Source organism: Uloborus diversus, chromosome 8 (assembly GCF_026930045.1).
Source record: "Uloborus diversus isolate 005 chromosome 8, Udiv.v.3.1, whole genome shotgun sequence".
Lineage (NCBI taxonomy): Eukaryota > Metazoa > Arthropoda > Arachnida > Araneae > Uloboridae > Uloborus > Uloborus diversus.
The window spans coordinates 21,333,738-21,405,826 of NC_072738.1; the positions used below are offsets into that span (position 1 = coordinate 21,333,738).

Genomic DNA, 72,089 nt, shown 5'->3' on the forward strand with positions numbered 1-72,089 from the left:
ATGTAAGCAATTTTTTACATTCAGGGGCTGTTCCGCTTAAATTTTTTGCAAGTGTCGTTTAAAAAACGCATTGCTTTTGATATTAAAGAAAGGCGGCATGGGGAGCCTAGCACGAATATTTTCTTATACTCAAGTCTTAAAACGCAATTTGTAAGGCCATGTTTTTAACATTAGGGCCAGTGATTTTTCGAAATTAGACCTGCAAAAACGAAACTCTGCGCGAATTACGATGTTGTTGAGTATCTGTGGGCTTCTCCCTAAAACTTACAAATATTTGATGCAAAAGAATAACATCTTTGTTTTTAACATATATGAAAGCTGATATTAAGTTGGTACAAGTAAAACCAAAAAACTCTTGAAAAGAATCATTGGATGAGTTCTGATCAAAATTAAATTTCGGATGTAATTTATTTCGATTAATACATTTTCCATTTATAATCAGCAAATTATTTCTTCGTGTTCTTAGTTTGATCAATGTGAATAACCAATTCAGTTTTAATTGTTTGTTTTTTGTCTAGTGGAATAACATTTTACAAGATAAATATTTGAATTTTTAATATTTCCATTTTTCGAAAAGTTTTTGGGGCATTAATGTTTCACATATATTAGAAACAGGTTCATTGCTTATGTATTAGTTTGTATTATGCATAGCCGTCTGATTTTTCTGTTCATTAGTACATAAAAAAATCCAATATGACGCGTTCACGCATATTATGCACTGATGTCATAAGTAACTTGATTTTTTTTTGTGCGTAAAGGGGCTAGGGGGCGCCAGGAAACTTTCGCCCCGGGAGCTGACAGCTCTTCGGACGGCCCTGCCTGTATATGCCTACTATAAATCACTAAGTCAATGTGATCATGGTTCTAAGTCCAAGACATCGCCTCGAAGGAGATTGATTCTTAAATTCGCTGTCTGCTTGTACCGATTGCAGTTGAAGAGACTCTGCAATGAATCCTGAACACAATTTACCTTTTCTCATTTTAATCAATTTTATTCAATTTCTAACTTTTGAATTGAATTTGTTTAAGCAATTATTAGCTCACTGACGATTCTAACTAATCTCGACTCAACTAATCAATACAATTTGCTTCTTTTGTTTGTCAAATACCTCGAGAAAAATTCCTTGTTTCGTCACCGTCTGAAGTGCAAATAAAAATGTTTTTGTGTTTACCGTCTAGTCATTGAGAGAAAATTACTACTTCTTATTTTTGTATCATATGAGTTTAGCGATATGAAATCGTGAGTTAGAATAGCTTCAACTTCAAAGGAAGAATGACATACAAGGGGAAAAAACTCGAATCGATAATGAAATGATTAATTATCATTGAAAAACTAATCCATCACACTAGAAGGTAGCAGGACTAAAGCTAACATAATTATCTTATACAGGTGAAATGAATAATGCATCATACTTTTGATTCATTGAGATAAAACTATTGCTTCTTATAACGAGAAACGTGTTTCAATTGAAAAGCATCGCTAAGAATACAAATAATTTGAGAAAGAAAATTGTTGAATTTGTTGTTGCTAACAACTCGAAACAAATCATACATTAAAATGTAATTAATAGAAAATTGAATTCGGATAACAAAAAAGAACATGTAATGTGGTATTTAATGGTGTTGATATAATGAAACGGACACTAATTTTTTTAAATCTTTGACCCGCGTAATTACACAGGGTGTGTATAAAGAATTGAACTAATAAACAATATTATTTTTAAAAAATCAAGATTTGTACATAATTCCTTTTTTTATATTTTGATCATTATCTCACTAAGTGTTTTTGCCACTAAACCAGTATTAGTTCAGGGCATGTAGGTGGCGCTGATATCAAAAAATTGAAATGGCGTCTACGAAGAAAAAACTCACAGGGAAACCACGAAGGGATTTTGATGGTTAACCCTTCAAAACATGTGGTTTCAGCAAATTTTGGCAAGTCTAATATGATTTTTTTTTTGTTCAACATATCTTCAAGGTGTTCAGTACGTTCAGTAAGTGAAACTCAATAAGATTATTTTATTGGGTCTTATTTTACAGCATTTTTGTAGTTTTTGTCAATTTTAATATAAGTTCTATACAAATCATTGCATTTATTTCTAGACGTTTTCGGAAGCATTTTAAAAATGTCAGGTAATAATTTATTTTTGCACAAATTATCTGAAAAAATATAATTACAAACATAATTTTTATATGAAAGAGCTTCAATATTCAGATGTCTTAATTGTTTAAACTTTAGAAAAAAAGAAGGAAAGAATGAAAGAAAAAAATCCACTGTCGGGAGAACATTTTGTATAATACTTGTTTTAAGAAATGGCTCCCAAAAAAAGCACTATTTTTTTTAAAAACAGAAATGAATGTTTTATGCTTAATTTCCTACTAAAATTAAAAATGCTGTAGAGGCTGTACGAAATCTTTCCATTTTTGTATTACATGCTAGTGTCACTTTTAAAATACCCAGGACAAGTCTTAGAAAGAAATTATCAGACAATCTTAATTTGAAAGAATAGCCCTGCACACGAACATAAATAAATTAAGAGTTAAAAAATGAAGGGCTAGTTCGTGTGCCTAAAGGAAGTTTAATATGTTACGAAACATTTTAAATCAAAACAATGAAGAAGCAAAGAATAATAAAAAGAATGCCAGAAAAGGACATGCACAGAAGACACTAACGCTTTAACTAGTGATTTAAAAATTGAATCGGCCGAGACAGTATTAGTTAACTTACTTTAGTCGGTGAATATGTTATATTTCATTTTGAAAGCAGTTATTTTTTTGGAGTAATAATTGCTAAAATAAACGATTCTAATCATGATGTAAGTGCTATGATAAAAAGTGGCCTCTAAAGTAGAAAATGGTAAAGAAAAAGTGATTTATTGTGGAGAACTACAGATGATTTCATGCAGTTGCAGGACCATTAGACAACCAAAAGCTACACAGACACGTTGTACAAGAATTTTTTTCTTAACATTGCCAATCATTTTTTTTACCATTTACTATTAAATTATTGTTACTGATTCATGTTCATTAAAATGAATAAACAGCCAAAAATATTGCTATTCTTTATTACATGTTTTCTATTAATTGAATGTACAATATTGGACTTGGATTTTAATTCTTAGGTAAAAAATTTATATTGGCCACAACTGGAGCATTAGGTTTTCACAACTAGCTCATAGGTAGTCACAAAAGGTGAAAATGACACTTTTTCAGTTAAATTGGCTTCCGTTTGTTTTGTTTATTAAATTGCTTATGAGTTTATATGTATGTTAAAGAAACTAAAATTCTGGGCAAACTGACATAAATTTTATTGTTATAGTGCGTCTACAAGAAGAACTTGGTCCCTTAGAACTTTCTCTTGGCCTTAAACTGGCCACAACATGTTACCTACCCTAAGATCTCCAATTTCCTCTAGATCTTTTACTCTAGTGTTTTTGCGAAATTCAGAATTTTGTAGAAGCGATTAGATTAAGAATTCATAGTATTGATAAATAAGAAAGTTTCATAACGGCTGCAATAAACTAGTCTTTTGAATGTCTCTGCGTGTGTGTATGTGAATAAAGTTTGAGATTTTTTTAAATTGAAATATTTCTCTATGCCTTACTTGTTTCTAACAGGCGATATTATAAATCAACTTGTAGGTTTCTAGACACCAATTCCGTAAGACCACTCTCAAATTTGCAGAATAGCTTTCAGAAACGACGTTGTGTTGAATTTAAGGAAGTTTTAATATGTGTTGAGTTTGGCTCTCCTATCCTACGACTTCCTACATGTTTTGATGCTCTCAGTCGATGTAACTCAAAATCAATGCCTCATACAATCTGGACATATTTTACCGAGACAATACGGAGAACATCTTCGCCTGTGTGAGAAATTCCCGAATCATTTCCATACAAATCTCTCGGCATCAAGGCGAAGTTGTCACTCACGATGTTTTCCTTTTTCCAGTTGACGGGTCTCGTGGCTGGTTCCTGCATGGTCCAGGGAGCGACGGGCTGATCCGGGCCTGGCTGCCGGGGCGAAAGCGGGGATTTGACCAGTGATTGCTGCAACTCGGACGTGAATGTTGAACCTGCTGTGTTTTGGGTTTGTGGTTGGAAACTCGTGGCACCACGTTGGCCACGCCTTACCAGGTAAGGGGAACTTGTTTTATACCTAACTAGCGATACCCGCACGGCTTTGCCCGTAGTAGAAAATTAAGAGGTCATTTGGTTCACCTGAAAACTTACAAATAATGGATGATGAATTTCTCGCCAATCTGCAATGTTAATTTGCTTGCCCACGCTATGGTAATTTGCTCGTCCATGTTATGGTAATTTACTCGTCCATGTTATGGCAATTCGCTCGGTGTAGAGGAATTAAATCCACCAATGGTGGTAAAATTAAAATCATAGAAAAAGAACAAACTCGAATTTTCAAATAAATAGCTTCAAGGTGCTCACCCCTACACTGTAAAAACGATTCAGAAACGTTCCTGGAAAATAATGGGCAGCTGATGTGCCCAATTTCTGCCAGTAACATATCTTGCAAAGTCCAGGAACGTTTTCCGCTAAAATTCAGTAACCTTCCTGATATTATGCTGGAATCTTTCTGAAAAATGCAGAAATCGCCCCGTTCATAGCCAGTCACGTCTTTGGAAAATTAGAGTAAGCTTAGGAAAGTACAATATAATAACTTGGCCCCTTCCCGATTTATCAAGGAAGTTCCAAGAGCATTAATGCAAACATGGGCAAAGCTAAGTCAGAACTGCAGATAAGTAAAGGCAATTTTACTCACCTGCAATTCTTGCAAAGCTACGTAGTCCATACTTATTTGCTCCCTTGTGGGAGATTATTTAGCATGGACAGGCCGTAATTGAACTGATGACGACTCACTTTATAAATACGCACAGTTAATATTTACACTGGGAGCTAAAAATATTTTTCACAACAGTGAAAAGTCTGCATTCGTGCAACTTGAAGAAATTCAGGAAACTTTTTGACGATGATACTTGATTTTTCCAGGAAGTGTATAAAAACCATAAAATTCCCGAAACGTAACACGGAAATACCCAGTAACGTTTCGGATTTTTTTTTACAGTGTATGCTACGAACTATTTTTGGGCCAAGTTTCATGAAAATTGCCCGAATGGTGTAGGCGCTATGAGCGTAACAGACATTCAGACATCCAGAGACACAGACATTCAGCTTTATTTGACAATCACACTGAAAGAAAATTCCGAATCGTCTCAGATTATTTCAGGGCAACGTTTCCGAATTTCACGGGCTTATACCAGTTTCTGTAAAAATCTTCTTTGCGAAACATTTTTCTGTACTGCTACAACGTTGCATGAATGCGAACTTCTCACGCTTGTGAAAAATAATTTTAGATACAAGTTTGGAAATTTAATCAGCGCTTTTAATAACTGTTGCAGTTTTGTGCCCATTATGCTCCATCCGGATTGGCAAAAAGCCAATATATAAGACGAGCTGACTTATCCGAAGTTTGGTTCCAGAATTGCCGCGAGACGGAATCAGAATTTGTACGAAAGCCTCTTTGCAGAAAACTAATTCCCAAGCTTTGGATGTGTTGTCTGAATGATTTTTGGTTATTGTATTCTGCAAATGAAGACGGTTTTATCAATACAAATTAAGAACAAATAAGATGTGAAATTGTATTTTATTACTGTAAACATTTTCCAATACATTTTTGTTGAATTTGGTAACTAAATTAGCTTTCACATTTTACCTGAAGGGATAGTGTACTCAACTTATCGTCAATTGTTTTACGACATACCAACCAGCGAATATTATAACGTATTTATAAATACTAGAAGCAAGGTTGGATTATAAACTGTTTGGGAACCGAAATGTAAGATAAATCGGTTTGTCCTTTTCAAGGGTTTCTGGTTTGATTAAGACAAAAACGAAGACTATAAGGAGTATCCAGGTATTGGAACTTGTTAGGAATTGCGGGTAAAGAGGCTAGACTTTTGCTTGCTGCCTTGTATTAGCTTTGACCATGTAGTCTAAAATGATTCAGGAGCCTTTCTACAAAATTAGAATGGCGCCTAGCGATAGCGTTAAACATATGCAAGGTTTCTTGGGAGGTTCCTGATTGATTCCAAAAATGTAACTGACTTCTACTGGGAAATGAAGTTTTGTGGATTCCTTAGAAATATTCCAGGTAATTTGTTGAGAAGTCACTGATTTTTTGATGTAAATCTCTCTGATTTTTGGTCAGATACGTTACTATGAGAATTTAGGCACATTAGGCACACTGTCCATTATCTTCCAGAAGGGTTTCAGAATTGTTTTTACAGTGCATCGTTTGGGTACTGCCGATTGGGGTGACTTTGCAACATCCGGAGTAAATTTTCAAAAATTAAACCGATTTTTCAAATATTAGATTTCATCATTTCAGAAGTTTGACGACTTCCCCTACAGAACTTACACAGTAAAAACGATTCAGAAATGTTCCTGGAATATAATGGGCAGCTGATGTGCCCAATTTCTTCCAGTAACATATCTTACAAAAACCAGGAACGTTTTCCGTTAAAGTTCAGTGAACTTTCTAGAAAATATGCAGAACTCTTCCCGTTTAAAGCCAGTTGTGTCTTTGGAATCTTAGACTAAACTAAGGTGGATATACTATAATAAATTGACACCTTACTGCGTTTCGAGAAAATCTCCAAAATCAGTATTACGAACCGACACGAAGCTTAGAAAGAATTGCAAGTAAGTATCAAGAATTTAACTCGCCTGATACTCTTGCTAAGCTACGTAGTCCATAGATTGATTTGCGCCATTTCACTGTAAAAAAATTCCGAAACGTTACTGAGTATTTTCATAACGTCTCGGGATTTCAATGGTTTTCATACACTTTCTGGAAATATCAAGTATCACTGTCAAAAAGTTTCCTGAATTGCTACAAGTTGCATGAATGCAGAATTCTCACTGTTGTAAAAATAGTTTAATTCCCAGTTTAAAGATTAATTGACAGTGTTTATAACGTGTATCAGCTTTTACTCGATTGCGGCTCGTCCAGACTGATTTAAGCTCCCAAAGGGAGCGAATAAGTCTTTGGACTACGTAGCTTGCTGGAATTGCAATGAAGTGTTATGCCTGACTAGTTGACCCGTGCGGAACTCCGCACTGCTTCAAATCGTTTCATAAGGCATTTCGTTCTTTAAAAATTTCAAAGGAAGAACTTCATGAAAAAGAACCGAAAAAAAGTACACGGAAAAAGTAAGCGCACAAGAAAAGGCATGTAATTTGAAGACATCGGTAACAAAACCTCGTTAAGGATAACGTTGTGATAATTTGATCATCGCTCACCTTTTGGTTGTACGTAATTTCAATGCAAACATAAATATCATTAAAAGTGTGGCTGAGTAGGAACTTGTGAAAAAGCAGTAATTGTGCATGTGAAAAAACAGGTTGTGGCAAATACACTCCTGCCTATGTGAGCATCTGACGGGAAAAAAAGGAACATTAAAGAGATATTTATTGGCACGGATTTGAATTGGCGATATTCTGATTAACAGAACGACACTCCAACAAACCTAGCAATTGCGCCTTCCTTTTCGAATGCTATTCATTGAAGGAATGCGTAGTAAAAAACAGCAAAAAGCTTTTTGCCGAAAGAAAGTAATCAGATTATGCGTCTATGTTTTGTCATTAGGCAGCATGATACGACTCAAAATTATTCGTATAACATGGAATTTGACTAAAGAATGACGAATATCTCACGTAGCAATTGAAACAAACATTCTAGAGAAGTAGTAAATTCGATTGAAAAAAATAAGTGTTTTTATTTTTGAAATTTTAACAATTTCCCATAGCAGGCTTCTTAAACCTATACGACTTAAATGCCCGCACTTGTTTTTCTTTTAATCGAACACTTAAAATTCAAAACCGAAACCAGTTGAACTGAGTCTGTTTTTTAAGTAATTTTTCGAACGTAGACAAAATGCTTTTTTTTTTTTCAGCCGAAAGCAGAGGAGTAGAAAATGATTTCTTACTAATGACGTTGATAATAATTTTAATGTTTTATATCGCATTCGCGCGGATAAAAAAGTAAGGTTTACTGCGAGAAACTCGTAGTTTCAATTTGGCCGGCGTATTTTTTTTTTTTTTTTTCATTTGTACAAAACTGAAATTTGAACACTATTATTAGAAAAATCTACATTTCAGCTTACAATGAAAATGTTTTCCTGCACAAAAAGGATTCCCTTGAGGTAAATCTAATAATTTTTTGTTCTTGCATTATGCTTAGTGGTCTGGATGAAGTCAAAGCTTTTAAAAAAAAAAGGAAGAACACCCTTCGATTAACAGTCAACTTATCCGAATGATAACTGTAGCCTGCATAAAGGAGTCGAAACACCAAGTAGCATTCCCACTGCATTTATTTTATTACGTCTGTATGTTATGAGTACATGTAATGCGTAATACTAATATAAATTTGATATTATGTCGTACAGCCCAAACTTGCCCGAAGTTCAGATAGTTTATAGCCGAACGCTCTACCGAAAAAAACTTATCAATTTAACCGAACAACTAAGTCCAGTGCTTTTAAGCTTTATTAAAATATGAACACACACACAGGCTATTTTTTTTTTTTTTTTTTTTTTTTGCGAAAGCAGCGTAAAAAAATGGAAAACTGCATTAGAACTTTGCTTTAAAAAATGCATAAGAACTACAGGCTGCATCAAGGTTTTGAAACAGCAATGGGCGTTTTCGAAAATTTGATTTTTCGACCGCAAGTCTATTTTTCGTCATTAGCCAGTCTGATAAGTTTTAAAATGAGAGGGGAATAATATATAAGATATTGAAGAAAAATGTTTTTATTTTTGAAAATTTTTACAATTTGTTACAGCAGGCTGCTTGAACCGCTAGAACTTAGATGGCAGCACGCGTTCATCATTTAACAGCACGGTTAAAATACAAAATAAATTGAACTATGCTCTTTTTTAAGCGTAGCTTTTCGAATGTAGTAAAAATGTGATAAGCTATTTGGTTTTTTTGCAAAAAGAAGAAAAAATATATATTTTACCCTTCAAATTGAGGTAGTAATTTTTTTATTTGTTCAAAGAGTCAAAAACTCATTAGAAGAATATATATTTCAATATAAGATTTATTATTTTTTTCTGAACAAAAAACAATTCTATACTGTAGTCTGGAATCTTAACCCTGTTACTTATATTTTCGCTTACATTATGCTTTGATTTTCTTACCAGAGCCAAAGCTTAAAAAAAAAAAAAAAAAAAAAAAACGTGCATTTTAGAAGTAATTTAGCAAAGTCACATTAAGATTTCATAACAGCAAGGAGCGTTTCCTTCTCATATATTCTATTTCCTCATATTTGTTATTCACTTAATTAAGGGTTCATATAATGCGCGATATTTCTCTAATTTTTTGATGCAGATTGTCCGGACGTGGGTCCGAACACGCACTCTCCTGGTTTCGAAGAGAACGCTCTGCCAATCAAGCTATTCAGCTCTGTCGGTCATGGTGCAAGTTAAAGTTATAAGTTTAACCGAAAACGTCATTCTGGTTCTTTAAAACACGTTTTTCCGCTGAAAAAAACAATTTTTAGACCGTGGGTCTATTTTTCGTCAGTAGCCAGCACCATAAGCTTTAAAATAAGGTGTAAATCAAAGAAATCGATCAAGAATTGAAGAAAATCTGGCGTAGAAACCAAAAACAGGCTACAGAAATAATATATAAGGATACTTTCCTGCAGTTCTGGCTTAGCTTTGACCGTGTTTGCAATACAGCTTTTGGAGCTGTAATATTATCCCTATCTAAGTTTACTCTAAAGTTCCAGTGACACGCCTAGCTTCATACGGGAATATTTCCGTTTTTTTCTGGATAATCTGAGGAAGGTTACTGAATTTTGCGAGATATGTTACTGGCAGAAATTGGGCACATCAGCTGTCTATTCTTTTCCAGGAACGTTTCTGAATCGTTTTTACAGTGTTGGACGCTTTATGATTCCGGACGGACCGCAATCGAACTCAAGCCGATGCACTTTATAAACACACTTAGTCGATCTTTAATGTAGGAGCTAAACATATTTTTCACAACAATTAAAAAGTCTGCATTCGTGCAACTTTTAGCAATTCAGGAAACTTTTTGACAAGGATACTTGATTTTTCCAGGAAGTGGATAAAAACCATTGAAATCCAGAAATGGTACACGGAAATACTCAGTAACGTTTCGATTTTTTTTTTACAGTGCAGTAAGAATGAGTTAATCCATGATTGGTAAGAAATTGATTGAAATGGGTGTTGAACAACCTGTTGAAAGATACATTCGGGATGATTAAGTAAAAGGTCGTCTTACGTTTGTTTTCAAGTTTCAAAAACCCAAGTCCTTTAGTAGAACTACGAGAGTAACGTCGACAACACACACGCGCCTTAATAGTGAAAGGATATCTTATTGTCATTCCTGGATTTCATTGTGTTTTGTTGCTCTGAGCTAATTTTACAAAAATAAAGCTTGATTCCTAAGGAATAGATATGTTTCGAATTTATTTTGTTCAGAAGATGATGAAAGATTGATTAGATATCACTCCAGTTTATGCACTTGGTTCAGCTTGAGTCACAAGTATATTGGATCAGTATCTGAATTTCTTCCATGTATTAGATATATTGATCTGGTATTCTACCTTCAAATACTTTTCAACAATTCTTTAAAGGTAAAATTAAACATTATATTAACTAAAACCTTTAAGATATGCTCATATATATCTTAATCACTTAGTAATTCAGAACTAACGCAAAGCTATAAAAGATACTTCCTTGTCCTATGCAGGCAACAGTTGAGCATTCGTTATCTTATTTACTCTTTTAAACCTTTTTTTTTTTTTTTGGTAGTATTGCAATGAGAGAGAAATTTTGTTTTATCAGCATCTGTGTAAAAACAAACAAACATGCTCCCCTGTGGAAACAGGTAGTTGAGTAGTTAAGTAATCTCACCACGTTACGGTATGTTTGTACTTCCTATATCATGAGTAGTTTTTTTTCATAAAAAGTTATCTTATCAACTACGACCCCGGGGAGTTGAATATCACCCCTGATAAAAAAAATTATCTGTTTCTCTAGTGTTTGCTAGATTTTTTTATGGTCATCTCAACGATAAAGACTGGATTGGAAAGTAATGATCTCAAATTTTCGAAAATTTTCTCTACTCATAGAATGACGTCTTATCTATACAAATATTTTAAACTGGTTCTCAATTCAAATTTTGCCCTGCTATGGCTGTAGCAGGAATTATAATTTAATGTCGGAAATTGCGATTGTAGTTTGAAGTTAAATTGGAGACTAAATGTGGGAGAAGAAAAAACTGTATAAAACATTTAGCAAACTTTGTCATAATGCTTTAACTTCTTGGCATCTTTGGAACTTGCTTTGTGTGGGGGTTTTCTTCATAACTCTATTGACGGAGAAATGAAACGTGATTCGAATTGGGCAAGAAACGCTCAATACGTTTAAAATCAATAAATACAATTTTCTCCAGTATGGAAGGTCTTCATAAGTATGCGAATTAGAATAAAAAAGTACTAAATAAAATAAAAAATGATAGTTAGACTTTCTGATCGATTAGTTCATCAAATTAGGTTGTTTGTGTAAAATTTTTGGTTTGTATAGAACAGTTATGTTAATAATGGAAATAAAAATAACAATAAAATGAAATTTCAATGCGTTAAATTGCACAAATTGCAGAGAACTCACATCTTTTGCATTGAAAAAGAAGCGCATTGTAACTTTGAAGCACATGGCTGCATTGTTTACAATTCAATTTGTTCTTTTTCGTTAATTTTTGTTTTCGGTTGTCCCGTTAATCCGCTATTTTTACTTTTTAAACTGTTCGCTCTCTGCCTCGTTTGCTTTTGTCGACTCACATAAGCTCAACTCTTTTTCTTTGCAAAAGAAGTTTATTATAACTCTAAGACACGTGTTTTTGTAGATATGTGCAAATCTTTGCGTTTTAACATTGTAGGGTAGGCTCACCAATCGTGGCCAGTTTAAGACCAAGAGAAATTTCTAAGGAACCAAGTTCCTCTTGTAGACGTACTGTAGCAATAAAATATATGCCAGTTTTCCAAGAATTTAAGCTTCTTTACTATACATATGAACTCAAAAGTAATTAAATAAAGAAAAATAGTTACAATTACCGTGTGTTCAAGCTCCCTTCAAAGGAGTTAGGAGCATAGAGTGTTAGGAGCACTAACACTCTATATGTACTTTTAATTTTTTCTAAAAGATTTGCATTTCTTTAAATTTTCTGTTGATATTCCGCGTGTTCTGAATAACAAGTGTAGTTTTTTAACAAAATATTAAATTTTTGCATTTTGTGCTCTTCCATAAAAATATTTACAAACCAAAACATGATTCATTCTGAATGTGAGAGGCCTAAAACGTCACTCAGAAACTTGGAGACGTTTTAGGCCTCTTAAGCTCAGATAAAAAAATAATGATCGAGCATAGCACAAATGGTTTGAGATTCTTCCTCTACTTCACTATATTCGTGCTCCACGGAACGAATTAACCATATAATTGACAGAACGGTAGGGAAAACCACTCAAATCAGTGTGTTTAGTCGCTACTTTTCTGGACTGTGCATAGGTCCATGAAATGTTTCATATCTTTCATGCAGAAAATATTCAATGTAAAGCTTTTCAAATATTTGTATGAATACCAGACGAAAGAAATAAAAAATACATTCAGATTGTTATTGGAAATATTTGAAACTTTTTAAATATGCAAAAAAGGAAAAGCCTAGTTGAAAGCAGCATAACAGAAGCATCAAACAGCGTAAGAGAGCCAAATAATCACATTTTGAAAAATTATATGCACTGGTAAATATTTTATTTCGTAAGGTTAGTAGTTATTGGTGAAGACATGCAATATTAGACAATTACGAAAAATATATTTAATGTGTAATTGGAAATTCAGTGAAAAAGAAATTTAGAATCTCTTTTGAAACACTTTATTAAAATTTCAGTAGTTAATGCTCCCCCCCCCTCCTTCCATTCTTCTCACTTGTTTAAGAATAATTATGTGAAGTATAAGTTGGAAAAAAACAAGTAATGCAAGAAAAATAAAGCATATAATATTTTTTTTTGCAAATTTAAAAATTGGCGAAAAACCGTTGGGTTTTGAAAGAAAAGAAAATGGTAATCTACTCTGCATTCAGTGCTAAACATGCTTAAAAATGTCTCAGACATTTTCAACAAACACGACAAAAACTTAATTTTGCAGTCTAGTATTATCATTTACATCACCTGTTCTTGAGTGATTTCATTTATTTTCTGAAAGTGATTGAATAACAAAGTAAACTTTATTTTAACGTAACTATAGGATTTGATTTTTTTTAAATATGCCTCTGACTGAAATTATATACAGCGTATTTATAATGCTTAAGGTTTCCTAAGTATATGTTCCTAATTTTTAAAAGTTCAAGTCAAACTTACAAATGCTGAAATTATTATTATTTTGAAATTTCCGAACACGTCGCTATATTTGAAGAAATTACACCATTTTTTATAAATAAATTTATTGGACTAATAAATTCCGTAGTTTGACAAACTAGATGTTTTTTTTTCCTCTACGTCCGTTAGAGGCGTTTATTGGTTTTTGAATTAGCATAATGTATGGTAAAAACATTAAAAGTTTAAACTTAAAGTGCAATTTTTTTCGAAATGAGTGTTTTCGTCAATATGCGCATTTCAAAAATGATAACTAAAAATATTTTATTCCCAATTTTCATTCTATCAATTATCATTCTATTTTTATGAAATTTTGGAGACATTGTCTCTAACTGTTATTTAAAGAATATATAACAATAATCAATTATAATCATAAAAGAAAAATTTAATTTTTGTTACAGTTTTTTATTTAAATATCAACGTTTTAAATTTGCTGAAATTGTTACGAAAAAGGTTTTGATGACAGCTGTGAAATTTTTAATTTCAATATATCCTCAAAATCGTTGGTAGAGTTCTAGACGAGAGTCATTAAGTTTCTTTGGTGATACTTTTATTCTCATAACTTATTAAAAAATTACTTTATAGCATTTGTGAAGATTTTGAAAATTTTCTACATAAATTCGACTAGTAGTTAGCAATTTGTAAAAAAAAAAATGCTAATATTTTATTTTTAAATACTAGTTAATTATCATTAAAAAAACATCAAAACAAAAAAGACTATTATAATGTCTGAAAACAGTTTTTCCAAAAAAAAGAAAAAAAGTGTCCGAATGTGTTTGGAGAGTTTAAAGACTTTTTATTGATTACCTTTGTTCAAACATTTACATAATAATTGAAAATTTTAAAGCAGATATTACAAATCTTTGATTTACATTTTTAGATTCGTGAACATTATTTTTTTTATATATGTTTCAATTACTGAAACAAAAAACATACTGATTTTTTAAAGCATATTTATCATTTTATATTTATTCGGCAAAATATATGTATTTTGATTTTTTTTTCGAAATCAAGGTGTAATGAAAATGGTTAGCAAAATAACACGCCCAAAGCTGATAGAATGAAAATTAAAATAAGTCTTTATTGCCAGAGTTTTTCCAAACCCCAAACAAACACACACACATTCATTCAACTTTTTAAAATTAAATAGTGGGAGTTTATTTTCTCCATATAGATAAACAAGCAAACAATCCGAAAAAAAAGAAAAGATATTTGCTGCAAAATGTATCGTACCATCAATCATAAAAACGCGTTTTTAACTCAATTTACTGATCTATCTCCGATAAAATGTTCTAAAACTCACAAGGGACAAATGGTGGGGGGTTCAAGGACGTTAAATGACAAGATATTAAAAGGGAGACGAACCGAGGTTGCGCTCTGTCAACATCCATGATGGTGCAGGTTTAAAGGTGGGAGTGATGCCCCGTTATCAATTTTACTGTAACAGAGCGACGATATTCGAAAGTCAAACGTTGACATTTTTCGGTAAGCAATAGTTGAACTTACTTTTAGTTAAATTTTTGAGCTTTATATGATTGACCCTAATTCTTTGAAAAAAGTTTTTTTTTTTTTTTTTTTTTTTTTAAAGAAAGCTTGAGAACGAGTCTCGGGAAAATAGTAAAAAAACAAAGTAGATTTTTTTTCTTAAAGAGATTGCTAGAAAAATAACTTATGAAAAATAATGTTTAGGTTTTTTTTTTCTAATTTAAAAAAGAGAAAAAGAAAAAGATATTTTTTTTCTTTTTTGAAAATAATATAAAATAAATTTATGAAGTCAGTGTTAAATTATTATTTATAGTATTGTTAATTTCATCGTTTATTTTATGTTAGCCGTAACTAACCGTTTTCGTTTCATGGAAAGTTTTTGAAAAAGAGAATTTAAAAGCGAGTCGTGGAAAAATGTATGAAACAATCGAGTATATTTTATTCTTTAAGAGATGAATATAAAAATTCACTTTGAATAGCAACGTTCATTTTTTTTTAATATTTTTAATTTTAAAAATGAAAAGAGAAACAAAATGATAATTATGTCAGTGTGGGTAGATAATTTGAAAAAGAGTCGTGGAAAAATGTATTAAGCAATCGAATAGATTTCTTTCTTTTAGAAATAAATATAAATTTCACTTTGAATTGCAACGTTTAGGTTTTTTTAATTTAAAATTGGAAAGAGAAACAGAATAATGATTATGTAATCGTGGATTATATGTTAGCTGTGGTTGATCTTTCTTGTTTCACAGAAAGTTTTTTGAAAATGAGAATTTGAAGAAGAGTCGTGGAAAAATGTGTTTAGCGATCAATCAGGTTTCTTTCTGAAAGATATCGATAGAAAAAAAAAACATTTTTGAAAAGTAGTGTTCAGTTTCTTTTTATATATATATTTGAAAGAGGGAAAAATAAACAGAAAAATAGCTAGTTTATTATTGATTATGTTAGACGTATATATGTTAGCCGTAATTAATCGTTTTTTTTTTCATATGACAGTTCATATGCTTAACATAAAATAAAATTACATAGGCAAGTATTGCAAAAAAAAAAAAAAAAAAGATGTTATATCCTAAAACAACGTAAAAATAAAATCGTAAAGCAAACTTCAAATCAATAATTCGACAACAATATACTATATTGAAAAACTTGTATGAAGTACTAAAAGTCAAACGCAAATTTTTAAGCACGATAAAGAAATTTTAGTTAAAACTCTCTTTAAAAATATTAGGGCTCTAAAAGGCTTATTTCCGCTTTCCTTCTCTTTGTTAATATATCTCAGGCTAATTGTTTCTTCCCTCTTTTCTTTTTCTGTGTGTTCTTTTCTATTATTTTCTTTCTTCCTTCCTTTTCTTTTCTTTATTTCCTTTCTTTTTTTATTTTATGTTGGATAAAAAAATTACTGTAGGTACGATATACAGTTACTGTTGTACACTAAAACCATTGAGTGGAGAAAATCCAGCTTAGTCTTCTTTCGAGTTATTTGTAGCTATTTACTTCAAAATCAAATCTGGAGCAGCAAAATCAATTTCTAAAAAAAAAAAAAAAAAACAAGAGATTTATTCAAACACAAACGTTTGATTTTTTTTTTTTTTTACATTTTTAAAAAACTTTTTTGACTTATTAAAAAAAATCATTTGTTTGATCAGAATCCATGGGAGTTGTATTTTTCTCGCCTAGCTTAAGGTTTTTTTTCTCTCTTTTTATTTTGAAACAATCTCAATTTAATAAAATTGGTACAAAATAGGAGAGACAGGGAAAGAAACTAACGTTCATCTGAGATATCCTACAGTTTTATCAAAAATGTTTTGTCCCAATTAACAGAGGTAAGGAGAGGGGCAAGTACGAGATACGAGACAGGCGATCATATAAACAAGTAGACAGACTGGGAGACAAATACAGATCACTAGACCGAGAGATTCTCTCTCATCTTTTAAAAGGGGGGGGGGCGAGGAGAATAATAATGACAATAATAATGATAATAGTAATAATAATAATAGTAATAATAATAACGAATCTTTATCTATTAAATTTACATTTAACTAGTTTATATTGTTTTTTTTTTCTCTCCAATCATGTTTCTTCACTGAAAGTTTAGTTTTTTCTAAGCCATTATGAATAATGAAATATTTTAAGTAAATTGGTACATAAATCATTCTGATGTTTCAAAAATTTCCTGTTGTTTTTCTCTGTTCCAATAAAAGACCAAAGAGTGGAACAAACTTTAATTTATTTATAAATAAAACTTCTAGTGAAGATAACATCTATAATAAAATTTAGAGTATAGGAGATATAAAATTATAAAATGGAACATTAAAAATCTGATCTCTTTGTTCACCAATACGTTTTACTAACGTACATATTAATAAGTAAAAATAAATAAATGGAACCATTTAAGAACAGATGAAGATATTTCCAGGGCCGCCGAAAGCAAAGGCTCCTTTCCTACCATAACGCATGCAAAACTTATACTTCTCCAATTCCAAGCCGGGCCCCTTCAATTGCCGAGCCCCTAATTTCAGACTAGGTGGACACTGCCTCTAGTCGGCCCTGCATATCTCAGATGGCTTCTATGAAAAAGATTAGAATTGCAAATGGACGGTAAACGAAAATTTGCTCTTCTCGAAAATAACTCAAATGAATTCAAAAGTATTTTAAATGTCAGTGAAAAAAACATCTGTTGGTGCTGGAAATAACTAATATGGAAAACCATGTAGGCAACTGCAAACAGCTGATATGAGTTCAAATACTGGAGTCATTTACGTCACAAACAGAAAAAGTTATGACAGTGTGAATGATTTCAAATTCAAACTAAAGACTGCAAATTAATATTTGCAATCGAATGGTATAATTATGATGTAAAAAACATAATATTTGCTGAATAAAATCCAGAATTAAATCTGAAGCTTTTGAAGTGCAAGCACTTAAGATAAATTATCTCCCTCCTTTGAGCTATTCCATCAAATTTCTTCACACCACGCATAATTTGTCGCCTGAACTGCATTTTTCAGATGCCACGTGATGTTTCGCAGCACGCAAGGGAATTTCCTGAACATTTTATATTCCGTTAGTTCAAGATTCAAATTCAAGTCTTCTGCCGACCTTGACGTTAGCTTAACCGAGGGCAAGGTCAATAGTCGTTGCCATGCTAAAAAGCCATTGGGTATAATAAATTTCGGATTATATAGTCTGTCTGTCTCGATTAAAATAATTTCGAAAACGACGAGCGTTCTTCTCGGAGAAAAATAAAAAACAACTCATAAGAGGATACAGTAAATGATGTAACCTTTTTTCTGTTGACATTTGGAGAAGTTGGATTGGGAAAAACACAAACTTAGCAATGAAAATAGATCGTTTATGCTTCAGAGTAGCAAAAAAAAAAAAAAACTGTTTAAAATGTATTTTTTAAAAGGATGAAGGAGCAGTACTCCAATTTTGCATGGGTACTAGTCAATCTATATATATATATATATATATATATATATATATATATATATATATATATATATATATATATATATATATATATATATATATATATATATATATATATATACTAGCTGACCCAGCCACGCGTTGCTGTGGCCAGAAATAGATTAAAATATTATTTTGCTCAATATTTTGATAGAATCTAATTAATATTTTTAGTAAAGCTTAAAATATTATAGCCAATTTTAAAACATATGAGATTGATAATGGTGTGTTAGGCTGAGTTAAGAACTTATTAACTTTAGTAAGTATTAACTAAATTTTCGCTGGTAAAAGCACTATACCTACGCTTAGTAAATTTTGCAAGTATGACTTCAAACAAAAATAAAAGCAAAATAACTTGAAAGTGATAGTAAATATGGAAACTGATTGTAAAATACCGGAATGTAGAAAATAAGCGTAAACCAACATGAACTTTTAGAATGTACACTACATTTTATTCATCTCAGATTTCCCTATAGTTTGTAATAAATAATTTTTTTCCAAAAAAATTAACTAAATTAAAAACATATAAAAATGAAATTTTATAAATGAGGTAGATAACATTGACTTAAATCTATTGTTTCTATTATTTGTCTTTTGCTAACACGAATAGGTATGATAACTTTCCCAATCAAGAGTAGGCAATAGATACAGGGTGTCCTGAAAAAGACTGTGTTTTCAAAAATTTATAACAGGAAAATGATTAATGATTAAAAAAAAAAAAAAATTTGCAGAAAATTCATGTGATGGGCCGTAAGTTTCGTCCCACCAGAGCTCCAAAGTTTAGTTCAAAAGTTTTTCAATAGATGACGCTGCAGATAGTAAGCCTCTAAAAGTAATTATTGGAATTCACCGATTTTTCCTCCAATTGCGACATGTGGTTGCAGCCGGCGGCAGGCATTTTGAAAATATTGTTGCGAAATTTTATTTATTAAAAATGTTTCTCAAAAAACTATGATGTAATTTTCTGTCTTTCTTTGATTTACGGTCTTACATCTGCTGCGCCATCTACTGGAAAATTCTTGAACTAAATTTTGGAACTTAGGGGGATTAAACTTGCGGCCCATCACATGAATTTTCTGCAAAAATTATTTTTTTATCATTAACCATTTTATTGTTATGATTTTTTGAAAACATTCTTTTTCAGGACACCCTGTAGTTGCCCATGAGAGAAACATGTATGTTTCAAGTCCAAACCGAAAGTAGACATTGTTTGGTTTTGAGATCTATTTATGGTCTCTTCAAAAGCTAAACAAATCGGAAATTGAAGCCTTCGAAATGTGTTTGAAAATTATGACGCTATAAATGGATTACTTGCAACACAAAAATTTCTCCTTTAAACTTTTCCGTCAAAATTGTTGAAATTTTGATGAAGAAACGGGTACCATTGCACAATCTACGTGGGGTTGTGAAAAAAAATAACTGGTGAACCAATTTTCAACAGAAAACCGTCTAGTGGCATTCCTGGTATATCCTGAGAATTTAAAAATACAGTTGGAATGTTTACGGCTTTGTTTTTATCGACAACTGTATAGCCTTCTTCAGCATCAACGGTCTGCACAATCTGATAATGATTTTTTTTAAGTTTTCAGTAATGGCTCATTCTTCACAATAATTGTAGCTAAGACAGCGTCGTTGCACTGTTTTTTCTCGTTGTAAATCAATGTTAAGTAAGTCAACAGTAACCAATCAATCACGTGATATCACACCATAATGACTAAACAACAAATTTGAAATTAAAAAGCAATAAATCTTCAATCAACACTAAAGCTTCATTATACATCTTTGGTGTAAAATCTTGATTTGAACATCGGTGTGTTTGTTTAACTCTATGGAGTACATTTTCAAGCATAAAATTTATGTAGCTTCCCCTCAGAAATGATGATTGTGTTGGATATTACGCCGTCAAAATTATGTTAAACCGTTGACGAATACTCTTTCTCGTTATGCAAAACCTGCATTAGAAAATGCAACTCCCAATGTTTGTGTTCTACCAATAATTACAATTCGCGAAATGAATCGTGATATGTGTTAAGCAATCGACAATTAAAGGCTCGAAAATATTTCTGTCTGTTAGGGAATGTTTAACGAAAACAAATGCAAAAACAACATTCACTTTGTTTTGGCTACACAGTTTTGCTTTGGATGGAGTTTTGATCCATTTAAAATTAAAGCCTAGACATTGGGATCAATGTCTAGGCTTTAATTTTAAATGGATATTAATATTTTTTTTTTTATTCAACACTGTAAAAACAATTAAGAAACGTCTTGAAAAATAATGGGCAGCGAACACGCCCAATTTCTGACAGTAACGTATCCCACTAAAAGTGAGAAACCTTCCTAAAATTATCCTGAAGTCTTTCTGAAGAATTCCGAAACCTCTCCAGTTCGAGACAATCATTTCTCTGAAACATTTAGAGAGAACCGAAGTAAGATTAAAAGTAATGGCTTGTCATATTTTTCGACTCACCAAGAAAGTACCAAAAGCATTTTCGCTACCATGGCCACTGCTAAGATAAACTTGCAAGCATGCGCAAAGTATTCCACTTGCTTGTTACTCTTGGAAAGTTACAGAATCCAGAGACTCACTTCCTCTCATTGGGAGTTACTTCAATCTGGACGAACCACGACGACAATAGTGAAGTCAGTTCTTCACTAAAATTCATTAACCTTCCTGAAATTATCCTGGAATCTTTTTGAAGAATTCAGTTATCTCCCTGGCTAAAAGTCAGTCGTGTCGCTGGACCTACAAAGAAAACCTTAAGTAAGTTTAATACAAAAGCTTGACACCTCTCTACTTTCCCAATTAAGCTCCACCAATAATGCCGCAAGCATGGCGAACCGTAAGTCAGACTTGCATTTAAGTACCGCAGGTCTAGCTCGCACGCGATTCTTGCAAAGCTACGGAGTCCAAAGGTTCATTCACTCCCTCTGGGAGCTTTTAGTCAATGCAAACGGAACGTGATTGACTTGAAGCCGATACACTTAATAAATGCGCTCAGTTAATCTTTAAACTGGGAGCTAAAATATTTTTCGCAACAGTGAGAAGCCTGCATTCATGGCGTTTGTAGCAATTCAAGAAACTTTTTGACGAAGATACTTAATTTCCCAATAAAATTGTTGATGACCTGTGAAATCCCAGCATGTTCCACGGAAATAATCAGTGACATTTTGGATTTTTTACAGTGCATGTAAAATAGCGTGGAACATTGGTAAATAATTTTATTTTTGAGAATCGGGCCAAACAAATTAGGTTTTAAACAGTGTAAAAAAAAAAAGTCAGGGTTGTTTTTGGTGATTCAAGTGCTTTTCGTTGAAAATATCTTCGGAAAAATATATTCGTTGATCGTTTTCAAGATATACTGCAAGATATGCTGTACAGACAGATGGGTCTCTTTCGTACATGGGGAAGCCAGATAGCTTTGTTGCTGTTTTTATGTCCACTCATTGCTCATCGCGTTATTTCGTTAATATCTCGTACCTCAATTGCGACTAATAAGAACCATTAATAACGTATTTGACAAAGTATTTAGTTGACCTCACTGCAAAACTTGACATTTATATGAGACTCATACGTTTTTAAAAGCAGTGGTGAGTGTGGAACTTCCCGCTGCATATCAATTTCAACTTGATTTGTAGAATTTGACATTTACATTGAAAAGTGTGCCCTTAATACTCCCCCTTTATCCGGCGATATTGTTGATAATCATGAATATCCGTAACATAGCATTATTTGTAAATTTTAATTAACTTAAGAATACAACTTTTGAGGATGAATTAACTTACAGCGCCATCTATTAAGAATTTACAGAACCAAACAATCAACACACATTATTAATACATAATAAACATTTTATTTAAAATAAAAAATTATAAAAACCATCCTATCTTTTAAGTTGGACCAAATTACAGATACATATGAAATTTGATTCAAATCGGTTCAGTAGTTTCGGAGTTTACCCCGAACAAACATCGTAACACGAGATTTTTATATATATAGACTAGCTGACCCAGCCACGCGTTGCTGTGGCAAAGAAGTTGGATTAAAATAAAATTTTACTCATTATTTTGATAGAATCAAATAAATATTTTTAATAGAGTTTAAAATAGTATAGCCGATTTTAAAACATATGAGATTGATAATGGGCGTGATTCAATGTACAAACGATTCATAAATGTTCCTGGAAAATTATGGGCAGCTGATTTGGCCAATGTTTGCCAGGAACATGTCATGCCAAAACCCGGAAAGTTTTCCGATAAAAGTTAATAACCTTCCTGAAATTATCTCGGAAACCTCTTTAAAAATTCGAAGATCTTCCCGTTTGAAGTTAGTCGTGTTTCTGGAACTTTAGTGTAAACTTAGGAAGGAATAAAAAAAAAGCTTAGCACCTTTCTGATTTATTAAGGAACTTCTATAAGCAGTAATGCAAACATAGCCAAAGCTTAGCCAGAACTGCAAGCAAGTATAGAAAATGTTTACTCAGTAACGTTTCGGATTTTTTTATTTTTTTTTTACAGTGCAGGCTGAAGAAAGTACTTATTGAATTCAGTAAGTACTAACTAAATTTTCTATGGAAAAAGCACTATACTTACGCTTAGTAAAATTTGTAAGTATGACTTTGGCCAAAAAAAAAGCAAAAATAACTTGAAAGTGATAGTAAATATCGAAACTGATTGTAAAATAACCGAATGTAGAAACTAATCGTAAACCACCGTACGCTTTTAAATTCTACACAACATTTTACTCACGTCTGCTTTCTCTATAGTTTGTAATCAATAACTTCTTTACAAAATACACTAACTAAATTAAAAACATAATAATTAAATTTTTTCAATAAAGTAGATAACATTGACTTCGAACTATTGTTTCTATTATTTGAAAACTGAAAACTGTCTAAGCACTAAGTTGTGCACAATGTTCTTGCTTAACCAGTCTTTTGCTAATACGAAAAGTATGATAACTTTCCACTTGTGAGTAGGTAATATATGGTTGCCCATGAGAGAAATATTTATGTTTCAAGTCCAAACCGAAGGATGACATTGTTTGTTCTTGAGATCTATTTATGGTCTTTGCAAAAGTTAAACGAATCAAATATTGAAGCCTTTCAAATGTGTTTGAAAATTATGGCGCTATTAATGGATTACGTGGCAACACAAACATTTCTCCTTTAAACTTAATCGTCAAAATTGTTGAATTTTGATGAAGAAACGTGTACCGTTGAAAAATTTAGGTGGGGTCAAATTGCGAAAAAGAATAAATTGTTGAGCCAATTTTCAACCGGAAATCGTGTACCGTATATACTCGCGTATAAGTCGAGAAATTTTGTCCAAAAAATGAGATCAAAGGAAGGGGGGTCGACTTATACGCGGGTCAAATTTTCCGAAAAAAATTTTCCGATCAACGAGAGCTGGGAAGCTACGAGAAATGCCGATGTGCGGTTACAGGTAGTCGCTGATAAGTTGCTAGTGTGAAAAAGTAAACTTATTCAAAAATAATAACTAAAAAAACCTAAATAATACACATAAGTAAAGATAATTTTATTCCTCTTTATTAAGGATCAAATCAGCAATTAACAAATATCATGAAACGTATTAAAATATTTATCGTCAACAGTCACGCCATTCAGACTGAGAGTGCGTTCGACGAGCACGACCGGGAGCGATCGGTTAGAACGCCGCGGTTAGTAACTGGTTACTTACCGGTGACCGGTGAGGTTCGTCGAACGCATCCTTTGATATCATTGACGATTCTGCAGCCGCCGATGTATAGGATGACGCGGTGATGACGGAAGCGGACTTTAATGAACTTTTTTTTGCGTCCGACTCGGAATCCGAGTTTGAAGGCTTTTAGAAATGTTTTCCTATTTAATTCCTATTTTATTTGTAAATAAATGTGTTCATTATTTTGAAATTTCTTTGAAAATAATTCGCGATGTTTTTGGAAAGTATGGGGGTCGACTTATACGCGGGTTTTAGATTTTTCTGGATTTTTTCTCTGAAAAAGGGGGGGTCGACTTATACGCGAGATCGACCTATACGCGAGTATATACGGTAGTCGCATTCCTGGTGTATCCAGGGAATTTAAAAATTCAGTTGGAATGTTTACTGCTTTGTTTTCATCGACAACTGTATAGACTTGTTCAGCATTAATTGGGAGCTTTTTTTTCCTGCCGTCAGTAATGGCTCATTATTCGCAATAATTGTAGCTAAGACAGCGTCATTGCTCTGTTGTTATACGTTGAAAATCAGTGTTAACTATGTCGGTGGCCCAACTGTCAGGTGACGGCATATCATAATAACTAAGTAGCAAATTTGAAATTGAAACGCAAAAACCTTCAGTTAAAACTAAAACTTCATATTTATCTCTGGTGTAAAATCTGGATTTTAATATTTGTGTGTTTGGTAAACTTTATGAAATACGTCTTCAAACGTGAAAGTTATATAGTTTCTCTTTAAAAAATGATGATTGTGTTGGATAGAATGTCGTCAAATCTGTTTTAAAGAGTTGACGAATACTGTTTCTCCTAACGTCAAACCTGCATTAGAAAGTGTCAACTCCCAATGACTTTGTGCGACCAATAAATACAATTTGTGACATGCATAGGGATATGTATTTGACAGTCTACAATTGACGATCCACAAATACTCCTGTCTGTTCGAAAATGTTTACCGAAACCAAAACTGCTACAAAACCAGCGCGATTACAGAGGCAACTATGATTTTAAAAAAATTAAATTTATCTGGAAATAGACTCTCAATTAGTTCACTTTTCGTCTCAACGGCAGTGTAGAAAATGTCTGTCTATTTGTTGTACTGTATATTTTGATACAGTTCAATTTCACCGTTTCCAATACCCAGCAATTGCTTAGAAAATACTTCAGGGATTAGATTATTTTGCGTTTATACTCGCATGTTCATGGCCAATCGCATCATCTCGACATTACGCTATAAAAACGAGTTTTAAACATGCGTTGATTTCATCGGAATAACTGGTAATGTCTGCCGGAAGTCCCCAGACAGTATTCAGACAATTTCGCCTAAAAGTTTATCGTTGCCGTTCAAATCTTGCACAATCTTATGATGTGCTTCGAATGAATGCTTTTACTCATGAGCCATAGTACACTTATCCGAAATTTTAATTTCACTCCTCTCTTGCAACACCACAGTCATTCCACTTTTTTTTTTCTTAAATGTTACACATTGCGTTTTGTTTGTTATGAATATCTAATAGGCAACTTTAAAGCTGAATGTGCTGTTCGTCTACCATCTAAAAAAAGTAGCAGCAATGCCTGACGATGCAATTGTCACTGCAATTTTCTATTGCGAACGTATCTTTGCAAGAATTAATGACATTAAAAGTTTCTTGGGGAATAAAATAAAGAAAATAATTGTTTTCCGCTTAAATTCATTAAACTTCCTGAAATTAACCTGGAATATTTTTGAAGAATTTAGTAGTCTTCTTTGTTAAAGGAAGTTATGATTCTAGCACCTTCAGAGAAGTCTAACTCAAGTTTAATATAATAACCTGGAACCTTCCTGCTTTTCAAAGAAAGCTCTCAAAGCATTAATACACACATTGCCAACGCGAAGACAGATCTCAAGCAAGTACCTCGAATGCAACTCTTGCAAAGCTTCGTGATCCAGATGTCTTTTCGCACACATTGGGCGTTGAGTCAATCTGGACGAACCGTAGTTGCTTCGAAACCGATACACCTATTTAATACGTTTAGTTAATCTTGATACTGGTGGAGAAAAATATTTTTCACAACGGTGTGAAATCTGCAATTTGTAGCAATTCAAGGAAACGTTTTGAAAAATATTGTTGATTTTCTCAGGAAGTGAATAATAACCTGTAATATCCCGAAACGTTATATGGAAATTCTAAGCAACATTTCTGATTTTTTTTATCATGGTGTTTTTAGCAGTTAGTCATACGATGTTAGAGTTATATCGATTAATTAACTTACACCGCCATCTATTAAGAATTTTTAGAACTAAACAATTAATTCACACTATTATTGCATAATTAATATGAAATTTGCAATAAAAAATTATAAAAACTATCCTATCTTTTAAGTTGGACCAAATTACAGATACGTATGAAATTTGATAAAAATCGGTTCATCAGTTTCGGAGTTTACCCCGAACAAACATCGTGACACGAGATTTTTTATATATATATATATATATATATATATATATATATATATATATATATATATATATATATATATATATATATATATATATATATATATATATATATATATATATATATATATATATATATATATATATATATATATATATATATATATATATATATATATATATATATATATATATATATATATATATATATATATATATATATATATATATATATATATGTGGGGTATCTATATATACAAAAATCTTGTGTCACGATGTTTGTTCGGGGTAACTCCGTAACTACTCAACCGATTTATATCAAATTCCATACCTATGAGTAATTTGGTCCAACTTAAGAAATAGGATAGCTTTTATAATTTTTTTGTGCAAATTAAATATTAATTATTCATTAATAGTGTGCATTAGTTGCTTAGTTCTAAAAATTCCTAATAGATGGCGGTGTAAATAAATAATCGATACACCTCCAACATTCAGTAAGTTACGCCTTACAGCCAGGACTAAGGCAGAAATACATGAAATACACCGCCAGCTCAGTCATTCCAGCCGAGGACTGCAGTTTCGTGCTTATTAGCACTCATCAGCCCGTCATAGGACTAACCGAGATGGAGGTGGAAAACCTCTTAAGGAAGCCAAGAGTGCCGAACAAACTGGTAGCTAACATAGGTCTGGTCAGTGCTAATTCAATGTTAGCTACCAGTTTGTTTCGCACTCTTGGCTTCCTTAAGAGGTTTTCCGCCTCCAGATCGGTTAGTCCTATGTCGGGCTGATGAGTGCTAATAAGCACGAAACTGCAGTCCTCGGCTGGAATGACTGAGCTGGCGGCGTATTTCATGTAACTCTAACATTGTTTAACTAACTGCTAAAAACCCTATACTAAAAAAAAACATGAAACATTACTTATTATTTCCGTAGAACGTTTCGGGATTTTAAAGGGTTTTATTCACTTTCTGAGAAAATCAACTATCTTTGTCGAAACGTTTCCTGAATCGCTAACAATTGCAGAAATACAGATTTCTCTCTCACCGTTGTGAAAAATATTTTTACCCACCAGTATCAAGATTAACTGAACAGTAAACATATTTAATAAGTGTATCGCTTTAAGTTCGATTACGGTCCATCCAGGTAGACTATAATATATTGACAGAAAAGAAATCTGGATCACAAAGCTTATGAAGAATTGCAGACGAGTTACGTTCGAGCTTCTTGCTTGAGAGTCTGTCTTACCTTTGGCAATAATTGCATTAATGCTTTGAGCGCTTTCTTGGAAAAGCAGGAAGGTGCCAAGCTATTATATTAAACCTACGCTAACCTTCTGTGAAGGTGCCCGATACATAACCGGCTTTAACCTAGAAGATTACTGAATTCTTCAAAAAGATTAAATGAAAATTTCTGGAACGTTACTGAATTTGAGCGGAAAACATTTCGTTACATTTTTTTTGTCTGACATTTTTTAATATTGTTAGTTCTTGCAAAGATACGGTCGCAACAGAAAATTGCAGTGACAATTGCATTGTCAGGCATTGCTTCTAGAGATTTTTTAGATCGTAGACGAACAACACATTCAGCTTTAAGGTTCCCTGTTAGATATTCATAACAAACCAAAAGAAATGTGTAACATTAAGGCAAAAACGCAGAATGGCTGTAGTGTTGCAAAAGAGTGCAATTATAATTTGGGATAAGTGTACTATGGGTCATGAACAAAAGCATTCATTCAAAGCACATCATAGGAGTATGCAAGATTTAAGAGGCAACGATTAACTTTTAGGTGGTATTGTTTGAATACAGTCTCGGGACTTCCGGCAGACATTACCAGTTATTCCGGTTAAATCAACACATTTTTAAAACAATCGTTTTTATAGCGAAATATCGAGGTGAGGTAATGCGATTGACAATGAACATGCGAGTACAAATGCAAAATGATCTATTCCACAAGTACAGGGTTCCCGGGAAAAGACTGACTGTTTTCAAAAATTTATAACAGGAGAACGGTTAATGATAAAAAACAAATTCTTGCAGAAAATTCATGTGGTGGGTGCAAATTTTTTTCCCCATAGCGTTCCAAATTTTAGTTCAAAAAATTTTCAACAGATCTCGCTGCAAATAGTAAGTCTGTAAGTCAAAAAAGAGGAATTGAAATCCACCGATTTTTCCGGCGATTGCGACATGGGATTGCAGATGACGATGGCTTGAAAATATTGTTTCGTTCTTTTGTTCATTATTTTCGAAAAATTATGCTACAATTTTCTATTTTTTTACGGGCTTACTACCTGTAGCGCTATCTATTGAATAAATTTAAACCTAAAATTTGAACTCAGGGATAAAAAATTTAAGGCCCTCCACATGAACTTTCCGCAAAAATTATTATTTTCTTTTAATCATTTACCGCTTTCCTGTTATGAATTTTTGAAAGCAGACAGTCTATTTCAGGACACCCTGTATTTTCTAAGGAGTTCCTTGGCATTGGAAACGGTGAACTTGAACTGTATCAAAATACACAGTACATCAAATAGCAAGACAATTTCTGAAAAGTAAACTAATTGAGAGTGTATTCCCGGATATTTTTTAAAAAATCTTAATGGCCTCTGTAATCGCCCTATTTCGGCAGCAAGAAACGTTGATGCAGACACAATTAACTTTTAGATGCTAGATTTGTTGCCCGGTAATTTGAAGTTATTTAAATCAATCGATGCAATTGTTGATGAGAACGAATCCGTAAAGATTCGAACTGAATTTATATTCTCTCGATATACCTGGAATGAATCCACACAATCTCCAGTTGAAAATTTGTTCACCAATCAATCTTCTCCGTAATTTAAACCCATCTAAATTCGCAAATATATACACATAGTTATAAAAAGGATCACCGGAAATGTTCTTGAAGCAACAATTTTGACGGGAAAGTTCAAAGGAAAAACGGTCAAATCGATTCTTGTTAGCAAAAGACAGATTTACAAAAATGTTCCGAACAAAATAGTACAAAGATAATTTTTAATTTTAATAATTAAAATAATCGAAACAATAGTTCACGATCAATGTTATCAACCTTATTTATGAAATTCCATTTTTATAGATTATCAATTTATTTGGTACATTTTGAAAGAAGTCATTGATTAAAAACTATAGTTAAAGCTTAGATGAATAAATGTACGTACAAAAGTTTGTATATTGGTTCATGCTTAATTTCAACATTCCGGTACATTACCTACCACTTTCAAGTTATTTTGCACGTTTGGCCGATGTAAGAACTTACTAAATTTACTGAACGTAAGTATGGTAAGTAATGCTTTTACTACAGAAAATTTAGTAAGTATTTACTAAATTTAATAAGTTCCTACTTCGGTAAAACTCTACCATTCTCAATTCCCTGTTATTTAAAATCGACTGAACTTTTTCCAGCTTTGTTAAAAATATTAATTTGAACGTATAAAAATACTGAGTAAATAAGTATTTCCATTTTCAGCCACAGCAACGCGTGGCTGGGTCAGCTAGCACTCTTGTATTCTCCAAAACTGTTATATTTTACAAGCGTGAAAATGTATGAGCCCCTACAGGGGGGGGGGCATGTGAACAATTAAAGGCATTTTTTAAAAATCCATAAAGTAACGAAATAATTTTTTTTAAATCTGAAAAAAAAAAAAAATCCAGGGCCCCCCCCCCCCAAAAAAAAAAGAACTATTTATTCATGTAGACACATTTTCCCTAAAAATTTTATAATATTTTTTGAGAAATTAAGAAATGACAAAAAAAAAAAAAAAAGTTCACTTGTGCTTCCCTTTCCCCTAACTCGTTCATTTATATAACTCCATTAGCCGCATACGTTTATCTTTCATTTTACCGCAAAATTTTACAAAAACAGTATTTTACTGTAAAAAGTATTGCCCCCCAGCCATGTTTCTTTACAACAATATTTACTTTTCCAGAATTTTTAACGATGTAGTTTAAAGTCGTTTTAGCGTTCTTTTAACTATGATAAAATTTCTCGCACCATATGTGAGAAGTTGTAAACGGATATTAATTTTTTAATGTTCTTTTGAAAAGATATGGCAAGTCCGAGTTTACTGAGCTTCGGCCAAATACAACACTGTAGTGTCTTAAAATAATAAAACATCATGCCATTATTTGCTGATAGAGTTGATCAGCCGTTGATAGTGAGATGTTGCTTGTAAAAATTTTGTTGTTGGCGTTTTATTAGGCTATTTTACTTATACTTAGCTGGCGGAAAACAACAGTAAAAAGAATCATTTTTTAGCTTTGGTGCTGTTTTTTCTCCTTTGATCGACTGGTGTTTTTAGAAACAAGTTAGGAAACTAAATCTTCATAACGTTCATTTAGATACTCCAAATCGTTTATTATTTGAACGTTCTAAATTACCTATTTTAACCAATGGAATTCCTAACATTTATTTCATACCCTTTTTTTTAATAAGTTGCATGGAAGTTAGGATAGAAAAACTGATTTATTTTAAACGGTGCTTTGGCACTAACGAATATTAATGTACTCTACGAATCTCTAAATTATTGTTCTTAAATTGTTTGTTAAGAAAAGAAACAACGTATCGAATTGATCGCTAACAATATCTTGCTGAAATCTATTCACTTTCATCCCCCTCCCCTCCCAACAAAAAGTTCCGTCAATGCTTGACTTCACCACTCAGTTGCTCTTCGGTTGCGTGATTGGGCACGGAAGCATGAAACTTTCCCTTGAAATCCGGGGTCCGCTGAAAACTTCCACTTCGATAATCGCGTATACATAAATCCATTGGAATAATATAAAAAAAGAAACCTTTCCATTTAATTAACTTTCGTTTCCTTTCAATGAACCGGATGGAATTTCAGTTTCTGCGAATGGTAGGGAAAGAGTAATAAAAATGATCCGGGTGATGCACTACCAATACGGCATCCAATTTACGAAGTCGTTCTGATGTTATGTAGGATCTTGTGGTAGACATCGAGGAGAAATTCCTTAATAAGCAAAATATGCACTTTTTTTTATTGATATTCGTCTGTATCAAAGTATTAACTACTGTAAACTTCCAATTATCCGCGGAATTGAGTGGCACAAGTGCCGTGGATAGTAAAAATCGAAATTTAGGGACTAATAAGGTAAACTCAAAAGGGTTCTCAAAAATTTGTCTGCATTCATGCAAAATACCGTCATGCACAGTGCTTTGATGCAAAATACTATAGGGGAAGGTTATGCCGTCGATGAACCACATACAGTTTTCGATTTTTTCAGAAAGAAAATCCAACTCAAATCTCACGCTAATTATAGAAACAATTTCTCATCATATTTTCTTTTTAAAAATAATATTCACATTCATGATGAATACACACAATAAAGTATGAAAATTAAAAATAAATATTTTAGCATGTGGTCCATTCATGGCTACCTGTTGCTATGAATGGACCATCGAGTTTCCATCGATGAATCACATTCTCACATTAAAATATCAATCTGTAACTTACAATTATTTATAGCAGGTGATCAATAAACACTACAAATAACAATATGTTATAGAAAAAGAGATTTATTTTCTAAAATGTTTTATTTTAGGATGAGAGGAACATGAAAAAAACCCAGCACTCGCACAACATACAGCTGTTGTCCTCACACCTCGTTCACCCTTTGATATTTTCCCAACCAGTGCAATGCTGTTTTTAGCTAATATCTGTTCAACCTCTTTTGAACTGTTGGAAATTTTGTTAAATCGATTTTTAAAATTTTCGTTCGACGCAAGATTGTACTTGCTCTGTAAAATGTCAGAGAACTCATTGACTATTTTATTGCTGAAACCAGAAGCTCACACAAGTCTCAAACTATCGGAGAATATAGTTCTAACAGACTTTTTGTCCTTATTAAATCTGTGGGACATTTCATTTTTCTCAGCCTCTTGAAAGGTCAATTCCTCCAATTTTTCGAAAGTAATTCCAAAAACTTTTTCTATAGTTTCAAAATGTGATTCACTAATCTTATTCGTATTTCGGGGAGGGCTTATTTCCTAATTTTTTTTTTTCGTATTCATATATATTTAAAAGCAATTGAGCAATTTTCATAGGTAATTTAGCTGAAGTTAAAACAATATTTGATATTTTCCATGAATGAATCACTTTGTAAGGTGGTTCATTCCTGAAAACACCTAGTGGTTCAATGACAAGCAACTGCGTCATTTTGAATATTCTTATAGTTGTTACTGCTGTGACGAGTTATGATGAAACAAGAAGTATGGGTAATTGTACTTGAAAAGGCACTCTTTCAAGCCAATGTTCACGTTTAATTGATCAGTGATGTTCAAAGCATGTTATTACTAAATAAAAATCTCAATAATTAGTAAGACATTGGTAGAAATCTTTTCTGACCGATTAACAATATGATGAAGTAATTTTAACTACTTGACGACTCTGTAGTAGACAGTTTTCAGACAAAGGAAGGTACTAAAACTGATTACGTGTCTGCACAAACTCTGGTACGGGAAATATCTCCGCGGTCTAATCATGGAACCGGTTCATTAACGGCAACCTTCCCCTAAAAACAGTGAAAATACATCAAGTCCCGCAAAAAAATTTGCCTTTTCTCCCAACAGAACTAAAGAACAAATGTATTTGCGATGAGGAAAGCACAGCAAAAAATTAAATAAATAAATCAGCAAATAAATAAATAAAACGAAAACAACTGAGTTTTTTTTTGAAATTTTTCGACAAAAAAAAAAAAACAGTTATTTTTACTTGCTTTTTGCTACGAAAGTACGTGTTCCTGATTGTTCATTGACTAGGGGATAATTCGCTTCGCGAATAATCCGCTCGCGGATGATCGAGAGTTTACTGTATGGTAGAATTAGTGCACAATTTCTGAAAGATCTTGATTATCAAAATGCTTAGCAGTTTTTATGTTTTTCTGAATTAGGCGCTGTTCTGAGAAATTGAGTGCCTCTTTTGGGTAAGTGAAATGTGTCCGTGGGTTAGACATAAAAAATGTTTCTCTTGATGAGTGCTAGAGCCTGTCCACAGTTAAATAATTTTCTGCATTTTAAAAATACAGAAAGTGATTTCAAAAGAAAGGCTTTTTCTAAATTTTTAAAGCGAAATAACGCTAAGTTCCTTCGTAAAAACTTTAAAAGTTTGAACTCTGAAGCTTATTGGGTAGCATGATATTAATAGAACTTTTTTAGCGTATAGAGAAAATATCCTAAAACGACAGAGAAATTGGAGTATAACGCCTAAAGATTCTTCTGCGTTGATAAAAAGGAAGCAAATTGCCATCTTAACACTATAAAATAAATGGAAAGATTTTGATCGAAGGAGAAAACATCTGAAAATGTGAAAAGTAACTAGAAAAAAAAAAAAAAAAAAAAAAAAAACCATTGGTATTTCATGTGTATATCTAAAACAAAACTAATCTAATATACTACAGTCTAAAAAGTAGATTTTTTTTCTATGAAGAAAAACTCTCCTAAAATTTTGTAGGGAAATCGAGTATTAAAAGGTTTGGGGATTTATAATTAGAAATGCGGACGAAAAAGAACAGTATAACATAAAAAGAATTTTTCCACAAAAATGAATAAAAATCTGAAAAAATAAATAAATAATTAAATATAAAAAGACGCAAAAGTTTGACACATTCTTTGAAGAATCTTTATTTTCGCTTACATAAAATGAAATCAAAAACAAGTTTAAAAACTGATGCAAAATGAAACTAAATTGTTCCTGATGCAAAGTTTTCACAAAATAATTACTCTTTCAAGAACCACTCCCAACATAATTCTCAAACTCCTAACAAAACCCAAACAAGAATAAAAATAAAAGTTAGAGCTCTACATGTCAGTCAGATTTACTGTCCATGTTCCAAAAATACTTCATTCCAAGTGCACAGTAATAGAACTTTTCTATTTTTATTCGAAACTTAATTCCGCGGAAAATTACATGTTCCATAAAAAAAGAAGGAAAAAAACCTTCACCATTTCCATTCACAACTCTTCAAGTCAGTGTACGAACAAGTATTGGATATTACAAAGGTCTAATTCACATAATGCCACTATTCTAGGGGGGTCGGCATTGTAAATCTTCACTTTCCTGTTCCCTTAACAGGTGTGACACTAGGCAATTATTCAGTGCAGTTTTTTTTCTCTTATTCTAACCAGCTAGCTTCAAAACATCCGGGATTCAAACCACATCTGATTTTGATTTTATTGCGCATGTTCTGGTTAATTTCATTTATTCGTTATTTCTTTTACTGGCTAACGAATTCGGCGGAGAATTTCTTTTTTCTCTCATTTTTTTTATAAGTTACGCGTCGTTATGTATGAAACATTTTGTATTATTGTGTTTTTGTTCGTTTATTTTCATACTTGAAAATGGATAAAACGGTAAATCATCACTATTGGTGGTCTTTTTGTGGAACGCGTTCTGAAGTTTCAGCTTCATTCTGTTTTCCCCCTTCTGTTTCAAAAAAATGAGATTGATGTTGACAGCTTTTAATAAATGATTTTTGAGCAGTGTTAATGTGGTTGTTTTTCTTATCTTTCTACGCAACCACCCAATAGAGAACACCTACATTAGAGCGAATATTCTCAGAAAAAAACATCTTAAACAATGCATGAATATATTAGGTCCTTCTTATTACGTGCATTTTTTTTTTTCAAAATGGAATTATGCGGGATATCTTAACTTAAAATGAGCGTACTTATTTACGCATTCTTGCAAAAAGAACTTGTGATTGTCATAAAGTTAGTCATTAAATACTGGTCGAATCGATGCGCGAGAAAAACGGCTTACTACGAAACATGTCAGCAAATCTAAACTTCTGAAACGAAAAATTTAATTTTTGACTTATTTGATTAGTTTTTTATTCAATCCCTTAGTCTACCTTTTGAGTTGGTCCACAAATTAGTTTTCACTCAAACATTGATGTTTAAAACTCTTATACACACGCGCACATAAACGCAGACTGTACAAAAGAATGCTGTACCTAAATAAATGCAATTAAATCATTTTTTGTTTGATGCAATATTAGTAATGCATGAATATTAAACGTTTGTAATTAGTGAATATTTGATTAAAATTTGTTTTAAATGTTCATTTAAAAAACTGTTATACGTTAAACAATATCATTAACTGAATTTACAGGGTATTCCGTTTTAACCTGCAAGACCTTTATTTTCGCAACCGTTAGACCTAGGTGTGTACTTCCAAATGCAAAAATGTTCGAAATCAGCTGCAGAGTTAAAATATTGAAAGTTTGAATCAAAAATAAAAATGAGTCAAAAAATATAAACTTTAACTTTTTATTCTAGTTCTAGGTCCTCTAACTTACATTCAGAGAAATAATCTCCATTGAAAAATAATTATAACAGAAAAAGTTTGTAACTAGTACGACCAATGTTCACCGAGATATGAAACGCAGCGTTTTGTGATTTAGACCAGTTTTCACTCGCTGTCACTAACATCTTTTTGGGGAAAATCTAACGGTTAACAAGTATTTAAAATGATATGTGAGCTTAGAGTGTGGTTTTTCAAATTGTTCGAGGTTTTGTGAAGTGTTTTTTTTTCGTATCACGGCATAACATTTGCATTTATTTTTTGAATAGCAATGAAAAATATAAATGCCTTGTTTTCCTTACTTTCACGACTTGTCATTCTTCTGAAAGGTCGATAAGTTCCAATCTCATCTTCTGTATGGTCCCTTAAAACTTTGAAATGGAATATCTCCCTGAGTTTTGGTCGCAAAAATGTCAAGTTTCTTGTGTCAGTAATAGTTTTCAATAAAGATTGTTTCTCTAAATATTAGTTGGAGGACCTAGGGCCCGTATAAAAAGTTAAATTTTGTATTTTTTGACTCATTTTTATTTTAGCTTCAAACTGTCAATATCTTAACTCTGCCTCTGATTTTGAACATTTTTGCAATTGGAAGTATACATCTATGACTAACGGTTGCGAAAATAAAGGTCTTGCAGATTAAAACGGATCACCCTGTATAAAAACTTCCTCGTGTAAATTGGCAGTGTTATGAAAAACAACTTACTACACTACCAAAATAACTAATTTTAACTCCACTTAAAACTAAAAGATTGATATAAAATAAGAAATATTTAGCAGTAAAAAACCTTTTTTTTTGTTTCTGTATATAACCATATTTTACAAGTGTTTTTTAAGGATTTTTTTTAAAATCAGCGATATTGACGAATGTTCGATTAATGATAAAATGTAAGCACACATAAATTTAAATTTTAAATAAATTTAATTTTTATTTATACTTTTTTATTATAATGCATTCTGCAAAAAATCAACAATAAATATATAGTAGCTGGATATATTTTAGGAAAAAATGATGAGAATTTTCCTTGAACAGATTGGTGGTAATTTAATTTCAGATCTTGATATGATACTATAGTCATTTCATCTCTATAACCAGGAGAAGAAAAACTACACCACAGCAGTCTCAAATACAGAAACTTTTCTTCAAATGAAAATATGGCTCATTTTTACACATTCTTATGTAGATAGGAGAATTTGGTTACTAGTCTTTAAAAAAAATAAAGTTATACGAACTAATTGAAATTCTTAGTGAAAATCGCAACTTAAATATTCACATTCAGTACCTTTTGAATATAAAATATTAGTTTAATAGACTTTATTATGTTATGATATAACAGTTTTGTACAATTTCGGACATTTTTGGACACAAGGGTTTTGAACAGAACAGTAAAAGCATGGTTGTTACCATAGGGTATGAAAAACTTACCAACCTTGGTGTTGTGCTTTACATTGAAATCCATAGAAAATCATCTTTCGATCTGTACAAGACCAAGAAAGCTCAAACCAATATTCAATAAGATATGTATAGAAAAAAAAAAACACCTATAACAGGGAAAGTGAAGAAAAACATGTCTGTTTTGTGTAGCATAATTTTGAAACAAAAGCGCTTTTTTTAACAATACTTGTTTTTCCTTGAGGAATAAGTAATATGTGATTTTTAATAAAAAATCTTAAATTTATTTTTATTATTCTTTATATATTTTGAACAAGAACGGAAGAATTTTACGTAACAGTGAATTACACATAGGATATTTGTTTTATTAAAATGTTATTGAAATTGGTTTCTTAGAGAAAAATGCTAGCATAATATCAAATGTAAAGACAAAATCTTAAAAAATGAATTTATAAAACGTTTTTCATGATCCTTGAAGGTTTTTTAAAGATGGAGCTATCTCCTTGCCTACTCTCTTAAAAAATTCCAGCGATTTTAACTCAGACTGAGTAAATTTTCACTCCTTTCCAGTGTCGAAAACGCACTTTCCTTATAGGAGTGAATTTCATTCCTTTTGCGGAGCGGTTATTTTCACTCCTTTTGGATAAGCGTATTTCACTCCCTTTTGATAAGTGTTTTTCACTCTTTTTAAGACTAAATTAATATCCTAAATGAGTGGTTGCTTTCTGTTTTGGAAAGCCGCTATTTCACTCTTTTTTTTAGAATAAAATAGGTAAAATCATTTCACTCTGCTTTGGTGAAATTGTTTTTTAAACGTGTTTTCATGTACTTATGCTGTGTATTTGAATTTAAAACTGTTTTTAAAACTTATTTCATTTGAAAAAAAAATAGTTTTTTAATTTAAAAAATGAAAAAAAAAATGTTTTTAGTGTTTCCGAAGAGGATGCACAAGAACTGTATGGCAAATACGAAGAATTTTCTTTTTTATTAAAACTTTAACTGGTAATATTTCTTGAACTACTGGTACATCGTTACAAATCACCCACGTGCAATATTACGTACATTTCCGAATCTAAAGATTGAAATAAAACTAAAAAACCCACAGTTCCAAATAAATAGATTTAAAATTTTGAAACTCTAAAGATTGAAATAAAACTAAAAAACCCACACAGTTCCAAATAAATAGATTTAAAATTTTGAAACTCTATATTGATATTCTCGGTATGCCTTTTAACATTAATAATGTTTTAAAAGTTACATCAGTTCAAATTAATTTAAAAAGTCACTCATAAATTGTGACAAGATACGTTTGAATTCAATTTTGTTTCTTCGAGGCCATTCATTAATTACGTAAGGACAATTTTGGCAATTTTTGACCTTCCCTTTCCCCTATGTAAGGGTATGTAAGACTCCCCCCCCCATCTTAGGTAAGATTCTTTTTTTTCGTCACAATAATAAAATAACAAATATTACATCACTGGGATCGTTCTTAAATTAACTATCAATTTTTTTTTAATTTTTTTCAAAACATTTTTGAGTAAAGAAATGTTTACTGTAAGGAATCTAGACCGAATGTTTTTTGACAAATAATTTTTATATATGATGCGATAATAATTAAAAATAAGACATGCAAAACACAGTGCGATTCTTTTATTATATTTTACACGTTTCATTCTTTGAAACACAAGTAAAAAACAGCTCATCCTATAATACATACTTTTACCTTCCTGAAGCAAATGAAATATAATATTTGCCAAACCACTTGACCGCGGATTTCTAATATAAAATATCGGCTTGGAAAATATTACCGTAAGAATGGATCTACCCCCCCCCCTCCAAGCAAGGGTATGTAGAGAATTTTCCATCCCCTCCCCCTCAGGACCCTGAATTAATGAATGGCCCGTTACACATATGAATGAGTGTATTATACAAAGTTTATGATACTCTTTAAAGTTTATTATACACAAAAACAATGTTTGATTAATTTAAAATATACGCAGTGGTTGGAGCTCCGACCATCGGGAGCGGATTCGGTATCCGACCTATAGATTTGTGCATGGTCGGGTCTGTAACACCTGCCTAAAATATATATACAGTACACACACACTAAAGATGGTAACGACTGTTTCAAATGTCATATTTTTGATTCGATGATCGAAATAAAATTGTTGATGAAAGTTTCATTCATTTGGAAGAAAAAGTTACAAAAAGTTTGCCGTAACATTGCACATGGATGATTTGTAATGATATACGAGCAGTTCAAGAAATATTAACAGTTACAAGTTTTAATAAAAAAGAAAATTCTTTGCACTTACCATGCAGTTTTTGTGCACTTCCTTCAGAAACCTCATTCGGCAACAAATATTATTTAAATTCATTAAATGAAGACATTTAGATAGCGACATAAACTTGGTACTCGCGACCAACGTTGGGTAAGCCTAACGTGGAGGTATAGAAGATTCTCCCTAAACAAAATCACGTGACAGAATCGAACCAATGAAAATGTTTTTGAGTCCTTCTTTTAAAGAATGTTTTAATATTTCGCTCATCAAAGGAGTGTTTCCGAATTTCACGCGAATAAAGAAAAGTTTTAGTCTTGGTTTTTTCGTAAAGCGTCTTTTTTCGATAAATTTAGCACTCAGAAAGAATGAATGCACCCGCAATAGATTTCACTCTTTTAAAGAGTTATTTTTTCGCTCTTTTGAATTAAGAGTGTAAGGTCTTCAATTATTAACTTCCCATTTGTTGACTTCTTTGATATATTCCATTGTTTATTACACTTACTAGCCAATGAATTAGAAACTCAATATCATTATTTTAGTCGACCACCTTTTGCACTGATTCGTTTGGGGATCGAGTCTACTAACTTCTGGAGTGCATTTATATTCAGAAAATACCATGCATTGGCTATGGAGCTTTTTAGATCTACACTGTAAAAACGATTCAGAAACGTTCCTGGAAAATAATGGGCAGCTGATGTGCCCAATTTCTTCCAGTAACATATCTTAGAAAAGCCAGGAACGTTTTCCGCTAAAATTAAGTAACCTTCCTGAAATTATCCTGGGAACTTCCGGAAATCTTCCTGTTTAAAGCCAGTCGTGTCTCTGGAACATTAGAGTAAACGCATAATTGCTAGGAACTTTCCTGCGTTTTCAGAAAAGTCGTACTGTAAACATGGCCAAAGCTAAGACAGAATTGCAAGCATCAGGAAGTTTACTCGCCTACAATTCTTGCAAAGCCACGTAGGCCATAGACTGATTTGCGCCCTTTGGACGCCTTATCAGTCTGGACCGACAGCATTTGAATAGAATCCGATACACTTTATAAATACGCTTAGTCAATCTTTAAACTGGGAGCTAAAAATATTTTTTACAGCAGTGAAAAGTATGAATTCGTGCGACTTGTAGCAATTCAGGAAATATTTTGACAATGATACTTGATTTTTCCAGGAAGTGGATAAAAACTACTGAAATCCCGGAACGTTACACTGAAATACTCAGTAACGTTTCGGAATTTTTTTAAGGGGGTCCGGGACACAAAAATCCTCAAATTTTTCAATTTTTTTTTATAATTTGAAAAATTGCTCCGTTTTTTTCTGCTTAAGAGGACGTTTGAATCTTGTTTCTACCTTAAATAGAACGAAAGTTATAGTTATTTTTGTTGCATGCATCTAACGAATGTGTACATAACTTTAAAACTTTAAACGCGTTTTTCTCCCTGATGCAATTTTTCCCGATTTCTTGCATTCAAACTCTTATAAGTCAGGAACCGATAGAGATAAAGTAATGAAACTTGGAGCATATCTTTTTCAAGCAATTTACTTTAATTTTTATTCGGCGAATTTGAAAAAAACGTTTACTTCAAAAATTATGATTTTTTTTAAAAAAAGTATCTTTGAATTTTTCGAAATTTTTCTTCAAATATTTTTTATTTTTTATTGAATCAATATTTTTAAAATCGCCGAATAAAAATTAAAGCTTAGATATTTGTGCATACTTTTTTGAAAAAAAATTGAAAATTGACCAACAATATTTTGAGTTATAGCAATTTAAAGCAACCCCATTTTTTTGAAAAAAACTAATTAAATTTAAATAAAAAAATAATTTTTTTTCATATTTATGTTATGATTTTGCTTATTAAATAAATGATGAATCAGTTCAAAAAATTTCAAAACTCTAAAGTACATAATAAAAAAATTTTCAAAATGTGTCCCGGACCCCCTTAAAGTGTAGTAAATTAGGTGGAAAAGGAGAGTGCTGTCGGATGCGTCTTTCAACCACAATTTCTACGGGGTTAAGATTCGGGCTATGCGGTGACCAGGGAAGGTGTTGTAAATAAGGTTGATGCTTAGCATACCAATTTTTAACACTTTTGGCATAATGTATGGTTGCATAATCGTCTATGAAGTATCCGTCGTCATCAGGATAAAAATGCAACTTTGCAGAGTGCACTTGATCTGCCATTATAGGTATCGCGTGGCTGTTTGTTTACCCTTGAGAAGCGCCAGGGCACCACTTCCATGCCAGCAGAACATGCTGCATACCATGATACTCCCTCTAGACCCTCTCATTCAAATGCAGAATTCAAAGGTTTCTAATTCACTGGCCAGAGAGAGTACAATACAAACGTTGTCTTTCTCAGCTTAAAAATATTCATTTAATATTAAAACAAAATGTTTAGAGTTTTATTTTTTGACAAAATATGATTTTTAAAATAGAATTCTGTCTCTTTTTTTGTAGTTGATATTGATCTTTCTTGATAGTTAATGCGTTTTATACCGTTGAACATTTTTAGTTTTAATAATTAACTTCCGTTCGATTATGTCATATAATCCGTAATTCCGTCGCCGTTTTCGACTGAGGTTCAGTTTGATTATGTTTTTGTGGTTTTCTCATTCGGATGAAAACGTGTGCATCGAAACAGGTCAAGCTCTTTGAGTCGGGAAATCAAATCGTCCTTTTTTAGTCAACAAAGCGTTCTGAATTTATAATGCAACTTCGTTCCCAAACATGATGCGCATTGATTTTAGAATTGAGCGCTATATTTAGAATGCGTTTGAAAATCGCGAAAGCATGGGACAATGGGGTTGTTTTCTTCCGTCAAAAGTACTACTTTTAGTCACTGAAATTGATAGAATAAGCAAAAAAAAAAAAAAAAAAAAAAAGAAATAACGTGGACCCAGAAAATACTTTTATTTCCCCAACAGTTATTTTTCAATTAATTTTTTTAAATGTCCTATTTTTTAAATAAGATGTGGTCTTGATAACGTCGCAAATGATGTACTTAGGCGCATCTGTCTGCCACGATTCCATATGATAACCAAGAAGCGAATTAAATATTGCTCTCTACGCTCGCTATCAACCCTATCGTTGCCAGTACACGTGAGTAAAGAAGTGAATTAAATATTACGTTCTGCCAAAATGGCGACAGGGAATAGCATTTCGTTATTTGTGATGTCATCGGCAGAAGCGGAAACAATGAAAGCGCTCATCGATTAAAGTAATTTTTAAAAAATATTAAACTTAGTTAAATTATTTAAAAAATAATCAGATCCTATGTTTTTAAGCATGCTCTTTAGGGAAAAAAACTTTTAAAATTTTGGAAATAACCCCATTCTGATATGTAATCTTTTTTTAGGATGTCATGCACAAATTTGTTTAGAATCGTTTTCCATTCAAATATTAATACACTAACATACTTATTTTAGACAAAAAATATTTAAATGATTTTAGAATATGTTTCAATGTTTTCCAAGTAACAGTAACAAGTCAAAATAAGACCTTGAAAATACAAGCATAATAGTGAACTGGAGACTTTACTAGTGTGTTTGTATTTTTGTCTTATATAAGTATTATATAAGTCTTTCTGATCCGTGTTGTAGGTCATGCTGTAGATATTTTACTCATTGTTGTTTCATTTTGTTTTTTTATTTATTTATTTCTGAATAAAATCGTAATATAGGACAACGATTTGTAGCAAGTCCTTTTTTTTTTTTTGAAAAGTGTCGTTTTAAAGATATTGCAGTACCTTTTTCATTTAGTTTTTGGCAAAAAAACCCAAAGTATAAAATATATAAAAGCATATATAAAAGTAAATGAATTTAAAAAAAAATTAATGTTCAGATAGTCGTGGGATTAAAAAATCTTCGAAAATAGTGCATAAAATAGCAAACGGTATCCTTTGACGACAATTTTAACCAAATGATAACCGCTTGTTAAGTTTCCCCTTCTCTGCCAGATATGATTTACTGCCAGTTTTTCAATTTAAATACGAACATAACAGTATCAAATCCTCATATAATAATAGCCAACTGTCGAGTAACGCGCGAAATTCAGCAATGAAGCTAGCGCCACGGCATGATAATTTGATAATATGTTTTGTAATGTTTAACATGCAGGGAAAGGCTTTATTGTGACAAGGCTGAACTCGATCCGGTAACTGATAAGACTGTCATTTCAGGGGAATGAAGAAACGAAAAAGTGGTCAACTATGAACACTACCTACTGGAGTTTATGGTTCATCCACTGGAGTTAGGGTTACAATTTTTAACTATCAAAATATTACCAAACAGGCAATGGCTTCGATCAAATGTAGAAACAATTTTCACCCGTCATACCTTAACAGGCGATTTTCTAGTACCTTGAATAGTAACCATACGCAAGTAGTTTCAAATCAGTTTATTGAACAAAAAAAAAAAAAAAAAAATGTACTGAAACTTTATCCACAAATATATGTTTTCTACTCATAAGTTGAACAGTTACTATTTGTTGCTACAGTTAAAAAGCCTTTAATTTTTTTTTTTTTACTTTATTAGTATGCTACTGGCTTAATATGATCTTAACATTGCTTCTTAAGATTATAAAAAAAAAAAAAAAAAAAAAAAAAAAAAAAAAAAAACAGTAAGTATTCGAATTTTTTATTAGTTTTTTTTTTTATTTCGCCTTTAGTTTTTTTAGTTCGCAATTTAATTATTTTAATGTGGTTATTTGATTTGTTCGTTTTAAATAATTCGCGGTTAAAAACAACACCGTTTAACGGTAACTTATTTAAAACGGTATATTAAAAACGGTATCCCGTTGCATTGTTATACCGGTAAAATCGTCTTAAAATGTAGAAACGTATCAATACTTTTTCTAAAAATAACGATTTCTGTCCAACAATCGGATTAACTCTTTGGATAAAAAATAACCATCTTCCTATAGAATGTCTTCTCCTACTTCATAACTATTTCTAGACAATTCCACGTCTAACTGAGACATCTTAAAAGCAAAATACTATGCATTTTGTGATGTTCAACGCAAAATGTACATTGCATAAAAGATCTTTTCCACTGGATAATTGTATTTTTTAAGCTGAAATTAATGCTGTAGTTGAATTCTCAAAATACATTTTGGAATGTTTAAAACATTGTTAAAGCATGGTAACTGACTGACACATTACTTTTTAAAATATTGGTCCGTTAACATTGATTTTAAAAAAATTTAAAAATCGTCCAATGTGTATTTCAGGAAACGGGAAATCAATTTTATCATTAAATTAACCTTCAAAAATACCATTATTCATGCGAAAAATATCGTTTGCATCTAAGTTATTTATATATTAGGATTATTTTGCTACATTTACGTTTAATGTTACAAAATTATTTCTGCTTTGTTTTTCAAATGTCAGTCAGTTACCCGTGGAATTTCCCTTCTCTCTTTGTATTCTTCCGAAAAAAAACACACTCCCAGCCCAATCTTTTAGTTTTGGTTTCATTCAGGCTCTATAAGAGAACCAAAATTTTAAAAATTTCCCATCCCTGTCAGCTTGTTTATTATGTCTAAAAATAACGATATCTCTTTTAAGTATCTGAATAACTAATGGCGAGAACCACAGCGATCGCCACGATTATGTCCCAACTGTGAGCAAATGTCTGATTGTTTCTTACCGCGTCTGTGAGACACAAATAACCCTTCTTCGGCATCTGTGAAAGAGCCATCAAATTGAATCGCTCACGACGCGGACGTTCCCAAACTGCACGCCATAAATTTGTAAGAGACAAGAACTGTCTTGGACAAACAGACCGCACAATCAATGATTCCCACTACCAAATGGCCTGTCTAAGAAAGGAACGAACACCTTTTCGACCATTTGTCTTCGCAATTTCTCACATCTGCTTAGCATATAAGGGGCCCATAAAAGGAACCGGCGCTGAGGAACACAAGACATATTTTTCTGTAATGTCTTCGCCGTTTAGTCAATGTGGTTTCTTCCTGTGGTGTGTCTTGGGCAATCGTGAAGATCTGGAAGGTACACAATGGCGCACGGACCGTATAAAAAGCGGAAGCTCGTAGAATACGTATATCTTGGGACAGGAAATGTAGCATTTCGATTGCTTATTTCGACTGCTTAGTCAGTAGACAAATGCATTGTGTACTATTCCCGTTTTGTTTTGTTAGAACATTCTGACACGATCTTGGGAAACGGGATTTTCGTTCAATTTTTCATAAGCGATTTATTTTTCTTGGCAAGTAAAGACTACGTCACCCCATTTTTTAACACTAATAGCAAATAGCAGGTTGACTTGTGCGATATGAAAATGGTTGAGGGACTGGCCCGTCATTTTGAATTTTTCTAGAAAGGGTGCAAAGGTTGTATATTCCATGCAAATTTTATCGAAAACAACAATAAACACACTCACTTATGTGTAAAACATACATTTTCATAGCTTTGGGGGGGGGGGATGACACCTCACCCGACCTTCTCAAACGATGGCCTTGTTGAGGAATCATAAAATTTTTAACTTTTTATATTATTAAAACATTCATTAAGTTGTATTCAGTGAGTTACAATCCTATAGCCAGGGCTAAGGCAGAAATTCATCGCCAGTTCAGTCAATTCCAGCCGAGGACTGCTGTGTCGTGCTTATTAGCACTCATCAGCCCGGTATAGGATTACCTGAGCTGGAGGTGGAAAACCTCTTAAGGAAGCCAAGAGTGCCAAACAAACTGGTAGCTATTATAGAATTAGCACTGACCAGACGAGTGACCGAAACAATGGTTCGGTTCAACTCGAATATTGCAGGCAAGGTAGGAATATTCAGTAAGTTACTTACTGAAGGTAACTTACTGAATATTCCTGCCTAGCCTGCACTACAGGATACAGTCATTCAGTACATATGTGACAAAACCCATTGCGACTATTTTTAACGTTTCAAACTACGCACTACTAATACTTATCACATACTATAAATAGATAGTAGTATCCATCATAATTACTCATGCATACCAACAATTGTTATATTTATCATGTAATATTCAATAATATACATATTTACGCAATAACAATAATCATCTATCGAATAATCTTTTTATCATATCATTTTAATTAAGCAACACGACTAGAATCTAAAAATTCAATTTTTTTCGACAAAAAAAATAATTTTATTAATAATAACTAAACTTAACAAGCACTAGAACAAGAAGTTTTCTGATAGTAAATAAATATTAAGAGACGAGATACAAGTACATTCACCCAACCGTGACTTTTATCCGATGAAACGTTTTCGTGTGATTCCGATCTTAAGAGCAATGCTTTTTATCTAAATTTGCAGTTGTGTACTTAATCCTCAAAGTGGGAAGCTCATTTTTCAAATTTTGAATGTGATTTGAATAAATAATGGTGAAGCGATCATTGAAATTTGAGACGCAAACAATTTTGATGCAATTATTGTCCAATAAACAGTTTATATTTTTTTGCTTAATAATTTAGTTCTTGGAAAATAATCCTAGACAGCAATTTCAAGCATTTGGATAAAGTTATGTGTGTTTTTTTTTAGCTTGTTAAGTTGTTTGAAAGGCATAAAAGTCTTAATTTTTTTCAATACACATCTTTTCTTCCAACAGTCATTGAAAAACAGAGCATTGATCATTTACAATTCTTTAGCTTTCACATGAGAAGCAGGTTTTGCTCATAGCATTTACTTTTCAGATTTTTGAATTCGTTGTTTTAAAAGCTGAAAACGAATGGAATCAACTGAGTGTCACTCACTAATGGTTGTTCTGCCCTTGACTCGTGCATTAAGGAACACCTCTTCCTTTTTCATGTGTCAAGCTGTTTTTCACTTTATAAATGAAATATTGAGGTTTCTGAAAATCTCACGATATTAACCTAAATACCAATCACTGGTTTTTTTTAAATCAAAATCTTGGAAACTTATGCATTAACTTTTTAATAGAGTACTCTTAAAATGCTTTTCTATACAACTGATGGTGCTGCATAAGCTATTAAGGCTCTTGCGCCAAAGAACCCATTAGAATCAATCAACTACACAATTGAAAACGAAATTGCAGCCGTTGTGTGGGTGGGGAGGGTAAAGGGGAAAATGTTCCAAAGTGGATCCCTTCAGGCTTGATGAATTTTACATACCTATATTTTAATTTACATCGTACACAACTCTTAGATATATTTTCATGTATCATCACAGCATATGCGTTACAAAAAAAAATAATAATAATAATAATAATAATAATAAATTAAAAAAAAAAAATCTTCGTAAATTTGTAGACATATTTTTGTAGAACTACAGAAATGTATCCACTTATCCCACTGTAGTAGCCAAAGTAGACAATATCAGTGCTCTGGCAATCACATAATACACTGTAAAAACGATTCAGAAGCGTTCCTGGGGAATAATAGGCAGCTAATTTGCCGAATTTGTGTCAGTAACATACCTTGCAAATACCAGGAACGTTTTCCGCAAATATTCAGTAACCTTCCTAAAATTATATCGGAAGCCTCCTTAAAAATTCAGAAATCTTCCCTTTTGAATCCAGTTGTCTCTGGAACTTTAGCGTAATTTTTGGTAGAAAAAATCGTAATAGCTTGGTCCCTTCCTGATTTATTAAGAAAGTTCCATAAGCAGTATTGCAAACATGGCCAAAGCAAAGCCAGAATTGCCAGCAAGTATGGATAACTTTATTTGCCCGCAATTCTTGAAAGTAGTGTAGTCCATACACTGTAAAAAAATTCCGAAACGTTACTGGTTATTTCCGTGGAATGTTTCGGGATTTCAGAGGCTTTCACCTACTTCCCCGCAAAATCAAGTATCTTCGCAAAAAAGTTTCCTGAATTGCTAAAAGATGCACGAATGCACACTTTTCACTGGTGTAAAAATTGTTTTTTGCTTCCAGTTTAAAAGTTGACTGAGCGTGTTTATTAAGTGTATCGGCTTTAATTACGGCCCGTCTGGATTGACTAAGCTCCCAATGGGAGTAAATAAGTCACTGGATAGCTGCAGGAATTGCAGAAAAGGAATATGCTTGGTTCTTTGCGTGCAATTCTTCGCGTAGCTTTGGCCATGGTAAACCAGAAAGGTTCTAATATTCAGTTTTTGTAGAAGGGTCACGAATGGTTTTATGATTGGGAGATTTCCCAGTATTTCAGGAAGGTTACTCACTTTTATCGAAAAACGTTCCTGGTTTTTGTAAGATATGTTACTGGCAGAAATTGGGCACATCAGCTGCCTATTATTTTCCAGGAGCGTTTCTAAATCGTTTTTACAGTGTAGAGGAAACATTAAATTCAAATTATAGGCAGGATTATGAGATGATACTTTTTGTAGAAGGTTCACGACTGGCTTTAACAGGGGATATTTCCCAGCATTTTAGGAAGGTTACTCACTTGTATCGGAAAACGTTTCTGGTTTTTGTAAGATATGTTACTGGTTGAAATTGGGCACATCAGCTGCCTATTATTTTCCAGGAACGTTTCTGAATCGTTTTTACAGTGTACTTCTTCGCTCCCTCTGGAAGCTTAATCAGCATGGACGGACCTTGATTGAAATAAAGGCGTTTCACATTATAAATACGCTAAGTTAATCTCTAAACTGGGAGCTAAAAATATATTTCAAACCAGGGCAGAAGTGTACATTCGTGTACACTTCAGTATCATTATTGTAGCAGTTCAGGAAACTTTTTGACAATGATGCTTGATTTTTTCAGGAAGTAGATACAAACCATTGAAATCCCGACACGTTACACGGAAATAATCAATAACGTTTCGCAATTTTTTTACAATGTACATGTAATCTAAAAGAAAATAATTAAATAATTAGATTATTATCATTATTTATGTTAGTTTATGTCTGCAATACTTTTAAAAATCCGTGATAGAGTAATTTTTCTGACCATCCTCAAATATAAGTAATCTGAAAGAAGAAATACTATTTAGAAAACTTATTTTAGTATTATTATTTATGTTAGTTTCTGTCTGCAATACTTTTTAAAATCCACGATACAGTAATTACTCTCACCTTCACAAAATGTAAGTAATCTAAAAGAAAAAAAAAGTATTATTAATTATGTTAGTTTCTGTCTGCAATACTTTTGAAAAACCACGATAGAGTAATTTCTCCCACCACTACAAAATATAAGTAATCTAAATGAAAATAATAATTAAGTATTTTTATTTATGTTAGTGTCTGTCTGCAATACTTTTGAAAATCCTTGATAGAGTAATTTCCCTGGCCATCGCAAAATATAGAGCAATCTAAAAGAAAAAAATAACAATTAGATAACTCTTTTTAGTATTTTTATTTGTGTTAATTTCCGTCTGTAATACTTTTGAAAATCCATTTCTAGAGAAACCTATGCAACATCAATCGCTGTCCAAAAAATCTGACCTTTCAGAAAAATAACAAACTGTATTTTTAGAAAGGATTTTGTTAACTTACGTTATTTTTAGTGAACAATCTCGTTCATTTGTGTGATGTGAAGCGAATTGTTGATCTTTCTGCAACTTTGCTGATCTGTTCAGAGCTTCCCAGTGCAGGGAAAATCGTGTTATTTCGTGCACGTGGCTTCAGTGGGGCGTAACGTGGTCCCTCCCCCACGTCTTCTCTGGAAAAACCCACTTAAGGTCATCCGGCAGAAGTTAACGGACCGAAGATTTTCCCTGATAACTTCATGTTAAATTAGCTGCAGACGAGAGAGGAAATTGGGAACAGAAATTGAATTTAAATGTTAAGATTGTTCTAATTTAGAAACATGGTATCTAATAACGACATGTTAGCGATGTCTTGTTTTATAGTAGCATTGTAGAGCTGCTATGCATTGTTTTTGTCTAAACTGTAACACATATTAGTGATAAATTATTAGAGTTCTATGTCACTACACTGTAAAATAAACTGTAAATTTTGAAGAAGTTATCCGTATTTTTTACAGAAAAAAACTATTCGTAATAAAATACAGGATTTCTCTGTTTTTTTGAATCTGTAACCGTTTATACTTTGGTTTTCTTCGAATTTTCGAAATTTCGCCCGCGTGTTTGGATTTTGGTTCTCGTGCTCGAGTTTTTGATCTTATATTTATTTAAAGCGAGTAAGTCTTAAATCGTTTGCAACTTCCATTTCATTGCATCCTAATCTATATTTTATTATTATGTTTTTTTGTCATCTGTTACAGAGGCATATTCGGAAATTGACCTTTGTATACATGTATTTCGTAGTAGTATAGTAAATATTGAAAGGGATTTATGAAAGTATAGTTTCATTTTTTTAATCTTCATAAAATAATAAATCAGCTTGAATAAATAATAAAAATACGGAAGATTTCTGTAAAATAAACGGAAGAAAACTGGCGTCCTGGCTGACAGTTTTTTTCTGTAAATTTTACGGATTTTTTTTACAGTGTACCGAGTCAAAATAGTAATTTATAATCATAACTGATAGTGTATTTTTAAATATATATTTATTTAAATAAAGGTCATCGGGGACCCACTTGCTCAGATTTATTTGAGAATTCAAAACCTGTAAACCAAGCAATTGGTATGTGCGGACGTCTTTGAGGGTGTCAAACATAAAATGTTAACAATGTGTTTGAAATCATTTATAATTAAAGAAAGTTTGTTTCAAAAAAAAAAAAAAAAAGTTATTAGCTCTCGAAGGTATTCTTATCAAAAAATAAATAAATAAATAAATAAAAGGAGAAAAGGATAAAACAAACTATGTGTGCATGTCAAATTACAATTAAAAAGTTTGATGCAAAAATATATATATATATATATATATATATATATATATATATATTAATTTGAATTTTGGGCACCTTGAATTGAATGTATGTTTTTCGCAATCACGATCGTGTGTGTGTATGAATGCGCATGTGTGTTTGTGTAGGCGCATGTGTGTGGTGCGTGTGTGTGTGTATGTATGCATGTGTGTGCGTGTTGTGTATGCAGTGCTGTGTGTGTACGCGCGAGTGTGTGTAGTCGTTCGTGTGTGTACGCGCGAGTGTGTGTAGTCGTTCGTGTGTGTGTGTGTGTGTGTGTGTGTGTGTATGTAGGCATATGAGTTTGTGTCTGTGTGCAGGCATGAGCGTGTGTATGTGTATGTGTGTGTGTGTGTGTGTAGGAGTGTGTGTTTTTGTCTGTGCGCAGGCATGAGTGTGTGTATGTGTGTGTAGGTGAGTGAGTGTATGCGTGTGTGTGTAGGATATGGACACAACCTGGAGACGGTTTTCGCTAGAGGAGCAGCATCGTGAGAAGCTGGTCGACGTTGATGCTGCAGAGGGTGCTGGCGGGAAAAAGAAATGATAGCACATTAAAACAGTCAAATGAAAGCAATATGCAATCGTGATTGCTCAAAAAAGTAGGGTAGAAAAAAACGTACATTTCTCTTTAAAAATAAAATTAAATTACATTAAACTATTAAATGTGTATGATTTTTATTTCTTAATTAAAAGGAAATCCCTGATGAGCCCTAACTATTCGTTTTAGAGAAGTAAATATTCTTCATTGTCTTGTCGTTATATTTGAGAGCTTTTACTTAAATGACGGCGGCGTAGTATTTCTCTCCCGGAGAAAATTTTAAATAAAATATTAAAAACGTTTTATTACGCTCGGTTTTTTACACAACATCAAGTGGGACATGTGTTTAAATTGTTCAAAGCAGCCTTTAAGTAGTTTACTTAAAAATATCCCCTTTACTCGGATTTTCGTCAAAAGTTTATTCTGGTGAAGGACAGTCAGAATTTTATTAAGATGCACTTGGCAAAATTATTCGAACAGAAAATTTATTTCTGGAATGTCTCATCTCAGGAGAGTAAAAATGAACTCTTTACAAAATAAGCGATCTCTAAAATGAAATCTTCATGCATTCAGAAGTCGTAATAGGAACCTTTTACGCGTTTAAAAACTACAAAAGCACTTTATAAGCTGCTTTAGCCAAAACAAACTTTTTATTTAGTCTTCTTCTCGAAAAAAAAAAAAAAAAAAACCCTCCCATCCAATCAATTGTCATTGAATCTTTCAGCATTTTGTCCCAAAAATGTTGAGAAAATTACACAAAATTTCAGTAAATGTTCTTCATAAGCATAATTCCCTTAAGGGGTCTAAGGACCCTTAACCTTCAAAATTTTCGACTTTCTGAAAAAAATAAATGTTATGCATAATTTAATCCTGAACAATTTGATACCTTACTTATTACCATACGCAAAACACTTTTCAAGTTATCGAAAAAATGCGTATGCTTCCCCCATAGAGATTTATGTTAACAGCAGCTGTTTAAGCTTCTTTTTCTCAGGTGCCAGTTTCTCGTTTCGTGTATGATATTTTACAAAGTTTCTTATGTATTTCCGTAAAACTTGTAATGCATGTTTGTCTGATTTATTTTTATGATCTGAACCTAAATTTTAACAAAAAATGAAAGCTAATATTTAAAAAAAAATATTTTCACCCAAAATTTCGGAAAATCTTGATATTAACTATATATTTATAAAATTGAAAAAAAAAACAAATATTAAAAAAAATAAATAAATTTAAGTTCAGATCATAAAAATAAATAAGACAAACATGCATTACAAGTTTTACGGAAATACATAAGAAACTTTGTAAAATATCATGCACGAAACGAGAAACTGGCACCTGAGAAAAAGAGGCTTAAACAGCTGCTGTTAACATAAATCTCTATGAGGAAAGCATACGCATTTTTTCGATAACTTGAAAAGTATTTTGCGTATGGTAATAAATAAGGTATCAAATTGTTCAGAATTAAATTAGGCATAACATTTATTTTTTTCATAAAGTCAAAAATTTTGAAGGTTAAGTGTCCTTACACCCCATAAAGAAAAACACATTTTCCCTTTTAATTAGTTTAAGACATCAATATTGGATCATTCAATATTTTTGTCTCAAATGCATTTCGAAAAGTAAGCAAACATTTTCTTAATATTATACCAAAACAAATATTCTACAAAGAATACAAACGCGACACATATTGATTTCCACAAAACACATTTAAACTTTCACTGGAACGTATCCCGCTAAAATGTTCCGAACAGACACTTGTAGTACAAACTCATATTAGCTAGTCATAGACCTTAAGAGTTTTTTTTATTTAGAGAACGTTGTAAGAAAATGGCAGGATGCTGCCAAACCAAACACATAAATTTATTAAGAAAGCTTAAAAAGGGATTACAAGTAGAATTAATCTTTTTATGACTCCGAATAGGGGAAAAAAAGACGAAGTAAAAGGACTTGGATAACATCAAAATCTTCTTCTAGATGCATTAACCTCCACACCCCTACAATCAACTTCCAAACCACAAAGCACTTACCGAATTTGAATGCCGTACCGTATGATCTTGCTGTGGACTACGTAATGACACTTTGATGCAAATAAAATTGGAAGAAAATTATTTGTCTGGGGTTCTGGAACAATTCCGAACGCACCAAATGCCGGGAATCACGAAGTGGAAAATCGGAATTGTCGCTTATTTGCTTCAACTGAATTCGTCTCCTTTTCTTTTCTTCACGCTGCATGTACTTCGTTAAGATGAGTAGTTCGGAATGAAATTACGAAAAATGAATCTTTAAAATTCAGGGAATTCTGTTAGCGGAAATTAAAGAGTTTAAATATCAGAATTTTATCAAATTGCCAGAGTAAAAACATTAGTAAAATGATAAAAATGTATTATATACTTCCGTAAATAGGTAAAGTGTAGTATCTGCAAATTTTCCTTTTGTATTTTGTGTTTCATTTCTGCTTTCTATTGATGGCATTTTTTTTTTCTATTGATGGAGTTTTTTTCTTCCTTCATTTCCGATTAAAATGAAGCAAGAAATAAACGTCTCTTTTTTGCTTCAACTGGATTCGTCTTCTTTTCTTCTCTTTACGTTGCATGTACTTAGTTAATAGGAGTAGTTCGCATAAAATTACAATAAATAAATCTTTAGAATTTATGAAATTCTGTTGGAGGAACTTTAAGAGTTTAAATGTCAGAACTGTATCACATACTCAGAACTGCCAGTGTAAAAACATTAGTAAAATTAAAAAAAAAAAAGTGTATTATATACTGCAAATGAAGGTAATGCGCAGTATATGCACACTTTTCATCCCCTTTCCATTTTTGTCATTTATTGTACTTTATTAGTTTTATTGTACAATATTTCTTTTTGACTTCCGCTAAACATTAAACACGAAAAAAAACTTCAAATTCCAACATTTATTTATTGTTAGAATGGAATAACAAACGCGTTATTTCAAATATCTGAAAACGTTTTTTCTGCAGATACTGTGCTTTACCTTCCCATGGCAGTGTATATTTTATTACTTAAGACTTATGACTGATCCTTTTTTTTAATAGACTAGTTTTAAGAGCTTCTTTAATATCTTAATGTTCCCCAAATATTTTTGAAAAAAGCCTAATTGTTGAGAGACACTTTACATTATTTTTTCTTCATTACAGACTGGTTATTTAAGATGACATGGTCAAAAGATTTAAGTTCCTAATTTAATATGAAGAGATTAAACCGAACTTTTTGTATACTGGGCATTCAAATTTAATATTCTCTCATATGCATCTTAAAAAAGAACTTGGACCATTTTCATTTTTATTTCGCTTAAATGTGGCAGCAATTTTTTCTTTTCTTTTTCATGTTTTTTAGCAATAACAAAATTTGAAATTTTGATATTAAAATTAAGTGGATCATTAGAAAAGAAACTTTCATAGAAATGTTAAGGGATATTTTCTTATTTTTCCGCAGAACTTCTCTCTCTCTCTCTGGCAAAATATTGATAGTAATAATAAAAATTTTTTATTATTATTATTGTTAACTCATGGAAATGTAAAAAAAAAAAAGCTATAGATATTTTACTAATTTGCCCGGAATAGTAATTTTAAACCACTTGTTGTACTGATTTGTCTTGTGAACAAAATTACTGCGACAATATTTGAAGATGCATTAATAGCGGTCATTGATGTAAAAGTTACACATTTTGAAAGGTTATAATGAAATTCAGATTTTTTTTTGCTGAAGCTTTTTGGTTACATCCCAAAGCCATTTAGCATTTTATGGCGAACCATTTAGCATTTATACTAGACAAAGCGTTGAAAAAAAAAATTTTTTTTGCATATGGGTACTGCTAGATCTGATCTTGAGCATAAAGTAGTCTTAGTATTCTGATGAATGAATGTATGGTTTATGCGGTTAATATTGTAACAGGTGGATTAGGTAGTATAGGCATTCCGTTTACAGATGGTTATGTGACCTAGCAAGTTATTTGTGGGGCTGCTGCAAGCGACAGTCACAACTGTCAGATTAAGTGAAATAGAAAAAGTTAAATTGAGGCAGTAGAAGCAAAAGAATGTAAGTGGACATTTTCAAGTTTTGAGTGAAACTCGTTTAAAGTTCTGGTCCTAGGTAGACTTTCCTTGAAAAGTTTTTTAAAATCATGCTGTATATCAGCATCTAGGAGGGTTACTAGTACTAGATCTTGCACCATAACAGAGGATAGGTCCATCTACCATTAGTGTACTGGTTATCTCCAAATTTTTAATTTTAGCACTTGCATCCCTCAGCTTATCGCTGCCTCAGTTGTAAAACGAATTTTTGAGACTCTTTAAATTCCTAATATTCCATATAATCGACTAATCAGATGTTATCACTTTCTTTCAGCCATGAGCCTGCCGCCCAATGGCAGCCAGCAGTCACCGTATCACCACAGACCCCCATCAGACAGTCCATCCTCATCACAGCAACAGCATTACACTGCACCTTCTAGTCGGCGCCAAAAGGTTTGCGGCGCATGCGGAGACCGAGCCAAAAGTTACCACTTTGGTGGAATATCGTGCGACAGCTGTAAGGCCTTCTTCAGACGATCCGTCCAAAATGAAGCATACAAGAACTTCCACTGTCCATACGAAGGCAAATGTGAGATCACCATTACGTCCAGGAAATGCTGCCAGTACTGCAGATTTAAGAAATGTCTTTCTATTGGTATGGTTAAAATTCTAACTCAATATAATTAAGTTCATTTTCAATTTTGAGTGTACTATAACAAAAAGTAGAAATCAAGCTTCAGTATTCTTAAACGGATTGGAAGTGTTTCACAGGAGCTTTTCTACTTTTCGCTTCAAACAACAATTCTAACTTCATTCTCGTTAAAATTACTTTCATCGCCACATGTTATAATGCTAAGCCAAAAAGCAAAATGTAACTGTTTCATTTTTTCATTTAAAGTTGAGCATTTAAGGGACACCCTATGGAAATATATCTTTCAAAATTAGAAGCAAGTTGTTTAAACAAAGTTTGTTCAAAAAGAAAAAAAGTTTCTCGTGTTGCACTCTTAAGAAGGAAAACAATACATTAAAGATCATCTGAATGGAGAAATTTATTACAAATTATCTCTGCATTATTCATACTTGATTCATACATGCACTTAAATAGGAACTGAAATTACACCATTATGCAACACTTGTACATTTTTCAGAATTTCTCAATTTTTAATTAGATTTGCTTACAATTCAAAAAATTAATCAGCTATTTTTGTAAGGAAATATGGAAGAGCATAACCAACCAAAGCGTTATGAATCAATAAACAAAAATATTTTCAGTGCGTTTTCTTGATTTGCGTTCTATTTCTTCTGTTATCGTTTATGTTTTAGAAAGTAGCTTCACACTGCATTTGTTGCAAATAAAAATGCGTAATTTGCTCATCACTTGTATGCAAAACCTTTAATTTAAAATATTTTTGCTAAATGCCGTCATTTACCTCTCAAATTTCGTAATAATGCACATGTGTAATTATCGGCACTGGTATTAGGCTAATACATTAAGTATAAGCTCTAGTGCTTATTAATGGCTATTAGAATGCATTGAACAGTATTAATGTTCATATTCCTGGGATATCTCAAGATATGGATATAGCTAAATAGTAGTACTGTTAACCGTAAACGTGCTTATTTTTCATTTTTATGCCCGTTCTCTTTCTGGTGACTCAAATCATGTGACTTAATTGGTTGGTTGGCCTGGTTGGCCAACTAACGCAAGTCTGCATAATTTTAAGATCGTGCCTAAAATCGCGGTAATTAGTAGAAAATTTATTTATTTTTAAATAGCTAGTTGTATTTGGTGGAATATTTGACAATTAGATGGACTTTTTACCATGTTATTTAATGGATTTTATAACTTTACGGAAAACTAAAACGCTTAAAATGACTGGCACAACTCCAAGCTCTCATTATCCAAAGTGTCTTCGATGGAAAGTTCACTTAGGAAAATGGATATGCTCAACCTTCGTGTTGGAAAAGCAATACGAAGGCTTAAAGAAAGTTGCAGGAAAATTAATAGACAGCTTGATAATAAATGATAATAAGCCCTGCAGTTGACCAGTATCATCTCTAGGTGGTACCAAACTAGTCAGGTTCTCACCTTCTAAGAGTAGAGCAAAAACACTACCCACTTTAATTTTCTTTTAACCAAATAAGTCTTCATTTTGCTCAATGTAAATGGACTAAAAATGACTTGATATTGGTTTTTGGAATCGCTTCAAAACCGAAAAAATTCCTAATGTGCTTTTACAAGTATGGTGAGATTTACGGTCTTCCTGATAATGCAGAATTACCAAAAAAAAAAAAAAGGGTAAAATGTGTAATAAAATCATTGTTTCACCTCATTCCGCAAATGAAGTTGACTTTGGGAATGTCAAATTCCAAGAAGAGTTGCTCAGATCTAAATCTCCTCACAGTAACCATCAAATCCTGAATTTGAAGAAGTAACTATTTTTATTTTATATATCTTTGTTTTCCAATGTAACTATCACAATCACAATAGTTATAAAGTTTTTCATTTTCATCTTGAAAATAGTAGGGCAATTTTTTAAAAATATTTTTCCTTTTTTTATTTTTTAATGCACCAAGTGTGTAGTGTTCAGTGCAAACCCTATAAGTTATAATCTGAATCTTTGAAAGCTATATTATCTCCTATAAGCTTCATTTTTAAAACTGATAGCTACCTATATTGCGTTTAAACTTGAGGCTTAACACTAGATTATTCGAAAATACGCTACATTTGTATTTTTGCATAAAGTATTACTGATACATTCTAGTCACCTGATTTTTGTTCTTTTAAGGAATGGAAACCGGCTGGGTGATGACGGAAGAAGAAAGACTACAGTTGGTGAAAAACCGAATGGAAAGAAAGCAAAGGCAAGGAACCACAGAATCCACACATCCAACTCAAGAATGCTGTAAAAAGCCTTACAGGACAACATCAGCGTCGGAATATGAACCGGACATTCAAGATCTTCCTAAATACTTGGAAAAAGATGAAATGCAACTAATCGAACGACTCGTCAACGCCTACGAAGTTAGTTACCATGAAGTGCCCTTCAGTGATAATCTTAAAAAACCTTCTTCTACTTCTGGAAGAACTAGAACCGAAATACTGGATATGTTTTTTACAGTAGTGAAACAGTTTACTGATTTCTCGCAGAGGTTGGATACTTTCAGAATGATTCCTCAGCACGATCAAGAAATCTTGCTCAGGACCGGTGTCCTTGAGTTGTGTTTCATAAGAGGTGCTTTCGTATACGATGAAAAACTATCAAGATGGCCTCATACTGGAAAGCCAATGTACAGAGACTCTCCAACTCTAGAGGCTGAAGACGTCAAAAAGCTGGTTTCTTTTGAGCTGTTTAATAAACACATGGAGTTCATCCGAAGTGTGAAGGAGTTGCATCCAGATGAAGCAACGACTATGCTTTTGTTGGTGATTGTTTTGCTTTCTCCCGACAGACCTGGACTAGAGAATGAAGTCCAGGTTGCAGAGGAACAAGAAAAGTTTTACATCTTGATGAAGAAGTACATGAATTGGCGATATGGTGAAGAAAATACATTGGTGTTGTATCCTAAACTGCTATTAAGGCTTCCTGACCTGAGGGAGCTTAATGACTATCACACAGATTACAATTTACGTCTAGGATCAGAAGAAATCCAACAAATTCAGCAGAAACTGTCATCCCTCCAAATAGATTCTTGCTTCCAGAAATCAGATATACCTGTAAGCACTAGCGGAAGTTCTTCTGTGAGGGTTACTACTTTGCCAAGCCCTAGTGTACCAGTTCCTAGTACAACAATAGGGCTAGATGTCGGATCTCGTACTCCTTGGAACTTGAGGAGGGATGTGCTAAGAGCTCCTTCTTCTCCTTTCTCACAAGAAGAAGAATCAAGCTCTAGTGAAAGCTCTGACCGGATGCTGCCATTTAGAAATTAGGACAAAAGGGGAAACTTCAATGCAATTTTTTTGTGCGTGTTTGTGAGGTGTTTTTGTAAATGTAAGAAAACTTTGGAACTTCTTTGTTTTCTCATACTTAATTTATGAAAGGCAGCTATGCTTTAGCATTGCGAAGCAAATGGTTTAATGTACTATGGTTGTTTAAATTTTTAATGTATTGTGTTTAGTACCATGCTATATTGTAAAAATGGTGTCCACAGATTAGATGAATAATATTTATTTGATGAAAAACGAATTATTAATTTTATATAGCCTAAAAGATGCTTCGCATTTACGATCAGAAGCCTAACGAATGCCAATAGTATAAAAATGAAGGATTGTCGAAATTACATTTCTTACACTCAGAGAGCAAGCAGTGCAGGGAGATGTATGAGCTATAACGACATGCAGTTTGAATGACATGTTTTTCAAAGCAAGTGTACGACATTTGTTAAATTAAAAAAAAAGAGCAAACGTGGTTTTTTGGTGGCACTGAAGTTTGAAAAAACCCCTTACATAACATCCATGTGAGTCCCATGTTCTACACAGTTGTTTCCATTCACAAAATAGTATGTTACGTTGTAGAGTCTAATAAAATTTTACTGATTCGTCAAACATGCCGAAAAGTGTTTTTATTTATAGTAATGTAGTTGGTTTTTCTCGGTAGACCTGATATTTTTGAATTTTCATAGACAGATATTGCTAGCAACGTGAATAAGCGATCAAGGCTAAGCTGTAGAATGACCCCATGTTTGATTAACAACCCCTCGTCAGTGAAAATTGACAAAACAACTATTTGATGTAAGAAGGAGTGTATGGGTACACCATCCTATACAAATGTTTTAACATTCAGATGGTTCCATTGCTGAAACATGAGATTTTAAGACAAACTATTTCAACATGACCTAGTGTAGTGGCCGAGTAATGTAATTTTTTTTCAAGCGTCAGCGCCACTTATCAAAGTTTTTTTGCACTAAAATGTTTATTTCAATAAATGCTCAAGAACCGGAGTATCTCTCGACCAAATTTCGTGCTATTATGATTCGAATAACGTCCTACACTGCCGAGTTGGAGAAGTTACATTTTGACAACTATGTATACTTTAGTTATTTAAGAAGGCAATATCATATCACTACTCATAAATATTTGCAATATTATTTTCCTTTTTGGAAAATATTAAATTTAAATTCTAAAAGCTTTTCTTTTAAATGTGTAATATGAATTAAAATAATCATTTCCAAAACTTCGATTATAATATATTCCGTAAATTTATTATAAGTAATAATACTTCAAAAGGAAACACAATTTGTGAGTTTGTTTCAAAATTCTATAAGTTATAATATTTACAAATTTAATAAAATATATTACTTTTCTAAAGTGGTTCAATATGGATAAGAAGGACATGCGTTATGCTGGTTTGTTTCAAAACTTGCGGTTATAATGCACGAAATATAAAAGTCAAAGTAATAAAATTGGGACAATTGCTATGCAACTTCTTAGCTTTTGTGAGAATTGTGATGCGACTTGATTTAATGTGCTAACAGAGCAATGTTGGTTTAAAAACTAAGGAACTTTGTACATGAAGATAACAAGTGATAACAGAGGATAATTTTGGTCGAATAAAAAAGTCTCTCTTTCTTCATAGATGTATAGATCGATATATTTTTAGTTATGATAAATATCCGTCCATGTGCAAACCTCCAAGTAATGAAAGCAGTTACATTATTTGTGCGAAAGAAGGCAATAATTTAACAAGTGCGCCCAAATTGGTTTCAAATTCTTTCTCAAATGTGACTCCAATCTATTTAAAATATATTTTCAAGTTCAAACTTTACAAATACCTTGAGCGAGGCACATTTAGGACGAATTCGGAGCACATTTGAGTACAGCTTCCTTGCATTTCATTCGGAACACATTTTAGTGAATGCTTAGGCAACTGGAGCATTTTTACTGAATTAAAGCTTTTTAAACGTGTTTCCAAAGTAAACTGAATTTGCTGTGTAGGTTTGTTTAGTTTTGGATATACTTCATGATATAATTAGCGGTAATTTACTTTCAGCAACTATCGTAGTAAATGAATTTTATTACTACTGACGTGTCACATAGCATCTGCCTGCACAAAGCTCTTCCGTTTCTTTCAAATTTAACAGTGATATTTTGTTAACAGGCACAGCACCGAGTGATGTTGTAAATCACTGATTTGTTACATAATATCAACCCGAATTAAGCTTTTAAGTTTATTCTATAATTAGATGTGATATACTTCTAATCTTTTTAGTTTTAGGATAATTTAAAAATTCAACTGGTAATAAATGAAGTAATGAAATTGTTACATTTGAACTTTCTTTGAATTGATTGGACTGCTAAAAATTGTGATAAAATATGAAAAAGGACTACACCCTTTTAATAATAATTGTGATTATGAAAACCGATTTATTTGTCTTTTAACTTTGAATTTTGCTTTAATGTAACGCAGGTTACTTGAAAGCTTTTAGTTTCTGTCAGATTTTAAAGTTATTTATTGATGCGATACACTAGACTATCTCACGTGATATATATTTTTTGAATTGAAAGTATTTTTTTATATATGAATCTTGTTGCAAGCATGTAGTACTTAACATTTTCATTGATCAATTCGAAAACGAAGAATGATTTTGAAATATGTATTTAATCGATGCCGGTCTGTCTCCAGAACAGAGTACCCTCATATATTTTACAACGATCTCTTATCCAGAGATATGTTAGTTTTTTTTAGTCGGAAGATGAAAGGTATGGACAGTATTTAGGTTCCTCAGTAGAAAGGATGTCTAATCGTTTTGGAAAGAGTGCTACTCTCTGGAGAAAAAAAAGTTATGTGTAACACTTTCAATTTTCCCAACATACGGAAAAATATTAGTATGTAAACACTGAGTATTCAAGTCGCATATTTTGTCTCAAGTCGTTCTAAGTTTGAGTAGTAGAAATTAAAAAAAATAATGCAAAAAATGAGACAGATACACAATAGATTTTATTTTTGATAAATACATTATGAAAGTAGTACTATAAAATGTTCATTCTTGCTACCACGCAAGTCGTACCATCTGTATAAACGGTAACTGATTTTGACCACTTTGCCTTCTTAACTGCAATTACTTGTTTAAGTTCTTTACAAATGTTCTCATATTTAGTTGAATCTAGCTTCAAAGTGGTTATTTTTCCGCCTTGATCATAACAAATATTTTTTATAGTGTGCATTGTTTTAAGAATAATACCCTTATTGATTTTTTAAATAAATCATGTGTTAAAAAAGGATTTTGAATATTTTTATAAACTATTTTTTTCTGAAAAATGCAGCAATCCTCGTATTCGTCGGCATATAAAGATTGGAGAATTACGATTCTGAACCAAAAATTGCTATCAACAAATGCATTTTTAAACAATGCACATTAAAGTACTATAAAATGCAAATCAATTTTTAAACTATGCTCTTTATAATCCTATTTAGTTTCAAAACTATACATTTTTAAGTGTAATGCAGTTACAAAACTGAGCACTTTTAAGTGGATAGCAATTTCTAAACGATATACTTTAAAGTGTAATGCAGTTCCAAAACTAAGCACTTTTAATTGGATAGCAGTTTTAAGACTAAATATTCCAGGATAATAGGATTCACAATGTGCATCACAACCACATTGTGCATCAACGTGTGTGTGTTACGTATTCCCGAAGCATCATTTAACATTTTTGCATCGTAGGATGCAGGTGATAACCTGCGGTTTTAAGTATAACTCATATGGGACGCTAGGAGGGTACTGTGTTTTGGAGTAGTATCAATGCTGCCTTGATGAACTGTGATGTATTAGTGAGTGACTATATGTGAGTACAACCATGTGGCTTGTCAATAAATTGATTTATATATTTACAGTGTTTTGTTTTTTTTTCTTTTTATTTTATTGAACACTTCAACACACTATAATTTTCACATTCAAGTTGAATAAAACAGATAGTGTGAATTTATTTATTTTTAAAAAATATAAACATTTAATCACAAACACAAAGCACGAAATGTGTTTGTAAACACAAAATTTCAAAACTATTTCTAAATAAATGACAGAGTTCCTCTGCTGTGTTCACTGTAAAAACGATTCAGAAACGTTCCTGGAAAATAATAGGCAGCTGATGTGCCGAATTTCTGCCAGTAACAAATCTCGCAAAAACCAAGAACGTCTTCCGCTGAAATTCAGTAACCTTCCTGAAAAATCCAAAAATCTTCTCGTTTAAAGCCAGTCGTGTCTCTGGAACATCAGAATCATCTTAAGTAGATATAATATGACAGCTTGACACCTTCCTGGTTTATGAAGACTGTTCCAAAAACAGTATTGCAGCCATGGCCAAAGCTAAGCCAGAATTGCAAGTACGTATCAAGCAACTCACTTGATTGCAATTCTTGCAGAGCTACGTAGTCCATACTTATTCGCGCATTTTGAGAATTTAATCAGCATGGATGAGCTGCAGCTGAACTGAAGCCAATACACCTTATAAATACTCTCTGTGAATCTTTAAACTGGGAGCTAAGAATAATTTTTGTAACAGAGAGAAGTCTGCATTCGGACAACTTGTAGCAATCCAGGAAACATTTTGTCAATGATACCTGATATTTCTAGAAAGTGGATAAAAACCATTGAAATCCTGAAACGTTACATGGAAATACTCAGTAACGTTCCGGAATTTTTTTACAGTGTTGCATTGAAACAATGTGCACCTAAGTATTAACTTATTAATATTACTAGCAGGTTTGTGTCCCAAATGATAAAAAAAACGTTAATTGACAAAATGTATAGTAAATGCTTTCGATAGCTTAATGCTTTGTGTGTCTTTTAAAATTCAGTTAACTTATATGGGTATAGGGATAGTAATGAGTATTTTTGTCAATAGCTATTTTGTCTTCTACGGTTTATAAATTCATTTTAAACATTGCATACGAGGTTCTAGAAAAATATTTTTCTCGAAAAGTTTCGAAGTTTTTCACCATTTTTTTATTAGTAAACATTTATTGTTTAAGTTTTCATAGTAAACAGAGTGCTTTGTTGAGGAATATTATTATTTTTTTTTTACATTTATAATGTAAAAAGTGGAGACAACAAAAGTGGTAGTCAAAGTTTTTTATTTTCTTACTTTTTAAGCATAAAGAATTCAATGGTCTACTGCAACGATTCTCAACCTGTATTCCGCGGACCACTAGTGAACCGCGAGCAATTTTTCATGCAGTCGGCGAACAACTAGCACACATTAAGTTGTTATTTAATTTATTAAGGTAATCTTTTGGATCTATCTCATTTAACGTAATATAATTGCTATGAAAATATTATATCTCTGTGTAGTGAGATGAGGATTCAGAAGGGTACCAAGTGATCATCAGTAGTAAAAAGGTAGAGAACCACTGATCTTTTGAAACAAACTAAAGCATTTTCACACCGCAGGCACAAAATAATACTTTTCTTGACCATTTTCTAATATTTTTTTAATTATAATTTTGCAAAATTTTTGAAAAAAAAAAAATGTTATAATATTACTGTAGTTATTTTAAACTGTGTTTTTCAAGCCATTAAAATAATTATAAAAAATAACTTCTTACAATTGAAAGTTGTAGCTGCATTTCAAAACTCACAAAATTTCAAGGTTACCGGAATGAACCTCAATAGGAAAAAGGACTACTGCAGCATTAGTTCATTCACCTAAAATTTACGACATAATTACCTGCGGGAATATTTACGGTTGTACCAATTTTCTTGTTAGAGTAGCTTCCTGTAATAAGATAATTGATCCTGGAAACAATTACGTATGCCATATATTTCATATTTTGTGGGAACGTAAGTTTAGTTTTCTTCTTTCATAAACATTTTCTGCCCGAAAGAGACTAAAATGCCACGAGGAAATTCTGTCATAATTATGTTTAAAAGTATATAAATATTTTGATTATGGGAATTAAGTAATTAATAATGTTAAACATGCTCATACGCACAAAAACAAACAAATAAAAATATAATACTAGTTTGCATGTCCGTCGTTCATATTGTTTTAACTCAATTTGAAAACGAAAAAAAAAAAAAACTTCAACTTCTAGTGCAATAATTATTCGATGCTGCGGATATGTTCGAGAAGTTTAATGGGAAAAATTAAAAAAAAAAAAAAAAAAACATTAAGGAAGAATTACGATAAAAAAAAAAAAAAAACGAAAACAACCTTTCTGTTTGTACGTTAAAAAAATGTTCAATCACAAAAAGAAAAAGAAAAAAAAACTTACCGGTCACTTGACGAAAATAAACATTTTCCTCTGTAACTTTATTTTCAAGATTATTGATGACCGTTGCATTAAAACTATCTTTATTATCCAACTAAAAAAGTTGTGCGAGACAATTCATATATTTCATGAAATGTACGTAACATAAGGCTTTTCATTTTATGAGTTAAAGGCAAAAAATACAGATTCTGGTAGAAAAACATATTGGCTACATTACAAACTAAACTTTTAAAGTGTCCGTGTGCATAGGAACTGGTAATAAAAATGACGTGTCATTTCAAAAAATAAAATGTTTGCCTAACTAGCCAAAAAAAAGTATTTAAAATCAATAGTATTTCAGGAATAAAATATTTTATATTATTTATAATTGATTGCGTGACTTTTGGATCAACCAATATTCTAGTGTTTATTTTAAATATCATAATCAGCAAGCTAAAACCTCATTTTGTTATAATGTTGTACATAATCTACAATTTTCATGCGACTACTAGCAGAAAGTACCATATGGTAGAATTTTTGGATCACCCTGTGTATTGGTCCTTATTTTGTTATAATTTTGAACATATTCTATACTTTTAATGTGCCTACTAGCAGAAAGTCCCATAGACCATAAGGCTTCAGGTCTAATGGTAAATCAGGCTTTATCTGCACTTTTAAAATTATTATTATAAAACATATTAACCTAACAAAGAGAACTTTTATGATGAAAAACTAATTTTAATGATAAAACAATTAATAAAATTCAAAAAACATAACAAAATACAAAAATGAAATATCTGTGCATCAGAATATTGCATTAAGATTAGTAACTTTGTTATGACAATGGAACTCATTGCTCATAAACTGAACTACGTCAATCACTTAACTTATTGTTAGATGAAACATTCAGCCACTATGCAGTTAATTGCATCACAATGCATCCCGCACAGCGTATTATTCTCTTTTTTCCCGTAGTGAGAGAGAGAGAGAGAGAGAATTTGTTTATATCAATTCAACATACTCATTAAATAAAGACTTCTGGGTACATTAGATGTCACGTATCATAAATCTAACATTGAGGCTCAGACAAAAGAAAGACACAAAGCCATCTTAAATCATTTTAGCTACTCATTCGCCGCGAGGATAAATACTATCTAGATAACTGCCTTTTTAATCTTCTCTCTGTTATCCATAAATATCTACGTTAATAAGGCAACAAACATTATGGGTAAAACTATTAGCAATGACATTTCAGAGAGGTTTTTATTGGTGTCCTTAGAGCGCTCCCGTTTTGACAATCACTCTAAAAAACCCTTTCAATTTTAAACAATAAATACACTGTAAAAAAATTCCGAAACGTTACTAAGTATTTTCGTCTAATATTCCATCCGTTCAGGGATTTCAGTGGATTTTATGCATTTCCTGGAAAAATCAAGTGTCACTGTCCAAAAGTTTCCTGAATTGCTACAAGTCTCACGAATTCAGACTTCTCATTGCTGTAAAAAATATTTTTAGCTCCTAGTTTAAAGATTAACTAAGCGTATGCATAATGTGTATCACCTTCTTTCGACTGCGGCCAGGTTAGACTGATAAGGTGTCCAAAGGGCGCAAATCAGTCTATGGATTACGTGGCTTTGACAAGAATTGCAGCCGAGAAAAATTTTTGACACTTGCTTGCAATTCTGTCTTAGCTTTGGTCATGTTTCTAATACTGCTTTTGGGACTTTTCTGAAAACGCAGGATAGTTTCCAAGCTATTATAAGTTTACTCAAAAGTTCCAGAGACACGACTGGAAGATTTCATGGGTTTCCAGGATAATTTCAGGAAGGTTACTGAATTTTAGCGAAAAACGTTCCTGGTTTTTGTAAGATATGTTACTGGAAGAAATTGGCACATCAGCTGCCCATTATTTTCCAGGAGCGTTTCTAAATTGTTTTTACAGTGTAGAGGAAACATTAAATTCTAATTATAGACAGGATTATGAGATGAATTGTATTTTTTGAGAAAATACATTCACATGTTTTTCTTTATTTTAAAACTATTCATTTTATTGTCAGAAAAAAGTTTTTTCTTTTCTTTTCTTCACTGTAAAAACGCCTCAGAAACGTTTCTGAAAAATAATGCGTAGCTGCTTCGTCCAATTTCTGCCAGTAACATACCTTTCAAAAATCAGGAACGTGATCCGCTAAAATGCAATAACCTTCCTGAAATTATCCCGGATGCCTCCTGAAAAATTCAGAGATCTTCCCGTTCAAAGCCAGTCGTGTCTTTGGAAAATTAGAGTAAACTTAAGAAAGTATAAAATAATAGCTTGGCATCTTCCTGAATTATCAAGGAAGTTCCAAGAGCATTATTGCAAACATGGCCAAAGCTAGGCCAGTAAGCCTTGCAAGTAAGTAACGAGAACTTTACTCACCTGCAATTCTTGCAAAACGACGTAGTCTATTCTTATTCGCTCCCATAGGGAGCTTTATTAGCATGGACGGACCGTAATTTAACCGAAGCCGATACACTTTATAAGTACGGTTAAAAGTTTGTTGTGTCGCTGGAACTTTAGAGTGAACTTGGGTAGGTATAATATAATAGCTTGGCACCTTGTTTTATTAAGAAAGTTCCATAAGCAGTATTGCAAACATGGTCAAGGCTAAGACAGAATTGCCAGTAAGTATCAAGAATTTTACTCGACTGCGATTCTTGAAAAGCAACGTAGTCCGCACTTATTCGCTCTCTCTGGGAGCGTAATCAGCATGGGCGGACTGTAATAGAACTGAAGGATATACACTTTATAAATACGCGCAGTTAATCTTTAAACTGCGGGCTAAAAACATTTCTCACATCAGTGAGAAGCCTGCATTCGTGCAACTTGTAGAAATTCAGGAAACTGTTTGACAATGATATTTAATTTTTACAGGAAGTAGATAAAAGCCACTGAAATCCTGAAGCGTTATACGGAAATACTCAGTGACGTTTCGGAATTTTTTTAGTGTTAATCATCAAATGAAATAATAAAAACATAGAAAAAATTAAAGGAATATGTTTCTCATCTTATGTGACTAAAATCGAATATTCTGCAGACAGGCAAAGGGTAGTAACCGCAAATTGTAATTTATTTTTACATTTTTAATCTAGTTTACAATAGCTTTTTTTGTGTTAGCTTGCTTATTTGATTTCCGCTCAAACAAAAAAAAAAAAAAAAAAAAAAAAAAAAAAAAAAAAAAAAAAAAAGAAAGAGCGAAAAAAGTTTTAATCCAACATTTTGCTATTGTTACTATGAAACCCAAAACGCTTTTTTTCGAAAACGCTTTTCTGCTTACACAGCCGTTTGCCTGCCCAAGGCAGTATTCTCCTCTAATAGTGAGCATTTTATCTCAGAAAGTTTTCTGGAAAATTAGAAAACAGAGAGCTGTGAGCAACTGGCGCAAAGTATAAGTAAATTTTTTTTAATTAAACAGCTTTTCTTTGTCATCACCACAAATACTCAGATAAACTAAGTCAATGAAGCGAGAAAAAGTCGGAAATGTTGTATGATTTATCCTGTGGTGCTGTTCATAAATTGTGATAAAATTTATTTCAACATCTCCTCCCCTGTCAAAGTGTCACACTTCTCCTTACACCTCCCCCTTTTTTATCACTTGTCACGCTAGTTTTCTCAACCACGTGCTCATAAAAAAAAAATGCGTGTTACCCCACTCTCCACTCATCACAATTTCTTGAACTTCCCTCCCCCTCAAAGCAAGACATCTTTTCCGGACAACTCTTATGAACCCCAATCTATGGGCAAAAGAATCCTCTATTTTCAGGGAATCCACATGGAAGTTTCTAGCTCAATAGTGTAGTCAGAAATTACTTTTTGGGAGGGGTTTCTGGGCAAAATCGCCCTTCTGTGAAAAAAAAACTATTGTACTATGTGTGGTTTGCAATATAAGTGAAAACCTAGGAATCTGGAGGGGTTCCGATCTCAAAACCTTCCCCTGGCTGCGCCATTGATCAAATTTAGGCGTTTACTAGCAAGCTCTGCACTTTTATTTTCTCATAAGCTTTATCTGTCGATGTTTGCTCAAAACTATGAAAATATCTTTGAAGTTTCGTGGAACGGTTTTTAATTTTAGGTCAAAAAGTGCATTAACATCTTTATATCTAACATAAAATAAGTATTCACAATAGATCGTGTTTGATAAAAAGAAGAAAAAGAAAAACACATTTTGACGAAATGAAATAGTAAGAAGTGATGATTAAATACCATCTAAATATCTGAGAAATGCTTTCAAAGAGAACAATTTTCAGACTGCTTAAACGTAAGACTCAGATGAAAAAACGGCTGCATTTAACACTTCTGCTTTCAAGTTGTACAACAAAAGAATATTGTTATCGCACTAGTTATACGATAAATCAGCCTTATTGCAAACCGCTGAAGAGTAATAATAATGCTAAGAGCGCAAGGGGAAAAAAAGAATAAACAAAACCAAGGAGGAAAAAAATCCGGAGGGAATAAAAACTGTAAACCGGTTTCTATTTTCATCGATACTCTTTTAGACTGATTCTTAAGTCTAGATTTTTTGACGGAACTAAATGCTGACCCACGTGTTTAGATCGTAGAACATTTCGGGAAAAACCCAGATGATTTTGTGTCCGACCTTGCAGCGCCGCCACACGGCCGGCTCTGAAAGGTCTCTGCGGAAGCGAACGATTTCTCAATGTCAAGTCGATACAGCATTCTACCGGCTCTACTTTCGGATATCCCCGCTTCTTTTAAAAGCAACTTTTTTTAAAAGTAATAAACGACTTCAATAGCCTTGATTGCAGAGGATTCTTTGCATTGTAGTGCATGCATTTTTAATATCGTAGACTTAATTGGAGAATAGATTTGAAAAAGGAACAATATGTTCTATATGATGTGGGAATTTTTAATTTTTAAATGTAATTTTTTACTTGCCAAATTTGCTCATATTGTAAACAGCATTTTCAAAACTTTTTAATCCCTTTTACAGTTAAAAATTGAAAAAAAAGTAAGTTTTTCATTTGAAACCTGAACAGTTAAAACAGTTTTATTTTTTCGCCAACAATATCTTTTATTCATCAGTTAATTATCTTTATTTGCAAGACATGTTTTAAGGTATCAATTCCCTTTAAAGTATTGCCCATTTGACGTTTGCAATTTTCTTATTTTTCTTTTTTCTCAAACATGTATAAAATAAATTTTTTAATTCATCATTGTTAAATTCCTCAAAAGATTATTTCGTTAATAAACTGCGTTTCAGAAATGCAGAATAATTTATTATTATTTTCACTTTTTTTGAATAAAAACATGTTTTAGGGAAACAAGGAGGGGAAAAAAAAACCACATGTTGCTTTTCCAAAAAACCTGATAAATGTTCATTACTGTGTCCGCAAACGCACTGTCGTCGTGAGGCAATATGTTCTCTTCTGTGTGTTGAATTTGATGGAGTACCAGCAGAATTTGATGTTGGTCCATTGCACCTGATATTTCGTCGTAGGAAAATTGCCGAAATCATCGCAAGAAAAGACTCTAAACCATCGGTTCCCAACCGGTGGTTCGCAAACCCCTGGGGGTTCCGTAGAGGTAATGGGGGGTTCGCGAAAATAATATTGTGATGGCGGAATTTTAACATGCTTTCTGTTTGAGATGAAGTCTCAAGAAGTTCAAGTGTTTTTTGTCATCTATTACTCATTTGCTTTTTTACAGAAAAATAATTTTTAAATTTTATTAAAAATTTGGACAACGTTTACAAGTGAAAAGATAAATACCGAAGCAAATTAAATGGTGAACTTAATGCATGAGCAAAACTGGCAGACATTTGAGCTAAACTTCAGGTTTCTTTATTCCACAGCTATCCCATCAAGAGTTTTTCCAAAAAACAAAGAATAATTACTGAGCGTTTGTTCTTTGTTGAATTTGTTTTTAATTAATTTTCTAGCTAATATCTTAGTTTATAGAAATGTATGTGCTTTGTATTTTGCAATGATGTTTTCGTTCTTGTTA

The 72,089-nt window shown here is 32.3% G+C and overlaps 1 protein-coding gene across 1 annotated transcript; it reads left to right on the plus strand.

Annotated features, from left to right (window-relative positions):
* Window positions 1-3,993: 3,993 nt before the first annotated feature.
* On the plus strand, window positions 3,994-59,829 carry LOC129227464 (thyroid hormone receptor beta-A-like). Its single transcript, XM_054862031.1, has 3 exons — window positions 3,994-4,133; window positions 56,233-56,553; window positions 58,688-59,829. The coding sequence occupies exons 1-3, from the start codon at window positions 4,064-4,066 to the stop codon at window positions 59,827-59,829; spliced, it is 1,533 nt and encodes a 510-aa protein (XP_054718006.1). The 5' UTR covers window positions 3,994-4,063.
* The last annotated feature ends 12,260 nt before the right edge of the window (window positions 59,830-72,089 follow it).

Excerpts from the sequence above, each read along its gene's own strand:
- LOC129227464 (XM_054862031.1), top strand. The coding sequence starts at position 4,064 with ATGTTGAACCTGCTGTGTTTTGGGTTTGTGGTTGGAAACTCGTGGCAC. Across the intron at positions 4,134-56,232 it reads CGTTGGCCACGCCTTACCAG|CCATGAGCCTGCCGCCCAAT; the intron begins GTAAGGGGAACT and ends ACTTTCTTTCAG. Across the intron at positions 56,554-58,687 it reads TAAGAAATGTCTTTCTATTG|GAATGGAAACCGGCTGGGTG; the intron begins GTATGGTTAAAA and ends TGTTCTTTTAAG.